At 36.9% G+C, this 72,089-nt stretch overlaps 1 protein-coding gene and 1 non-coding gene across 3 annotated transcripts; both read left to right on the top strand.

Annotated features, from left to right (window-relative positions):
- The first annotated feature begins 20,997 nt into the window (after positions 1 to 20,997).
- On the top strand, positions 20,998 to 47,208 carry LOC115709043 (RINT1-like protein MAG2). 2 transcript variants are annotated; one of them, XM_030637073.2, is made up of 4 exons: positions 20,998 to 21,388; positions 21,507 to 21,614; positions 44,864 to 44,967; positions 45,069 to 47,208. In XM_030637073.2, the coding sequence occupies exons 1-4, from the start codon at positions 21,088 to 21,090 to the stop codon at positions 46,962 to 46,964; spliced, it is 2,409 nt and encodes an 802-aa protein (XP_030492933.2). In that variant the 5' UTR covers positions 20,998 to 21,087; the 3' UTR covers positions 46,965 to 47,208. The 2 variants fall into 2 exon arrangements, with proteins under 2 accessions (XP_030492933.2, XP_060968141.1); XM_061112158.1 differs by lacking the exons at positions 20,998 to 21,388; positions 21,507 to 21,614 and adding an exon at positions 44,395 to 44,452.
- On the top strand, positions 33,823 to 33,894 carry TRNAM-CAU (transfer RNA methionine (anticodon CAU)). Its single transcript has one exon. It is a non-coding gene; the product is annotated as a tRNA-Met (tRNA).
- Positions 47,209 to 72,089: the final 24,881 nt, after the last annotated feature.

The raw sequence follows: 72,089 nt of genomic DNA, 5'->3' as shown, positions 1-72,089 counted from the left end.
GTTAGGCCCAAACCCAATAAGCCATGGCCAGCCACTTTTGTAGGTAATTTAAACTGATATTTTCATTATTTTAATGCCAAATAATTCAAACCTAACCCTAGTGGAATGCTATAAATAGGTAGTGAAGGCTTCACGAAAATTACACTTCTGATTCAGAAAACTTGAGCCTCTCTCTCTACCTTGGCCGCCACCCTCTCTCTCTCTTCTTCCTTGATAATTTTGAAACCCCTTAGTGATTAGAGTAGTGCCCACACACAGAAAGCAATACTCAATCATAGTGAGGAAGATCGTGAAGAAAGATCATCAGCAAAGGAGTTTCAGCATCAAAGATTCAGAGAAAGAGATCCAGGTTCAGATCTTGATAATACTCTGCTACAGAAAGGATACAAGGGTTAGAGATCTGAACGGAAGGAGTCATTTAATTCTGCTGCACCCAATGTAAGGTTTCCTAAACTTTATGTGTGTTTATTTCATCGTTTTAGAAAGTTCATATTTAGCGTGTTAATCAACATACTTGTGAGTAGATCTAAGATCCTGGTAAAATAATTTCCAACAACTGGCCTCAGAGCGATGGTAATTGATTTGCTTGCAAGAAATTTGGACTTTAAAATGATTGTTTGATCTTTTGGATGGTATCATGTTGTATTGACTGTTATTTGATGATTGATTTATGTTTGTGAATTTTCGTGAAAAATAATTGAATATCTGTTTCTGGAATTATTTTTATTGGATAGTATGAAAAAAATTAAGCAAGTTACTTTTTTACAGAACTCAATTTCGATTTAATTTGAATTAGTTATAATTTTTTGAAATTTCAAAAAAATCGGGGTTGAGCTGAATCCCACCTGCGCGCGCAGAAATCATGCGTGACACGCATTCCGCCGAGCAAACTCGGCCCATCAACCCCAGCACGCGCGCGGACGGGTATGCACAGCATCCCGTCCGTACAGCTTGTAAATTTACTATTCCTAATTCAACTCTAATTATCATAATGAATTAATTTAATATTTTTTAAATTTAATTCATGATATTAGTGTAATTTGAATTTGAAATAGTCAATATCTATTTTTTTTGCTTAATTATCTATCTTATTTTAAAATTTGATTATATCTTATCTTATTTTTAAATTTAAGGTCAAATTTTAAATTTTTTTTTAAATTAATTTTTTTTAATAATTTGACCTTATTTAAATTTTAAATAAGATAGCTATAATCATGTAATTTTAAATAGATGTAAGATCTTTTGCTAACTTTTAAATTTTTTTATTTTATTTATTTAAATTACATTTAAAATCTGAAAAAGATATCCATTTATCTTTTTTAATTTTTTATTTAATTTTTATTTATAAAATAACATTTAATTTTTAAAAGGTAGTTAGCAAATTTTGAAATGATATTTAGGTTGGTTGAAACCTAATTTTTCAAAATTGTAGGTTTAATTTTAAAATTAATTTTTTTTTATTTTGAAATTTTTTCAAATTTTTTTTTAAATTTTCGAAAATTATTTTTTAATTAATTATTTTTTTTTGAAATTATTTATTTAAAATTAAATAAATCCTACATCCAACTATCCAGCTAATCTTGTTGCAGGAGTATGTGTTTTAGCTTGTGTGTAAGTTTTTAAAACCTATTATTGCTTGATTGCAAATAGCCATGGTTAACTTGTTGACAGATCCAATGATCTGATTTTAACTCATGGCTCCCTTGGTCAAGTAAATAATTTGTAACAGGTATATTTACAATCTTCTTTCATCTGTGTATGACCTAGCAACATGATAGGACCCATCCAAAATGTGCCTGTGTGAGCCTATGTGTTTAATTTCATTATAGATGCATATAGGTTGTTGTTGCTAAATAAAATGGCATAGTTCTTGATAGATTTTATTTAGGCCCATTTAGTTTTTGGAGCTATTCAATTAATAACAGTTGTTCATTTTAAGGTTAAATTCCTCTCTTTTGGGCCTTGTGTGAGAGTTGGGAGCCATAGTAGTGGGTACGACATACTGAACCTAGCACCCCCTCACATGAACCACCCCAATTGTGAAGGCCCATTTGCCTGATTTGAATAACTGTACTAGGTTAATTACATTAGTTTAACCTAATAAAATTGATTAGCAACATAATTAATTTCATTTATTTTGAAATTAATTTAAGAAAACCATAGTTTAAAGAATTTTATATTCTAAGCTAAACTATATGTATTTTCTTGTATTTAATTAAATATAGAATTATAACCATCTAGATTCTTTCTGAAGCTTAATTTAAATTTTTCATTAAATATTCCTATTTAAGTTGATATTTAGTTATCTACAACTAACCAACTTAAATCTGAATATCTTTTGGATTTAAAATTTCAAAATTAAGTTGAGGAATTTTAGGCATTGGTTATTAAGATTCTTTAAATATTTTTTAAGTTAATATCTTTTCGAATATTAACTTAAAATGGAATATTTTAGATATTTTTTTAATTAATATCTTTTCGAATATTAACTTAAAATGGAATATTTTCAAATTAAGTGGTTACAACTTAATTTTAATTTAATTAAATCTGATTTGAAAGATATTTAAGTTGACTTTTTAGACTCTTCTAAAACAACTTAAACAAGATATTTTTCAAATTTGTTCCATTTATCATTCGAATTTATTTTTTCGAATTTAAATAATAATTAAAATTTAATTAAAGTTGATTTTTTATTTAAACCAACTTTGATTTGTAATTTTTCATTATTATATTATGGAACTTGTTCGATATTTATTCGAATTTATTTTTCGAATTAAATAATAATTGAAAATTAATTAAAGTTGATTTTATTTATTTAAACCAACTTTAATTTGTAATTTTTCATTATTATAATATCGAATAAAATGATTATACAAAATACATATTTTTTTTAAATAATGAGCTTTTAATCAAGAGACATTCGATCTCCATTGTTGGTTTTACACCGCGTTTGTTTTAGTGAGTAATCCTCCCTAATGGAGGAACATTCATTAGCAATTTCACACCGTTTAATCTCGAAAGATAAGTAGTTTGTAAGTGTTTTTTATGGTATGGATCACCCTAATGGTGGCGACCATACTTGACTTGCAAATTATGAAACAATGGTGGAAGCTCATAAGATAGAATTGCCTTGACTCTCGCCTAAACGGGACAACGTTGAATTCCAATCTGGATCGAATAAAAGGTTGCTAGAATGGTTATAATTTCAGATGAGCTGACAACTCTATTCAATGGATGATGCTTTGACTCTCGCCTAAACGGGACACTGTATCAATTTGTTGAAAAACCTTGGAAAATAAACTATGTTAGATTTAGTATTTCTATAACATATGTGATTATTTGTTATTTTCTGAACTGTGTATGAATTTATGAACCAAAACCTTACTTCTGTTTTATTGATGTGTTGTAGTGTCATTATGAATAACCCTCACCCCGATCCTCTCCTAGTTAATATCTTAGCAAAAGAACTCTATAATGTGAAAATGCATCCTGGTAGTTGCATAAACTCGCACCTGTTCATGATGAATCTAAAGTTCCAAAAGGAAAATCTACTTGGAATTGATTTATCAAGAGAACAATGGGTCCAACTCATCCTTAATAGTCTTCCTCCGGAGTATAATGAATTTGTTATCTCTTACATGATCAACAATTCCAACTCTTCCGATATGGAAAAGCTCGAAGCAGAATTACGAGCCAATGAACGGAATTTGATTGCAATAGGTCCCCCTGGGTTTGTAATTCATAATCGAAGGAAAAGGACTAAGTATGAAGGATCTAGCAAAGCTGCTTCTTCAAGTATAATTATCAGACATAATCTTCTATGTTCGAATTGTAATGAAAAGGGACATCAAGAAGAACGATGTCCCAGGCTTCTAAACAATTCAAACGAAGGTAATGCTTTTGTCTTTGAATCATGTGTTTTAGAGAACGACAAATCCGTCTGGATTGTTGATTCTGGGTCTACTAACCATGTATGTTCTTCACTGCAGTTGCTTGAAACTTGGGAAAGTCTGCTTCTAGGAGAGTTAAAGCTTAAAGTTGGCAATGGCGAGTTCGTGTCGGTCAAAGCTAGAGGAAAAGCCCGCATTAAGTTTCAACAAAGATTTTTAATTTTAGAAAATGTTTTATTTATTCCAAACTTTAGTAGAAACTTGATTAGTGTCTCATGTTTGCAAACACAATCTTATATATTGAATTTTTCGAGTACAAATTGTTCAATTTCTCGTAATGGATTTCAAATATGTGTTGCTACAATGGAACAAGGGCTTTATGTTTTAAGACCGAATACACAAATCTCACTTAATAGTGAACTTTTCAATATAGCTAAACCTAGAAACCTCAAAAGAAAAGAGATTGATAATGATGATCAAACTTATCTATGGCATTTACGTTTAGGTCATATAGGCTTTGATAGAATCAATAGGCTAACCAAAGGCGGTCCATTGAAAAATGTCGTCTTAGGTAAACTGCCAGTATGCGAGTCCTGCCTAGAAGGAAAAATGACTAAACGTTCTTTCTCTGCAAAGGGAGAGCGTGCCAAAATCCCTCTAGGGTTAGTACATTCCGATGTCTGCGGACCTTTGAATGTCAAAGCCCGAGGTGGTTATGAGTATTTTGTCACTTTCATTGACGATTTCTCTAGATATAGTTTTCTTTACCTAATGCAAAAGAAATCTTAAACGTTTGAAAAGTTTCAGGAGTTTCATGCTTTGGCCCAAAACCAATTAGGTAAATCATTAAAGATCTTGCGAACTGATAGGGGCGGAGAATATATGGATATGCAGTTCAAAGATCATTTAATTGAACTTGGAATTGAATCCCAATACACTGCCCCAAGCACTCCACAACAAAATGGAGTTACAGAAAGAAGAAATCGCACACTTTTGGAAATGGTTAGGTCTATGCTGAGTTATTCAACTCTGTCTACGTCCTTCTGGGGATATGCTATACAGATGGCAAATGACATTTTAAATGTTGTTCCATCTAAAGCAGTCCCTAAGACACCCGTCGAACTTTGGAATGGCCGTACACCTAGTTTACGCCATTACAGAATTTGGGGGTGCCCTGCTCATGTCTTAAGAAAGAAAGAAGGCAAACTTGAATCACGTACCGAAGTATGCATGTTTGTCGGAAATTCTAAAGAGACTAGGGGTGGACTATTTTATAGTCACAAGGATAACAAAGTGTTTGTTTCTACAAATGCTACTTTCCTTGAAGAGAACTATATTGAAGACTACAAACCGAAAAGTAAAGTTGTTCTAGAGGAATTGCTATCAGATATAAGTCCTTCCAATGTTCCTTCCTCTTCCACTCGTGAAGAAGACAATCCCACTCCCTCAGTTGAACAAACTGAGAAATCTACTACTAAAGTTTCTGTTCAGAAGATCACCGCACCTCGTCGTAGTGGGAGGGTTTCAACAAAACCAACTCGTTATGGCTTGGATGGTGAAATCAATATGGTCGTAGGTGACGGTATTGAAGACCCTCCATTAACCTATAAACAGGCAATGGCTAGTCCGCAACGGAAATGATGGTCGGCCGGCATGGATTCAGAAATGGATTCCATGAAAAAGAACAAAGTCTGGGAATATGTAGACGCACTTGACGACTATCATCCGATAGGATGCAAGTGGGTTTACAAGAAGAAAAGAGGAGCTGGAGGCGAAGTTGAAACTTTTAAAGCTAGACTTGTAGCCAAGGGTTATTCCCAAAGAGAAGGCGTGGACTATGAGGAAACTTTTAGTCCTGTTGCCATGCTCAAATCCATCCGAATTCTTCTCTCCATAGCTGCTGCTTTCGATTATGAAATCTGGCAAATGGATGTCAAGACTGCCTTCCTTAATGGGGTACTTGAAGAAACCATCTATATGGAGCAACCAGAAGGTTATGTTCTTCCTGGGCAGGAAAAGAAAGTTTGCAAATTAAATAGGTCTATCTATGGACTTAAGCAAGCTTCTCGCTCATGGAACAAAAGGTTTGATGAAATCATCAAGACCTACGGCTTTCTTCAGAATGAAGATGAACCTTGTGTTTACCAACTCAAGGAAGACCAAGTAGTAGTATTCCTGGTCCTTTATGTTGATGACATTTTGATTATTGGAAATAATGTCAAGAAAATGACTCACATCAAGGAATGGCTCAACACTCAATTCGATATGAAAGATTTGGGTGAAGCAGCCTATGTTCTTGGTATTCAGATTATCAGAAACCGGAAGAACAGATCTCTTGCTCTCTCTCAAACAACCTACATAGACAAAGTCTTAGAGAGATTCTCCATGAACAGGACCAATGGGGAAAACATGCCTTCTAGATATGGTATTCGTCTATCTAAGGAACAGTCTCTGACTGATCCTCAAGAGATAGAGGACATGGCGAAAATTCCCTATGCCTCTGCAGTTGGAAGTCTAATGTATGCAATGCTATGCACTAGACCTGACATCTGCTATGCAGTTGGAATCGTGAGCAAGTATCAGTTTAATCCAGGACATGAACATTGGAATGCAGTTAAGTATATTCTGAAATACTTAAAGAGTACAAGGAATCTTGTGTTAGTCTACAAGGGTGGTGCTTTAAATCCCATAGGCTACACTGATTCAGATTTCCAGGCAAGTCTTGAAGACAGGAAATCTACATCTGGGATGGTGTTTACTCTTGGGGGTGGAGAAGTGGTTTGGAGAAGTGCAAAACAAACCGCGATATCAGACTCGACTATGGAAGCTGAATACATAGCTACAGCCGAAGCTGCTAAAGAACTTGTCTGGCTAAGAAAGTTCTTCACTAGTATAGGTGTCGTTCCTGGAATGCAAAAGCCTCTGGTCTTACTTTGTGATAACAATGGAGCAATAGCAAACAGTAAAGAACCTCGAAGCCACAAGAGAAGCAAACACATTGAAAGGAAGTATCACATTATCAGAGAATACGTGGCAAGAGGGGATGTACTAGTTGAGAAAGTTGACACAGAGGATAACCTAGCTGATCCATTTACCAAAGTCTTGGCCGTGACAGCATTTGAAAAGCACCGTCAGAATTTAGGATTAATTGATATGTACTAATTAGTTTTATATTAGTGCAAGTGGGAGTTTGTTGCGTTTTATGCCCTAAATAAAACTCCATTTCAATGTAATCTATTTTATTCAATATCAATAAAGAAACAGAAGTATTTTTCATTCATATGTGTATGTTTTGGTTCACTTTATCAATTGCTTGTCTATTTGATTTATAAATTCATCTTAAACCCTTTTCACATACTTCATCCTGTTTATTGTGTTCTCATCACATTGGAAAGTAAACATGACTATGTGAATAAAGTTTCCTAGATTTATCAGACACAGGGTTTTACTGATATGATAATCTACAACAAGAGTTTACTTGCATTTGGAGAAATGCTATGTTCTTTCCAGAACATTGATAAAAGTAAAGCTCAGGTTGGATGCATGGAGTATGCATCGGAAGGGACCGATATTGAACTTTGACTTAGATTTAATTAAACTTACCGTAAAATCTACTCAAGTCAATATCGCCAAGTTGATCCTACATCAAATGTTCTTAATCCTATTATGATTAGGCTCAATCTTGAAAGGCTATTCGTGTTCTTTAATTCGTTAATTAAGCCTACTTTTAGGTCAGGGTGATACGTACATTTTGGGAGCACGGTAGTGCAATTGAGTGGGAGTGCTAACATAAACATGGAATCTATAGCTTCTATCTGGCGAATAGTAAGCAAAGGATGATCTCCTTCGAGCTTGACCAAACGAACATAAATGGTGGAGTACTCATTTCACATAAGCTGAAATATCATTTATACGGGGTCAAGTGTTTTAAGGATAAAATACATAGTAGGGTGTTACGGTAATCTAATCCCTTTACAGTGTAGATCATTCATATAAAGGATCATTGATCAAATTAGGATTATAACAATGGATAACTAATGATGCGTCTATATGGTGGAACATATAGAGCATTCTATATACTGAGAGTGCAATTTTAAGTTCTATGCGTGGATTCAACGAAGAATTAATAAGTTAGTGAATTTTAGTGCTAAGTTCTTGATCTACTTATTGGAAGCTCGGTTATATAGACCCATGGTTCCCGCACTAGTTGAAATAATATTGTTTGTAAGACTCATGTAATTGGTTTTGATTAATCAATTATAATTCTCAAATTAGACTATGTCTATTTGTGAAATTTTCACTAAGTAAGGGCGAAATTGTAAAGAAAGAGTTGTAAGGGGCATATTTGTTAATTATGATACTTTGTATGGTTCAATTAATAAATATGATAAATGAAAATATTATTTAATAATTATTTATAGTTATTAAATAGTTAGAATTGGCATTTAAATTGTTGAATTAGAAAATTGGCATTTTTGAGAAAATCAGATACAAAAGTGTTAAAACTGCAAAATTGCAAAAAGTTAGGCCCAAACCAAATAAGCCATGGCCGGCCACTTTTGTAGGTAATTTAAACTGATATTTTCATTATTTTAATGCCAAATAATTCAAACCCAACCCTAGCGGATTGCTATAAATAGGTAGTGAAGGCTTCATGAAAATTACACTTCTGATTCAGAAAACCTGAGCCTCTCTCTCTACCTTGGCCGCCACCCTCTCTCTCTCTTCTTCCTTGATAATTTCGAAACCCCTTAGTGATTAGAGTAGTGCCGACACACAGCAAGCAATACCTCAATCATAGTGAGGAAGATCGTGAAGAAAGATCATCAGCAAAGGAGTTTCAGCATCAAAGATTCAGAGAAAGAGATCCAGGTTCAGATCTTGATAATACTCTGCTAAAGAAAGGATACAAGGGTTAGAGATCTGAACGGAAGGAGTCATTTAATTCCGCTGCACCCAATGTAAGGTTTCCTAAACTTTATATGTGTTTATTTCATCGTTTTAGAAAGTTCATATTTAGGGTGTTAATCAACATACTTGTGAGTAGATCTAAGATCCTGGTAAAATAATTCCTAACAAATAAGGCCTTAACTTTCTTGTTGCTAGAATAAGGCAATAAGCGAGTTTCTCTATCAATGGGTATCGGCCTTCTGCCTCAATGAGTCTTTTACTAATGTAATAGATTAGGTGTTGTATGTTGTTCTCTTCTCTGATTAGCACGGCACTCACAGCATGCTCCGTGACAGCTAAGTATATTCCAAGCTCTTCTCCGTGAAGAGGTTTTGAGAGTACGGGAGGTTTCGCAAGTTGTGCTTTTAGCTCTTGGAAACCTTTTTCACATTCCTCCGTCCACTCAAATTGCTTGTTCCCTCACAGGATATTGAAGAATGGGACACACTTGTCTGTTGATTTTGAAACGAATCTGCTGAGTGCGGCGATCCGACCAGTCAAACTTTGCACTTCCTTAGTTTTAGTTGGCGACTTCATATCCAGGAGGGCTTGAATCTTCTCTCGATTGGCTTCAATTCCTCGGGTATTGACAATGAAGCCCAGAACTTTCCCAAGCTAACTCCGAAGGAGCACTTTAAGGGATTTAGTTTCATGTTGTACTTTTTGAGGACTTTGAAGCATTCGTCCAGGTCATCTATGTGCCTCCCAGCCTTCCTGGATTTGACGAGCATGTCATCCACATATACTTCCATATTTCGCCCGATCTGGTCTTTAAATGTTTTGTTTACCAATCTTTTGTATGTTGCTCCAGCGTTTTTTAGACCAAACGACATTACTTTGTAGCAATATAGACCCATATCTGTCCAGAAACTTGTATGTTCTTGGTCTGGTGGATTCATTTTGATTTGATTGTAGCCTGAATATGCGTCCATGAAGCTTAATATTTCATGCAATGCTGTTGCATCTACGAGTTGATCGATTCTTGGAAGTGGAAAACAGTCTTTGGGAGGTCTGTGAAATCAATACAGACTCGCCATTTCTTGTTCGGCTTGGGCACCAATACAGGATTTGCGACCCAAGCTGGGTAGAAAGCTTCAATTATGAAATTGTTGTTGCGTAGCTTTTCAACTTCTTCCTTTAGGGCTAGTGCTCGCTCTTTGTCTAGTAGCCTTCGCTTTTGTTTTACTGGCCAGAAATGGGGATCAATATTCAGAACGTGCAAAATGATAGAAGGATCAATTCCGACCATATCCGCATGTGACCAGGCAAAAACGTCTAGGTTTTCTCTCAGAAATTTTATCAATTCTAATTTTACTTCGAGCAAAAAACCCTGGCCGGGATATCTGGATCAATTTCGATCTCTTCTAATTCGTCCACAGGTCCAACATTACTACTTGGGTCCCCAAGTTGAGGATCCACATCTTCATCCCCACCTTGGGAAGTTCCCTACTTGGAAATATTTTTTCCCTTGTCTGTGCTCTAGCTGGAGGATACTTCCTTCTTAGCCTTGGCCACTGCAAGGTTATAACATTCCCGAGCAGTCTGCTGGTTTTATCTCAGACACCCTACCCCATTCTTTGTTGGAAATTTTAGGCACGAATGGAATATCGATGTGACAGCCTTTAAGTCATACAAGGCTTGTCGGCCTAGCATTACGTTACAAGCTGAAGGAACATCTAACACCAGGAATTGCGCCATGATTGTCATGCTCGTCAGAGTTTGTCTAATAGTGAGGGGTAAGCGAATTTGTCCTAGAGGAGCCACTCCTTGGCCGGAGAAACCATAGATAGGCAGGAGACATGGGGTTAGTTCCTTGAGCTGTTTTCCCATCTTTTCATAAGCAGTTTTGAACAAGATATTGGAAGAGGCTCCGTTATCAATCATGGTTCTTGCCACCATTTTATTTGTTATCTGGACTTCCACGACTAGCGGGTTGTTGTGTGGAAATCTAATTTTGACAGCGTCCTCATCGTTGAAGGTTATGGTAGGCCATCCTACTCGTGGAATTTTGGGCTTCCTTTTTTCTATGGCCAGGATAACTTCCTCTTGTTTGTGCTGCGCTGTTCAGGCATACCTCTCCCGAGCTTTGCCCGAATCTCTAGCAATATGCAGGCCTCCAACGATGACTTGCAGATGTCCATCTACCGGTGGGGGTAGTAACTCTTGGTTATTGTCGTTCCTCTGATTTTGATCGGTCTTGACATACTTTTGTAGGTGTGGGTTATTTTTCCTTATCAAGAATTCACTTTCTCGCTTAAGGTTGTTGCATTTGTTAGTGTCGTGGACGTAGTCTCCGTGAAAACGACAAAACTTTGTCATGTCTCTCTTGCTGACATCTTTCTTCATGGGCCCAGGCTTCTTATATGGGGCTAGCGACTGAGTAGCCATGTAAACACTTTCTATGTCTTCAGTCAAGATGGTAAATGCAGTGTACTTTGCTTGATTCTCCCAGGGTGCTTGCTCAGATTTGCCGACAAACCTTCCCTTCTTCCCATTCCCTTGCCTGTTGTTGTTGTTGGAACGTTTACCATTTGAGCTTGAATTATTTGGGTAATGGGGGTGTTGGGCGGATGTTCCGGTGGAAGGAGCCTTTGACCTTTCAGGCTTTTACTCACCTTCCGCTCGTTGAATAGCTTCTTCGAGCTTGATGAAGCCTTCATCACGGTAAAGAAAGTCACTCATTGAGTCTACTGAGTCGTTCTTCCTTATGTCCTTCCAAGGTTCACCGAGGACTTCAATGCCCCCCAGTATCGCAGACAACTTTCCATCTTCAGTTACCCGTGAAACTTTGGTCGCCTCCGTCATGAATCTGCTGATGTATGCTCGGAGAGGCTCGCTTGGTCTTTGCTTGACTTCTACCAGATCTCCCAGACGCAACGGAAGCTGGCGAGAAGAGGAGAATTGTAGTGACCGCTTTAGTAATTTGGATTAGTAAAGGCAATTAGCACTAATTTTTATTATTTTATTATTATTTGTGAATTTATTTAATAATGGATCCCAATATTTAGAAATAAATATTAGAGTTATAATTTCTCAATTCCGGAGATTTTATTAGACTCTAGGGATATTATTTAGTTTATATGTGGAATATAATATTTTTGTAATTTTTGTTCGGCGACAACGGAAAATGCGATGGATGGCTAGATTGATCACATGGGTAAGTTTAGAACCTTATTTCTTAGTGGGAAATATTTTAGAGAGAATAAAATATCGGGATTGAGCGGGGTTATGGAATTTGACCATTTTACCCCTAGCTTTTGGTTTATCCTAGTTTTATGTGTAAGGGCATTTTGGTCATTTAGTAAAATGGTTAATGTGGGTTAGGTGGCAGCCTTGGGTGATGACACCTACTTTATTTTCAGCCTAATTGAATGAAAGAAGGACTTTACTTTGGAGGAAATCAAACTAAGAAAAGAAAAATCAAATTAGAGAAAATATCACTTCTCTTTTCTCTCTCTTGGTGTTCGGCCCTCCCAAACCAGAAGGAAAACCCAGCCAACTCTTCATTTTTATTGTGTTTTCAACCAAGGATTCAAAGGAGAACATTCAAGGTAAACCCTAGCTCCTTTCTTTTTAAGTTTATGAAGTTGTATTTTAGTTTTAAGAGGTGACTTTGGGTTATAGGAGCTGTTAAGGTTTGATGTTTGTTTAGTTCGAATTCTAGGGTTAGTATGAGTTAATTTTAGTTCATAGCAGCTGGTGTAGTGATTGATTGTAAGTTTTATGCAACTTTGAGCTTTGAGTTCAAAGCTTTGGGCTTTAATGGCAACTTGGGTTTTGATGGCTTGTTCTGTGAATTACTGGCTGGAAATTATTGTTTATGCCCTAATTAGGTACTCTGGAAGGTTTCATTGCATTTGGTGGAAGATTGGGCATTGAATGAAAGGTTTTGGGAAACCTGGTGCAAACCGGCTAGCCGGTTTGACAAAACCGGCTAGCCGGTTTTGGCAGGTTTCCCCGGGCCTTTCATTTTCTCAATTTTTGCCATTTCGATGCCTCGGATGGGTGTTTCCCCATTTCCAGAGTTAGAATAACCCATTAAGAGCATAGCAGAACCTAAGGTTTTGGTTTTGGATTTCCCGGGATTAGGGTTTTGAATCATGTAACTTACCCGGTTTCAAAATGTGATTAGGGCATCCATCTAGCACGAGATTTCCGTTCAGGTCGGCCAGCACGTTTGAATTCGAAAAACAGGTAAGAACTGAATATAACATGTGATATAAATATCTGGGTGTATGTATATGTATGATATATATATATATATATGCATGTTGTGTGTATCCTTGTATATGTTTGGGTGATATCATAGCGACACAACCATTGTGTCGGTTCAGCAGTACAGGCATCGTACTGGTTAAGAGTGTTATTCACCCTGGAAAGTATGATTTGGTACTATCATAGCGACACAACCATTGTGTCGGTTCAGCAGTACAGGCATCGTACTGGTTAAGAGTGATATCATGGCCAATCATACTTTTGGATGCTATTGATGCTATCATAGCGGCACGAACATAGTGCCGGTCCTACAACACGATTATAGTGCTGGTAGGAGTGATATCATGGTCAGTAGCACAAGCAGTTAGAACGTTCTTGCTCATCTGTTAAGCCCTGTAGATAGGTGTATGGGCGCCTATTTACAGGTCGGAATTTATGTGATATGTTATATGCATTTCTTACTGAGTCTGTCGACTCACAGTTTCTACTTTCATGTGTAGGTAAAGGAAAGGCGAAGGCTGAACAGGAGTGAACCTGAGATCGGGTGAGATTGTACATGTCAAAGCAGTGCGACCTGGAGTGTTCGGTCTCGGGACATCTGCGGATTTGTGTTTTGGTAGTCGTTGTGCGACCTGTAATAAATGTATATTTTGAAAAGTTAATTTTACAAAGTTTGAAAATGGGATCCCGATATATGTAAATATTTTATTATATTATGAAGTTTAATAATTAATATTAAAGTTTTAAATTCACACGTTTTTTTGAGAAAATTCTTTGATTAGCAAAGGTTGCACAAGAATTGAAAAAGCATTGTAGCGTGCCTTAGCATTAGGGCGTTACAAGAATTGTGCATGGAATTCCGAAGAGAAGGTTTTCCATGAGTTGAACTTTCTAGGGGCCAATTTGAAATACCATTGCTGAGTGGCTTCCGAAAGGGTAGCAGGAAAGATTCTGCAACACACATCCCCTCGTACCCCCTGCAACTCCATTTGCATTTTGAAATACTTGAGGTGGGAAAGAGGATCTTCTCTTCCTGTGTACATTTTCCATGTTGGCATTTTAAATTCTATTAATTCCAGAACATATGTATTTGTCAACGATTATAGTGTTATCAGCACAGTGGAATATAATCTTGATTATATGTTCAAAAGTTTAAATCCCTGATTTGTCAGTTCACTGGATTTAGACTGGCATGATAATCAGCGATAGGTATGCTTACACCTTGGATAAGTGTTATGTCCTTTCTAGGGCATTGGCAAAGTTTACCAGTATCGGATGTATGGAGTATACATTGGAAGGGAACGATATTGAACTTTGATTAGATATGATAAATATACTGTAATATCTATTCAATTCTATATCACCTAGTTGATCCTATATCAAATGATCTTAATCCTGATATGGTTAGGTTCGATCTCAAGAGTATTATACATGTTCTTTGATTTGTTAGTTAAGCCTACTTTTGGGTCAGGGTGATATGTACATTTTGGGAACATGATAGTGCAATTGAGTGGGAGCGCTAAACATAGATATGGAATCTATAGCTTCTATATGTATTTAGAAGTGAAACGATGATTTCCTTCGAGCTTGCTAAATAGAGATAAATGATAGAACGTTCATTTTAGTGACTATATTAATTCACTAAAATATCATTTATAGGTGGCAAGTATTTTAAGGATAAAATACATTGAAAGGGTGTAACGGTAATTTTATCCCTATGCAATGTAGACCATCTATAGAGGATCATTGATTATTGGGATTATAACAATGGATAATTTATAGCGTATCTATATCGTGGAACATATAGAGTGTTCTATATGACTGAGAGTGCAATTCCAAATTCTATGCGTGGATGCAACAAGGAATTAATAAGTTAGTGGATTTACTTGGTAAATTCTTGATCTGCTTATTGGAAGCTCGGTTATATAGGCCCATGGTCCCCATACTAGTTGAGACCATACTGCTTGTAAGACTTAGTTAATTGATTTTAATTAATCAATTATAATTCTAAAATTAGACTATGTCTAGTTTATGAATTTTCACTAAGCAAGGGCAAAATTATGAAGAAAATAGATTCTAGGTTTTATTTATTAATTAAGAGATTTTATATGTCTAATTAATAAATATATTAAATGACAATATTATTTAATAATTAATTTTTAGTTATTAAATAATTGGAATTGGCATTTAAGTGGTTAAATTGGAAATTTGGCATTTTTGAGAAAATGGAATGAAAAAATGACAAAATGGCAAAATTACAAAGTGGGGCCCAATAACATCCTATGGCCGGCCACACTTGTAGAATTTACCATTTATTTTTCTATTATTTTAATGCCAAATAATTCTAACCTAAACCTAGGTGGTTACCTATAAATGGATAGTGATGGCTCACACTTAACAGTTTTGATGAAATTTCACTTTCAGAAATTTTCCTAAGCCTTCTTTCTCTATAGGTCGAAACCACCTTCCCTCTCTTTTCTTCTTCAAATTTATTCAGCCTTGAGTGATAGAGTGAGTGCCCACACACATCAAGTGGTATCTCAATCATAGTGTGTAAGACTGTGAAGAATCCAACCAACAAGAAGGAGAATCAGACTCAAGGAAGGAGAGAAAGAGATCCAGGTTCAAATCTTGATAATGCTCTGCTACAGAAAGGAATCAAGGGCTAGAGATCTGAACGGAAGGAGTCATTATATTCTACTGCATCCAATGTAAGGTTTCTTAAACCCTTATGTGTTTATTTCATTGTTTTAGAATTCATATTAGGATGTTAATGAAACATACTTGTTAGTAAATCTAGATCCTGGTAAAATATTTCCAACACTACGTTTGACGGCTGTTCAAGATTGACAGCTGGCGGAACCCTTGCGTTTCCTAGGTTCTGCAATGCAGGATCAACCGCCTGCGGATTAGTTGGATCAACCAGGGCCCTATGAGTGTGTACCACCATCGTACTTGTGGTTAGATTTTGAATGAAGAGCGATTCTTGATTCTTCTCTCAATGAAAGCACTAAAATGTTGACCTCGCTTTTAGCCAATGACAGTGAGTCTTATTTAGTAAGCGATAAGTAATTTATAGCGATAGATATATAGTAAAGCAATGTAAAGACACAAGAATTTATAGAGGTTCAGCTCCGAACAGTTCGGTAATAGCCTAATCCTCGTTATTTGTATTGACTCAAGAACAAGGAGAAAGGTTCTTTTTCTTATAGCTCTTACAGCGGTATCTCTGAATATGAATTCTTAGATAATATCTCTCTACTAGAATGTTTTCCACCCTTTGCCCAGTGAGTATGCATCACTATTTATAGGGCTATGAGCTTGGGGAAGAAGTATTTCCCTTCTCGTTACAATGGATATAACCAGATTGATTGCATAATAAATACAGAATACATTAATCGTGGGATTTGGACAGCTTGCCATATCTCTGCAATCTGATCCCCAAGTTATAGGGATTTCTTTGATAACTCATGATGCAAAACCTGAATTCGCTAAGTGTTGGTCGCTCTGTGCAGGTTGCTGATCGCTTTGCTTCAAGCATGCGTATGAGGCATCCTGTTCGGACTATATTCTCCGAGCAGATACTCGAAGTCGATTCCACGTGTCACCATCATGTGATGCCACGTCAGAGTGAAAAAATTGGGATAACAGGTTATAAATAAAATAGAATCGGTTATATAGACATAATGTAATTGTTTGGTGGGTTGGAGCATGTTGAATGGATGTTTTTGTTTAAGCTATTTTATTTAATTGGATTTTCTATGTGAGTTTTTATCTTAGTTGCCTTACGCAACCATTTTTTGGTCTTAAATTTTTAACTAGTTGATAAATATAAACGGTTTCTTTATATTATATTTGAGTTATTGTGTGTTATTATTTGTGTTTTTTTTATTTTGTTATGGAACTTGTTCTTTTCATATTTATGCTTCAATTTTTTTTTTTTAAATTGATCTCTATTTTTTTTTAAAAAAAATTATAATCGGTTTTATGAGGTATTATATGTTATAAAGTTTTTTATTGTAGAACTAGTTTTGTTTTTAATTCATGTTTTAGTGTTTTAGGAACTGATTTCTCCTTTATTTTCTAATTGTAATCAGTTTAAATTATTGTGTGTTACTCGTTTGTATTCATTATGATATATAACCGGTTTTGAGTTATTTCATGTTATTGGTCTTTATTCATTATAACACTGTTACATAACCGGTTCTATTTTAATTATAACTGGTTTAAGTTATTTTGTGTTATTTGTTTTTATTCATTATGTTACAGAACCGATTATATTTTAATTATAATCGATTTGAGTTATTTTGTGTTATTTATTTTTATTCATTACGTTATAGAAATTGATTCTATTTTTATTATATCCGAGACATTTGATTCCCATTTTTTTTTTTAAAAAAAAGTTATAACCGGTTTTATAAGGTATTATGTGTTATGAAGTATTTTATTGTGAAACTAGTTTTGTTTTTAATTTATATTTCAGTGTTATTTCTTCTTTGTTTTTAATTGTAATCGGTTTGAGTTACTGCGTGTTACTTGTTTGTATTCATTATGTTATATAACCAGTTTTATTTTAGTTATAACCGGTTTGAGTTATTTCATGTTATTTATTTTTATTCATTATAAAACTATTATAGTATCAGTTTTATTTTAATTATATTTGGTTTGAGTTATTTATGTTATTTATATTTATTTAATATGTTACAGAACCGGTTATATTTTAATTATAACTCGTTTTAGTTATTAATTTTTATTCATAGAACTGGTTATATTTTTAGTTATATCTAAGACATTTACTTCTGGTGACTTTTCTAGTGGCTTTTCCAGCGACGGTGACTTTTTCGGCGATAGTGATTTTTCTGGTGACTTTTTCGGCGACACTAATTTTTTCGACAAAAGTTATTGTTGTTTTACAAATATGGGATTTCCACTTTTTTTTTTTTTTACAAAAATATGGCATAAAAAAAGTTGGGTTTTATGCCCTAAATAAAATTCCATTTCAATGTAATCTTTATCTTTTAAATATCAATAAAGAAACAGAAGTATTTTCATCACTTTGTGTGTCTTTTGGTTCATGTTATCATTTATATGTTTATTTGATTTATAAATTCATCCAAATCCTTATCACATTTATGTTCTTGTTTATTGTGTCGTCAGCACAGTGGAAAGTAATCAAGATTATGTGATTAAATATATATTCCTAGATTTATCAGTACACAGAGGGTTTAACTGATATGACAATCTACAACATAGTTTACTTGCACCTTGGATAAGTGCTATGTTCTTTCCAGGGCATTGGTTAAAGTAAAGCTTGGGTTGGATGCATGGAGTATGCATCAGAAGGGACCGATATTGAACCTTTGTATAGATATGATAATTTACCGTAATATCTATTCAATTCAATATCACCTAGTTGATCTTAGATTAAATGATCTTAATCCTGACATGGTTAGGTTCGATCTCAAGAGTATTATACATGTTCTTTGATTTGTTAGTTAAGCCTACTTTTTGGTCAGGATGATACGTACATTTTGGGAACATGGTAGTGCAATTGAGTGGGAGCGCTAAACATAGATATTGAATCTATAGCTTCTTTCTAGACATAGAAGTGAAATGATGATTTCCTTCGAGCTTGGCTAAATAGAGAAAAATGGTTGAGTACTCATTTCAGTGATTATGTTCACTGAAATATCGTTTATAGGTGGCTAAGTATTTTAAGGATAAAATACATTGAAGGGTGTAACGGCAATTTAATCCCTATACAATGTAGATCATCTATAGAGGATCATTGATTATTGGGATTATAACAATGGATAACTAATAGCGTATCTATATCGTGGAACATATAGAGCGTTCTATATAACTGAGAGTGAAATTCCAAGTTCTATGAGTTGATGCAACAAGAAATTAATAAGTCAGTGAATTTACCTGGTAAGTTCTAGGTCTGCTTATTGGAAGCTCGGACATATAGGCCCATGGTCCCCATACTAGTTGAGACAATACTGCTTGTAAGACTCAGTTAATTGAGTTTGATTAATCAATTATAATTCTAAAATTAGACTATGTCTAGTTTGTGAATTTTCACTAAGCAAGGGCTAAAGTGAGAAGAAAGAGTTTCTAGGGTTCATTTGTTAATTAAGAGACTTTGATTAGTCTAATTAATAAATATATTAAATGATAATATTATTTAATAATTAATTTTTAGTTATTAAATAATTAGAATTGGCATTTAAGTGGTTAAATTGGAAAATTGGTATTTTCGAGAAAATGAGATGGAAAAATGACAAAATGACAAAATTGCAAAGTGGGGCCCATTATCCATACATGGCCGACCACTTATAGTGCAATTTACCATTTATTTTTTCATTATTTTAATGTCAAATAAATCTAACCTAACCCTAGGTGGTTTACTATAAATAGGTAGTGATGGCTTCAGGAAAAAGATGATGCATCTCATTCATTTAGAGAAAAATTTAAAGCCTTCTTCCTATACCCTAGCCGCCACCTTCTCTCTCTCTTCCTCTCTTCTAAACCGAAGCTCTATAGTGAGTGAGTGAGTGCCCACACACATCAAGTGATATCTCAATCATAGTGTGTAAGGCTGTGAAGAATCCAGATTCAAGAGAAGGACATTCGGGCTCAGATCTTCGTGATACTCTGCTACAGAAAAGATACAAGGGTTAGAGATCTGAGTGGGAGGAGACATTATATTCTGCTGCAACCGCTGTAAGGTTTCTTATACTTTATATGTGTTTATTTCATATCGTTTTAGAAGTTTATATTTAGGATGTTAATAACATACTTGTTAGTAAATTTAGATCCTGGTAAAATAATTCCAACAAAAAACCAATATAAATATAAAAAAAATTAAAAAACTCATAACCCTATAATGTTATTTATTTATGCCATAAGAAAAAGAAACCATACCCTCAATTCCCATATTTATAAAAATTCTCCTTATAAAAATATGACATATCAAATACCATAAAAAAATCTTAAATATGAAAAAATGCTATAAAAAAATGACAAACTTATAAATACCATATTTTTGTAACTTTTTTTTTTTATATAAAATCTCATATTTCATGTAATTTTCACTATTGTGCATGCCTTACCTCAAGCCCACAAAAATATGGGTCCTTGTATATTAATGTTGGCTCTAAGATCAGATAACGAGAGTCAAATGTTGAGGAGGAAATTACACTTTATACCCTTTTTATATTGTTCACTTTTATTTTTACTTTCTTTTTTAAAGTCTATTATTTTTACCTCTTTTTTTTTTAAATATTTTACCAATTTTGTCTCTATCATTTCAAGATACTCTCCATATGATTCTCTTATATCAAAGTATTTTAGGTACAATACATATAAAAAAAGATTTGTTTTAATTAAATATAAAATTAGAGGTAAATTTAATTAATTGATTAATAAAAGGTATTTTTCAATTTACTAATATAGGGGTGTTCATAAAAACCGAAAAACCGAAACCGACCATCAAACCGACCATACCGTAACCGAATTTTCGGTTCCACGTCATCACCGAATTTGGCGGTCGGTTTCGGTTTCGGTTTTTTTGACATGGCGGTCGGTTTCGGTTCTTGAAATAAAAAAAATAGTTTAACAAAAAAACCGTCAAAACCGCCAAAAACCACCGAAAACCGCCTAAAACCACCGAAAACCGCCTAAAACCGCCCAAAACTGCCTAAAACCGCCAAACCAAAAACCGCCAAAAACCGTACGGTCGGTTTTATACGGTTATAATTTCTAAACGGTCGGTTATAAAATTTTAAAAACCGACCATAACCGACCGATTTTCACCCCTACTCTAATATTGAGTGAGTGAGTCACTGGTCAGAACTCTACAAACTCCTTCCAATGAAAATAAATCACCTCGTGGCTCGTGTACGTGTAGCTTTTCTTCCTTCGTGCTAAATCCCCAATATACCCTTGGCTCTGGCTCAAATTTTCCACTCTTAACAACGACCGAAACGAACGATTCCAACAACTCCCTCAATGTTAATAGCATGAAGCAATGGACTCGGTTGTCCCAACTCTGCCTCCACCCTCCAATCTCTCTTCCTATATCGTATCCTTCTTAAACGACAATCTTCACACCAGAGAAACTCTGACTTTAGCTCCCAATCTCCTTTCACAGCTCCAATCTAACTGCTCCGATTTGGATCAAAGCATAATTGACCTCAATCGGAGCCTCGGAGCCACCTTGGTTGCTTACGCTTCCTTCTCCGATCAAATTCATGGCCTCTTGAGTGACATTAATGGCCAATTGATCGATCTTGGATCTTTCACTCGCTCTCATGGATATGTCGAGCCAGGTATTGCTGAATTGTTGTGATTTTGATGAAATTCGGTAGGTTATCATGGCTGTTTTGTGGGATTGTACTGCTGATGTATATAATTACATACAATATATTTATATTTATACAATTACAGATGGGGAGAGTGGAGAGGGAAAAGGGAGAACGGAGAAGATATTGGGGGAGGAGTTGCCGGCATTGGCGAAGGAAGTGGCGAGAGTCGAGACTGTTCGGCTGTATGCTGGTGAGTTTCTTTTTTAGTTTTAGAGTATGAGAAATGACTATAATTGATAATGGGAACAGCTATGGTTCCCATGTTTAGAAATGGGAATGGAGAAGCCCTGTGCTTTACTTCTGGTTTTTGATCTTTGTATGCCCTCTTTTGTGCTTGTTCGAATGCATTTTTTTGCCCTTTAATCTCGGGAAATTGATGTTGCTCTCTTGTTTCAAAACGGAGGACAAAAACTTTGTTTTGTTGCAATATCTACAACATATACAAATTTGATATTTTGTTTGGGTTTCAATCGAATGCTCTGTTGCTGAAATAAAATTGCCTTACTTTCCCTTATTGCTTCATTTTTTTATAGTATTATTACTAGAGTTTCTACATACACTGTAATGTGAGCTCTGTGTGTGTGTCTTTCTTGCCTTGTTTTTCTTCCCGTCTTACATCTTGCAATTAATTGAATGTTAGATGAACGCTAGGATCGTTTAACTTTCTTACTTGTAGTAGTTTTATCTCTATTGGAGTAGTTGCGTGTACTGTGTACATGCTTGAAAATTGGAAGTACAAAGTATGGGACAATTGTTCCCCCAAAGCTATGGTGTTAATGTTGGTGACGAACTATAAATCACTGATTATTGATTTTATTTTTCATTTATAGACAACTAAGCTTTCTTACACACGCATGGTTTTATTCATCAAGCCTTTACATACTACTAATGTTAAATTTGTTACACATTTGTGTCCTGTTATATGATAACATAGTACAAATTCTACAAACTGGGATGAAGGAAAAATGAAAAAACATACAGTAAGGTTACCCTTCCTTTACTTGGGTATGAAATAAATAATGAGGTCGAGTGTCAACTATGAAGAGAGGTAATATTTTCGTTATCTTGATAACATTCCAATTAGCAGATTTCCCTATATGATAGTATAGGGTAATTGGAGATAATTATATAAGCACAACACAAGTGAAAGAGATTGCATGATTTGTGCTGGAAGAAAAATACTGAACAAGTGAACATGCCCAAAGACTAGCAGATTTTGGTCATCTAGGGTTGTACACAAAAGAAGAAAGAGTCCTCGATTGGGTTGTAGACAAATGACAGAAAACATAAAGGCATATTGTCTTTGGGAAATGGCACGTTAAGCCTACCTGAATAATATTTGGGTAAATTTTTCTTATCACTGGGATATGGATCTGGTTTTTTTTTTTTTTTTTTTTTTTAACAAAACAGAATGATTTTAGTCAAACATAACTTTTTACAAACAGAACAAGACTGAAGCCGAAGCAGCAGCCCACACGACTTCACCAGCTACTAACAACATTTAACCACTACAAAAAATCTTACTTTTAGTCACAACAAAATTTGTAACTAAAAGTAAAAAAATTATAATATAAATTATTATTTTTATTTTGTGACTAAAAGATCCGTGGCTAAAGGTATCAGTCACAAAAATTACAATTTGTTGTGACTAAATGTATTTTTAGTTACAATACTTGCTGTGACTAAAACTAAATTAGTGACAACTTGTTACTAAATACTATGTTTTAGTCACAAGTAATATTTTGTTGTGACTAAAAATCACATTTAGTCACAAAAAAATTATGTTGTAACTAAAAAGTTGTCACTAAAAGTAGCAGTTTTTTGTAGTGAACACATATCTATCACCTGCTTTAAAGCTTTTTCAAGTAACACCCAATACCCTATACTTAACCAACTTTTTTATCTTTCTACTAATCACAACAGTAGAAAAACAAACAAGGTTAAACGCGCAACTAATTCTATTTTTCCAAATCCAATACAGCACTGCAGCAATAACAACATTTGTAACTTGATGCTTCAAATCAAAAAAGGTGTTCATATACCATCTTTGTAATTCATGGATGTCTCTCGACCAGCTATGAACCCCAAACCAGCTGCTAATATCTACAAGCAGCCTCTTAGTGTAACAGCAGTCCATAAAGAGGTGAGAATGAGTTTCAATTTCTTGCTCACAAACCGGGCAGAGGTTAGAAAGAATAGGCAAAATTTTCTCCAATTTGTCCCTATTAAGTAGTTGACAATTACATACCTGCCAGTAGAAGAATCTATGCTTAGGAACAAGAAGCCTATGACAAACTGCTTTGGCATACACAACCACCTGATTGTCAATAAGAGAGGCGTAAAACAGTTCTACCCGAAACTTCCCTTGCCTAACAAAGTGCATTAGTTTAGTCTCATCTAGCCGAGATGTTCTTCCTGTTATAGCCCTGCTAAATATCTTGGAATATGAGAATGTTTTGAGCTAAAAGTCTGCTTTTCACAAAAGCTCCTTGATTGCTGTGAACCGGGAACGACATAACTTCTGAAAGTCTTGAACAAAGCATCTTCGAGATGCACTTGTACAATGTGTTGTAGCACGCTGTAGGTCTGAAGTCAATAGCCACTTTCAGATTCTCAACTTCAGGAATTAAGGAAATCATTGTTTCATTAAGAGAGTTAGGCAACTTCCCATTTTGTAAAAAATCCAAAATGGCATTAGAAACATCATCTCCAATATGATCCCATAATCCCTTGAAGAAGCCAAATCCAAATCCATCTAACCCAGTGCTCTTGGTTGTACGGATACTAAACAAAGCCTTTTTCACATCTTTTTTATGGAAAGGTCTGAAAAGATTAACTTGATGGTCAAGATTTAGAATATTGCCATATTGGATACACCCAAAGTCGATCTCTGTTTTTGCCGTGCTTTTACTTCACATAAAGCTCTTAAAATGAGTAAGAAAATGATCCACTACTTTCACACAATCATCTTCAACATAGTCATCCACGGTAAAAGAAGTGAATCTATTCTCTAATCTCTTCTTTCTCATACTAGCATGAAAATAGCTCGAGTTTTCATCATTGCAATTCACCAAAGTAATTTTGCTTTGTTGTTGAAGATAACTAATATAACACGGCAGCAGGTTCGAGTTAATTACCTGATTCTGCTTCTCTTGTTGTTGTAAAACAACATCAGTAGGATCCCTTGCAAGAGCCTCTTGAGCTTTAATAAACTCCTCCTTGGCCAACCTGAAATCTCTAATAATATCTCCCACATTTTCCTTGCTAAACTTCTGCAAAGTATGCTTTATTCGAAGAAGTTTTATATTGATAGCAGTAAGGCCCTCCCTACCAGTATCTGACTTCCAAACATCCATCAGAGCTTCTGTATAGCCCTGATATAACATCCAGTGATTACAATACCTAAAAGGTTTGTATCCCACTTTACCTATATCATGGCTCTTGATAATACAAAAACTGTGATCTGAAATACTGTCCCATTTAAAGAGAGCTTCAGTTTTGGGGAAGGAGTTGTGCCAACTATTGTTTGTAAACACTCGATCCAGCTTTGAAAATTTTTTGTCTCCAACTTCATGCTTGTTGGACCATGTGTAATGGGCTCCTGAGCACTTAAATTCTTTAACTTGTGCAAACGAAAGCCAATTTTGAGCATCTTAAATATCTTTAGCAGTGATAGGTTTCCCCCCAGTTCGATCATTAAAATTGAACATGGCATTGAAGTCGCCAAAAATAATCCAAGGATCCATGATCTAACCTAAATTCTTCAATTTACTCCAAAGGTCTTTCCTTTCCATCATCGTATTAAATCCATAGACTACAGTTGCATAGAAAGCAACCTGCAGACCACAGACTTTAACTCTGCAGTGAATCAACTGCGGATCCTCCATTAGAACAGTAAACTTACTTTGCCACAAAAGCAGCAGTTTGCTTCCTTGCTTACTTTGAGTGACTGGGACAAAATTGCTGGGATAAGTAAATCTCGTGTTTCCACATCACTGCCAGAATGCTGAATTCGCTTCAGCAATCTGCCCCAATTTCAGCTTGTGTTCCACTTTTTCCTTGCTTCCTTTTCTTTTTCCTATCAATTTAATTCTTTCTTTTTCAGCAACAAACAAGCACAATTAATTGAAAAAACACACCTAACAATACCAATTTTTACAAAACTTAAGAATTAGCTTACTAAATAGAAAATGAAACTAAAACTAACTAAAATTAAGCAAACACATTTTCACTACAGACTTTAACTCTGCAGTGAATCAACTGCGGATCCTCCATTAGAACAGTAAACTTACTTTGCCACAAAAGCAGCAGTTTGCCCGAAACCGTCTCACTAGAAAACATCTCCCAATTAGGGAAATTACTTTCAATGCTTCCAGCCACTTTATTATGCTTCAACTTGGTCTCAAAGAGAGCACCAAACCCCACCTTATTCTCTCTGCACACTTCTAGGATAGCTTTTTGCTTATCCTTCTTCTTCATTCCCCTAACATTCCATCCTAAAATATTACAATCTTCCATAATCTTTTGGAATAGGATTAGTAATCAAAGTCCCTTCATTAGCTTCCTGTAAAATAGTAAAGCCATTACTCATTTTTGCTGCCTGGGACACTATAACAGGTTGTTTGGAACCTTTCCTTTTCGGGGTCACCCAATTGTTCTCAGTTGCCACAACAGGTAGAGAAGTTGTTCCATTCACTGTCTGCAACTTTGGGTCAGTACCCTTCATTTCTTCTTTGTTCTCAGCCAACTCCTTACTCAAATTCCCAACCAAACTTTGTTCAGTTTTTTCCTCCATTGTATTGTATCAGCAGCTATGCTTGCAATTTCCACTCCAACACATAATGCAATCACAAATTCATAATTGAATCGTGGAGATGAGACATATGAAAGGGTAGTTAAGCATATATATATTTGCATCATTCCGAATGATTGAACTGATGCAATGTGTCAGACTTTAGATCAGTTTGGTTTCAAATTTGTACAAGATAATTGCTAAAATTTTATCTTTGAGGCTTTGACAAGTTCTGGAGCATATAGTTTTAGAAGCTCTGGTGCATTTGTTGCAGGGAAACAGATCTTAGTGGTCTTTGTTGCTGGTGAAGCAGTGGAAGAATATAGAGATTTTGGGAAGAATGGATATCACAATGTTGAGGGAAGCTTTGTAGATTTATTTTGGAAAAGAAAGGTTTTGGTGCAAAATAGTGAAGCTTGATACCAGGTTGTACTTACTCTGTATCTTTTCCAATGTTTATTAATGGGAGGGCCAATGTAAGATGTTGAAGGTACGAGGGACTTAGACAAGGTGATCCTTGATCACCATCCTATTTACTGGAGGGTGTAAGAATGATGAATAGAGTTAGTTATAAAGAATGATTTGTATAAAGGTTCAAAAGTGGGTAGGGATGCTTTGTCTCTTTTTGACCTGTCGTCTGCAGATGACATCGTATTTTTTGAGGTATTTTGCATGGTTCGGGGTTGAGAATAAATATTGTAAGGTTATGGGGATCTTAGTTTCCAAAAAAAAAAAAAAAAAAACGAAAAAGATAGTGGTTAATTAAATACTTTGGATTGTCTTTAGGATGAAATTGTTTGAGCATATCATATTGGGAGTTGGTTGTTAGAAAGGTTGCAAATGTCCGGATGGATGGCATCTACTGTTGTTTTTATGTTGCGTTTTGAAGATGCCAATGGGATTGGCCATTTTTATTTTTTTAAAGTATAACGATATATTTCTATAGTGAGAAGTGATATTTATGCTAATACTACTTATCCATAGAACCAAAAGAGAAAGTGCAAAGATGAAGAGACAAAGAGCAGGTTAGTGTGTATGATAAGCTTCCTCTACGTTTTGTTTACAGTAGAAGGCCAAGTTATGCTAGTTCTTAATTTGTTCTTAATTGTTTTCTTTTACTTGGCATTTTTTCTTTTATTCTCTTAAGAGGGGCTGATATGTCTTAGTTTTAGAAGATCCTAGATAGCTAGCACTATTTTAATATGTCCAGGGATTCATTTGTAAGGCAGCTTCGGAATAGAAGAGTTTAACTCTAATTAGAGAGAACAACCCTCCTGAAAGGTTGAATTGGGAGAGACTAGCCTCTTGAAAGCTAGCTGTAACTTTTGCAACTATTAACAGTAAAGGAAGTCTTGTAGGGATTTAATTCTTGGTGTCTAAATTGAAGGCAGAAAGTTTCTAGTCTAAGAAAATTCTATCAGAGGTTCTATTACAAACATAATAACAAGCAAGCCTTTATAAAAGGCAAAAGATAATAAAATTTTACAAACATAATAACAAGCAAGTTTTTAGAAAAGGCAAAAGATAAAATTATACTAAAATACCCTTATGAGCTCAAAATAATAACCTTAATACTCCCCTCAAATTCATGATGCGTTAGTAATGAACATCTAGAGTTTGTATAGCTAGAAAATGAAATCGAGAAATATAGTGCAACTTAGTAAAAAAGTCAACTATTTGTAAAAGAAAGGAACAATAGGCAAAGTGATAGTGCCAAGTTTCAGAAGGTGACGAGTGAAATGACCGTCGATTTCACTGTGCTTAGCGTTCATTAAAAAAATAATTCTAAGCAATCTTGATCATGATTTGATTGTAACAATACAAAAGAGTGGGTTGAGAATGACATACACCCATATCGACAAGCAACCATCTCAACAAAATAATTTCTTTGATAGTAGTTGACATAGGGTGGTATTGTGCTTTATTGGAAGATTGTTTTTTTTTTTTGAAAAAGAGAAGAGATCCTCTTGTCTTAGACAGGATCCTTCCCGATATATATTAAAAGCCTCACTTGTGGTGGAGGAAAACCATGGTTACAATTAATAACAAAACAGAAATTTTAAGGCAAGAGTACTCCCCTGCTTTGCCTCAGAAGAGAGAAAAGCTAAACAAAACCACCTACAGCCCCTATACAATTGTCTTCCATTCTCTACATAAATCTAAAAATGATAAATCCTCAAAATGTTTGGTTCTAAAGACCAAAGTAGCTGTCCAAAATTTAATTTGCTCCCACACATCCGCTTCTGATTTAGTAATCCCTTCAAAGATTCTGGCATTTCTTTCTAACCATACGGCCCAGATTGTTGCTAAGATCACTATTTTCCAAAGCTTTAATCTACGTTTGCTTCCGGTTAGCTTGGACGCTATCAATTGTGAAACAGACCTTGGCATAACCCAGGACAATTCAAACTCTGCCAACACATGTCTCCATAATCGTCGAATATATTTGCAATCCAAGATTAGGTTTATTTCTTAGATTAGGTTTATTTCTTACTCTTTCAAGAAATATCAGAATCACCCAAAACGAGTCAGAAGCCAGTAACAGACTTGGGATTTGTGGTATCATGATCATGATCAACATTAGAGTATGCATACAACTCTAAGAAAGAGGTGGAGGGAAACAAAAGACTTTTGAAAGATAGTACCCCAAAGAGAACCAATTGGACCTTTACTTGAAGGTAAAGGAACCAAATCCCAAATATTTGTCTTATGCAAAGTTGAAAGTTCTTTATTTAGCTCGCTGCCAAAGGGGGTTAGTAACTCACTTCAATGGAGGAAGGCCCAAAAAGACAATAGATAGAGGCTAAAAATGAAGTGAAAGGAGTAGAATAAGAGGAATAAACAAAATATGGTAGTTTAGTAGGCTTACAAGTATAGGATAACGAGGAGAATCCATTATATCACGAAGATCTGAAATAACTTTAGGCGGAGGATCCTCCAATATATCACGAAGATCTAAAATAACTTTAGGTGGAGGCGTATTAGAAATGTCAGGTTGCGAAGTTCTAGTATTTATAATTTGGGACATGTGAGAGTAATGAGGAAAAGGAACTAAAGGAACTTGAGAAACAAGAGGACTTTTATGCTCAGAGAAAGAATTAATGTGAATAAGATATGATTTGGTCAAATTATGAGTAGTACAGGAATAAAGAAGAAATGTATATGCTTAAGAAAGACAACATGACGTGACACATGCAACTTTTCTGAAGTTGGATCAAAACAATGGTATCCCTTTTGTCCTTCACCATAACCAAAGAACACAAACTATAGAACAAGACGATAAATTTGTATGCTCTACGCTAGGAGAAAGCATGGAGCATGCTGAACCAAAAATTCTCAAGGAAGAATAGTCAGGTGTATGCCCATATAGTTTTTTGAAAGGAAACAAACTTAAGTAATGGAAGATGATATCATCTTAATTAGGTGGGTTGAAGTTAAAATGCCTCCCTTCAAAAATGAGGACCAAAAGATGACAATAAAAGAAAACTAGCTGTTTCAATAATGTGCCTACTCCAACAACCACCATTTTGTTGAGGGGTAACTATAAAAGAAGTTTCATACATAGTTCCATCTATAGCAAGAGAATCAACAAATTTATTTGAAATATAGTTACCACTTTGAATGCATCTAAAGTATTCAAATACAACATGTTGAGTTCTTCAATAGCCTCAAAATTGAGCATAAATATCATAAAATTCAAAATGACATTTCATTGGATAAACCCAATAAAAATGAGTGCAATCATCAGTTAAAAAACATAATATTTAGATACCGTTTTGCAACAATAGGAGATGCTCCCCATACATCAAAGTAGACTGAAAAGGTGCAACAAAAAATGTAAAGCAACAACTTTTGACCACTACAGTTAAAAATATCATGAGGTTGCAAATTTTCGAAGATTCCTGTTGTGTGGAAGCTAAAAATCATAAACAGGAAGTAGAAACTTGACCACAGCAGGAGTGCCACAAATAAAAACTAGAAGACAAAGAAGACAAATAAACATTAGGAATTCCAAATATTATTAAATTCAACTCATCCAAAACATATAAACCCTTTGCCTACAATCAGTTTTAGTCATCTTCTGAGCTTGCGGATCCTACACATGAGAAGAAGAGGAAGAAAATGTCACTGAGTAAATAGAATCAAACAACTCACCAACAGATACAAGGTTTAGTGGAAGCTTAGAAATATGACAAATATTAGGAAGCAATAAATGAGCACTAACAACGGAACCACTACTTGTTAAATGCATGAGAGTACCACCAGTAGTTATGACGGACAAAGCTGATGAAGGTTTGTGAGAAACAAAAGATTTAGAATGTGGGATAAATGGTCCGAGACTCTAGAATCTAAAATTCATGTAAAGGTCATGCCTGATGTGCTAGTGTGAGGCTGACCTACCAAAAAAGAGATGACATGTTGCTGAATGCTAAGGAACTTCCAAAACTATTTGAGAAAGTTGCAAGTGCAAGGTTGGATGTTTACGCCCCAAAATCATGAGTCAGAAGGGCATTAAATTGTGGTTGGCATTAAACTACAAGTGCAAGGTTGGATACCAATAGAGCTACAAGTGCATGGTTGGATGTTTACGCCCCAAAATCACATAAGTTCGAAGGACATTAAACTGGGGATGCGGATGATAGTATTGTTGAGATTGAGATTGATGTTGATTGCCAAAATGTGGTTGATTACCATAATGAGGGGGTTTGAATTGTTGCCTTTGTTGCTGAGGTGTATGATTTAGTAGCTTAGGACACTAAGTCTTCTAATGTCTTTTTTGTTCACAAAAGCTGCACTCATCGATCCCAAACTTTTGTGTGAGGTTTATTCTCTTGGTATGCAAAAGTTCTAGGGGAAATTGCCAAGGTAGTTTGGCTAGGTGCTGGAAGGATGCCTTTTCTTGCTTTGAGACTTAAAGACAAATCTCATCTACCAATAACTCATTGACCACTAAATCAACAGAAGGAAGTGGAGGACAATGCTAAATAGACCCTTAAGAGTCCCTCAAAGTCATCACGAAGTGCCATTAAATATTGAATTAATTGTTGTACCTCCTCGAACATTATAAAGTGCAAAAGCTTGCAACTTTGTGGATTAGGTCTAGTCAATATCCCAAAATTTTGTAATAACTCAATAGAACTCTTGAATGTTCATGTCTTCCTATTCAAGAGCTTTACTATTGGAATTCTGCTTTACAAAATTAGACTATGTATATTGTAGAAATGAATGGATTGTATATTTGATTCAATAGAATAGTATGTATTTGTATACATAACTAAATAGACTAAATAGGAAACTACTTAAATTAGAGAGATTAAAAAAGAAATTATGTAATTAGCTAATATATTCTAACACTCCCCCTCAAGTTGGAGCATAAATGTTAATCATGTCTAGCTTGTTACAAAGATAATCAACCTGCACTCCATTCACAACCTTTGTAAATATCTCCTAATTGTTTTCCAGTCTTCACATATCCTTTGGAGATCAGACCTTGTTGAATTTTCTTACGAACAAAATGACAATCAATCTCAATGTGCTTATTTCACTCGTGGAACATAGGATTTCAGTCAATATGAAGAACAACTTGATTATCACACCACAGTTTTGTTAAAACTGAAGTTTTAAACATTAATTCAGTCAAAAGTTGATAAATTTATACTATCTCACAATAGACTAGATCATAGTTTTGTATTCTGATTCTGCACTGGATTTATACACAATATTTTGTTTCTTACTCTTCCAAGAGATTAAATTGCCCCCAACAAATACACAATAACTTGAAGTGGATCGTCTATCTACCTTGGAGCCTGGCCAATCTGCATTAGAGAAACACTCAATATGGGTGTCTCCATGGTCTTTGTAAAGAATACATGGCCCTGGTGCTCATTTCAAGTAACACAAAATTTGCTCTAATGCTGCTCAATTATGATTTGTTGGAGAAGACATAAACTGACTAACAACACTAACTGAGAATGTGATATCTGGACGAGTGAGTTAGATAATTCAATTTTCTAGCCAATCTGCGATATTTGTCAGGATCTTCAAATGGTTCTCCATCACGTGTAAGATACACAATTTTCCTGTCTCAGTTAACAAAACAAGTACATACTTCCTTTGAGACAAATTAATACCTTATTTACTCTGAGTAACTTCAACTCCCAAGAAATACTTGAGCACTCCTAAATCCTGGGTATGAATGAAAGACTTAAGGGATGAGATACCTCCAGTATCATTTCCAGTCATAACGATTTCATCCACATACACAACTAGCAAAATGGTATCAACAGGTGATCTTTTGTATAATATAGAATAATCTGACTTACTTTTATACAAACCAAGCGCGAGATTTTGTTTCAATCCATATAAAGATTTGCAAAGACAACAAATTTGCCCTAACTCCCCAGAGCAACAAACCCAAGAGGTTGCTCCATATACACTTCTTCCTCAAGATCTCCATGAAGAAAATTATTTTTAATATCAAGTTGATGCGAAGGCTAATGATGAGTAGCCGCCATGGAAATGAACAATCGAACAGATGTGAGTTTAGCAATAGGAGAAAAAGTATCAGAATAGTTGTAACGTCCTCGCTTCAAGCCTCCATTGGGCCCTTACACCCACGGAATGAATGACTCTTATACACGAGTACGTCACTTCGTCGTCTACGGACCGACGATCGACCCTACGTATCAACACAAGTGTTTCCAGCGTGCTTTGTCCTCACTCACACGCTTCCTGGGAAAACTTCCCAAGAGGTCACCCATCCTTGAAATTGCTCCCAAGCCAAGCACGCTTAACTGTGGAGTTCTTTCGAGATGGGCTACCGAAAAACAAGATGCACCTTGTTGATATAGGTAGTACCAATCAATCCATTTAAGCCCTCTTCAACTGTGTAGTCCCATACCTACACAGTCTCAGAATCATCCCACTTGACCTTCCCCAGGCGGTGTGGGATTGCACAGCTTACCCGGTGTTTCCCCTTACGGATCACGGACTACCGATCGTCACAATCACCCCCCTTACGGGGTCCGACGTCCTCGTCGACCACACTTCCGCCGGGTCAAGGCTCTGATACCATTTGTAACGTCCTCGCTTCAAGCCTCCATTGGGCCCTTACACCCACGGAATGAATGACTCTTATACACGAGTACGTCACTTCGTCGCTTCATGGGCCCGACGACTGACCCTACAGATCAACACAAGTGTTTCCAGCGTGCTTTGTCCTCACTCACACGCTTCCTGGGAAAACTTCCCAAGAGGTCACCCATCCTTGAAATTGCTCCCAAGCCAAGCACGCTTAACTGTGGAGTTCTTTCGAGATGGGCTACCGAAAAACAAGATGCACCTTGTTGATATAGGTAGTACCAATCAATCCATTTAAGCCCTCTTCAACTGTGTAGTCCCATACCTACACAGTCTCAGAATCATCCCACTTGACCTTCCCCAGGCGGTGTGGGATTGCACAGCTTACCCGGTGTTTCCCCTTACGGATCACGGGACTACTGACTGTCACAATCACCCCCCCTTACGGGGTCCGACGTCCTCGTCGACCACACTTCCGGCTGGGTCAAGGCTCTGATACCATTTGTAAGGGGGGGTGATTGTGACAGTCAGAGTGGCGCAGCGGAAGCGTGGTGGGCCCATAACCCACAGGTCCCAGGATCGAAACCTGGCTCTGATACCATGTTGTAACGCCCTGTCCAACAGGGACGCCACGTGTGTGCACTTTATTTAAAATACCAATAATTATATAAGATGTAATTATACTAAAAGAGTGGGTAATTAAAATTTTGATAGTTAAAACTCAACCTTTAAATTGTTTAACAAAAGATAAGTAACATGATTTATGGGGTCCCCCTGTTTTCAAAATATTTACAAACTGATTTCAAAGTATTTTACAACATAAACTTTATATTTTTCCAAAATACAATCAAAATAGAGCATCCTGTAAACTGGCCGCCCGTGGCCGGTATGTACATTCTTCGTGACCATAACTCATGGTTGTTCGACTTTAGCTTTTCCTTTACCCGCACCATAAAGCACCGGTGAGTCACGAGACTCAAAGAAGAAAGTGATCAAAACAATAATTGAAAGAAATTGATTATCCACTTAATCTCATGCCATTATGTTTACTCACTATTCGATAATAACAAGCATTTTCTTAAACATCATACATTCCTGGTACTTAATAAAGTACCACTTTTACCACTCGTTACATACGAGCTGAATATGTCACTATCGTTGCCCGATAACGCAAACGATAAGTAAGAAACCTAACCGCGGTTTCAAGAGTAATTACTCATAACGGTAATAACCGTTCCCAACCCTAGGTAATAACCTAGGCTTAATAAGCTTTAATCAATATCATGATAATAATCAAGATCACCTCCATTCATTCATTGATTTTTAACCACATATGGTGCTTACCACTTTTCTTACCTTAATTCAGAAGTCAAGAATATGGCCGACACGGGTGGAAAAACAAGCTAGGCAATCCCGGTCCTATGTCACGACAATTGAGAAACACAAATAAATACCTTAACATAATATTCGGATTAAAACCCTAATTCTAAACCGATTAGACTTAGCCTTCACCATCAATATAATAATTCAAATAACTCAAAATTATTCAAAGGCAGATACTAGGTTCAACCCCGAGCTAAACACGGATCGAGAGAAAACCCGAGAATTGTTCCCCGTCATCGTAGGTCGGCCAGGTTCGATACTGACAGAACCAACCGATCGGCCAGGTTCTTTGCCGTACAGAACAATTCTGGTTTTTCTCCTCTAGCTCGAACCAAAACCAAATCATACCTAATTTGCACTTCCAGAACAGTTCAACATACTAAATACAATGCATTCAACATATCATTTAATCACAATTCATCATGTTACTCAAAATCAACATCTCACTTGTCAATTTCCATTAAAAACATCACTTTCCACACCTATTTGTTGCACAGCCCTTAATCTCCCTCAATCTTCATTCACACAAGTTCCAAATCACCCTAAGAACCTACCCTAACTTCAGCTTATACCCCAAATTCCGAATAAATGAAAACTCTCACCAACACCTAATCTAAACTCATGGAAACCAACCAAGAAAAGAGTAGAAACCTTACCTCCACTTAGCTAGCTCCTAGGGTTAGGATTAGCTCAAGAATTTGAAGAAAAAGAAGTGAGTTTTTCCCTGGTTCCAGCTGCTACAGTGATCGGCAGAAGGAGAAGAAGAGAAAAGCTTGGAGTTGTTGTTTTTTTTTTGAAAAAAAATGATTCCTTGCCTTGGAAGGCAACTTCTTTAAATAAGGGTTTCTTTCTTTTCTTTTTTTTTTTTTTTTTTTTCGCAGCCACAAAATAAATAAGTAAAGAAAAGAGATTGCCAAAAATAAAATGACTAAACTATCCCTCAAAATAACCTAAACTTAAATTATAACCTAGGGGCATTTTGGTAATTTTACTAATTCCCCAATCCGACATTCTAATAAAATTCTAACTTAATCCGGGATATTCTTCAAAATAATTCTTTCATTTAATGTCGTGACATTGCTAACCACATAGCTAAAATTCCACAATTGCCGGGCCCAAAATAACGTATTTCATTAAATAATTTCTCAAAAATTCATCTAAGTAAGATCATAATCCTACTTTATTTTCCAAGTAATTACATATTTAATAAAATATGTCCATTTAAATATTATTTATTTTCTGGGATATTACAACTATCCCCCACTTATAGGAATTTCGTCCTCGAAATTTACCTGAAAAGCTCGGGATACAACTCCCGCATCTGCGACTCTAATTCCCAAGTCGCTTCTTCAACTTTGCTATTCCGCCACAACACTTTGACTAGTGGAATAGTCTTGTTTCGCAACACCTTTTCTTTCTGTCTAAGATCTGTACTGGTTGTTCTTCATACGACAGGTCGGTTTGAAGCTCAATATCTTCATAACTTAAGATATGAGTTGTATCAGATACATATTTCCGAAGCATCGAGACATGAAACACATTATGAACCCCAGATAAGGCAGGAGGTAGAGCCAACCGATAAGCTACCTGACCTACTTTCTCAAGAATCTCAAATGGACCAATAAATCTGGGACTCAACTTTCCCTTCTTCCCGAACCTTCGAATTCCCTTCATTGGGGACACCCGAAGAAAAACAAAATCCCCAACTTGGAATTCAACATCTCTACGCTTTGGATCCGCGTAGCTTTTCTGTCTACTTTGGGAAGCAAGCATACGAGCTCGAATCTTCTCAATAGCCTCGCTCGTTCTTTGGACAGCTTCAGGTCCAAGATACCTACGTTCACCAGCCTCATCCCAGTGAATAGGTGATCGACATTTCCTTCCATAAAGCATCTCATACGGAGCCATGCCAATGGTACTCTGATAACTATTGTTATAAGAAAACTCAATCAGAGGTAGGTACTTGTTCCAAGAACCTTCAAAGTCCATTATACATGCCCTCAACATATCCTCAAGTATCTGGATAGTTCTTTCAGATTGTCCATCGGTTTGAGGATGAAAAGCTGTACTGAATTTCAACTTAGTACCCATTGCTTGCTGTAAACTTTCCCAGAATTTGGATGTAAATTTTGGATCTTGATCTGAAACTATCGACTTTGGGGCACCATGAAGTCGAACTATCTCTTTAATATACAAATCAGCATATTGATCCACTGTATACGTTGTCCTCACCGGGAGAAAGTGAGCAGACTTCGTATATCGATACCATGTTGTAACGCCCTGAACCTCAGGAACGCCACGTGTGTGCTTTTATAATCTTATTATCAATAATCTATTAGTTTAGGAAAAGTGTGGTTTAATTCAAAAAAAAAAAAAATATTATCTTTAATTAAATTTAAAAATAGAAACTTTAGTTCAAAATACTGTCGTAATATGGGGATCCCCTGCTAATAAAATTCTTTTATAACCAATTATAAAACCATTAATACAAGAGTAGGTTATACATCCAATCATAGAAAAGAGGGTGATCCTGCTTCCTGGAAGCCAAGACAACACGATTGATATGTACATTGCTGGGAGACCTCTGACTCGTGGCCAAAAAGAACCGCTAATCTTCTTACCTGCATCATGAAGCACACGTGAGTCATAATGACTCAGCAAGAAAGCTATTAGACAAAAGAAAATTATGGAAAGTGATAGTAGATTTCTTTTCAACAGATTATTCATACCAGTAGATTGTACTCTTTCAACGTATATTTACAATTCAACGTCTATATGAGCAACTCATTACAAAATTAAGAGTATTTATAGCTATACATAATCAACAATCTCAGCATTTCCTAAAACACCTTAATCATGCATTATCATAAATATTCATTTTCAATGCTTCATAAAGCACCCTACTTCACACATTAGCATATCCACACAATTTCAGTGCTTCATAAAGCACTCCAATCATACATCATTACAACCTGTTTTCTTACATCCCTAAGCCACAGAGACTGTAAGAAAAATGACCAATTTCATAAGCAATTTAACATTTATTCACTCCTACCTTAACAAAAATGTATTCAATTACAACTCATCACATAATAACACTCTTGATCGTTCCACAACTTCATAACCACATAATTTAGGTACTTCATAAAATACCCCTACCACTCGTTAACCACGAGCTGTATATGTCACTATCGTTGTCCGATACAACAAACGATAAGTAAGAAACCTATCCGCGGTGTCAGGAGTAATTACTCATAACGGTAATAACCGTTTCTTTTACTCAATCATAATCGAGCCAAACGATAATAATCGTTTCATAATACTTCCCTCGATCATAATCGAGTCAAACGATAATAATCGTTTCATAATATTTCCCTCGAACATAATCGAGACTATCACAATTATAATTGTTAACTACAAACGGTATATAGTACTTTTCTTACCTCAAGTCCAAAGTCAAGTATGTGGGCCGACCTGAGTGGAATGATGCCCGACACTTTCGAGTCCTATGTCACGATAAAGGTAAATCAATAAGGGTCCATTCCAAAACACTGTCTAAAACCCGCATAAAATAACTTAGGGTTTTCTACCAAATCTTATGGTAAAAACACCCTAAAATAAAATACATCTTTTGGCTCTAATCTATGTCTCATACTGTAGAGCTCTTCATAAGCTTCGAAACGGTATATAGAATGTCTAAAACGGACACCCGAGTGAGAAGTTATGGCTAAAATACGAAAATCGGCAATTTCAGAAAATTGACCATCCGGAATTCCGGTTGGCAGCCATGTTCCATCCGAATTAGGTTCACAACAGAAACTCGAAAATTTCAGCTCTTCAAAGTCCCAAAACTTGCTCCAAACCTAACCAATTGATCCCAAACTTTACAGAGCAGTATAATAACCATAAGACAACATATTCCAAGCTTCAAAACACAACAATTCAATCTCTAACTCAAAATCACATGTTCAAGTGAAGAAAACTTAATTTTTAGCTTCATCCAATGCAACTCAATTCAACCAGCCATGGAAACCACCCAAATCAATTTTCAGCATACTCAAAAATCTAAACTAAACATAACCCTAACTTACTTTAACTCCTACAGCTACTGAAACACAAAACCTTACTCCAAAACCAATTGAATTCTTAGAACAAAGCATAGAACTTACCTTGATTGCTTCTAGGTTGTGCTTAGGTTCTACAAGCTACTTCAATTCAAGAGAAATGGTGAAGTTTTGATCCTTTGCTGGCTGGTTTTTGGTTCACACGAAGGGAAGAAGAAGGAGAAGAAGAAAAAGTTGTTTCTTGCCTTGGAAGCTTTTCCCTTAAATAGGGTTTCTTATTATTTTCTTTCTTTCTTTTTTTTTTTAATAATAGTGGGCAGCCCACAATGTCTAGAAAGTCAAAATACCTATTATACAAAATGACTAATTTACCCCCAAAGAAATTAAACTTTAAAATAACCTAGGGGCATTTTGGTAATTTTCTAACTTTCCCGATTTAACCTAGTTCTCAACATCTTAACCTAGAGAAAATGATCCTTTCATAAAATTAATCAACATAACATCTATCCTTGACAAAGGATACTCGTTCTTCACCGTTAATTGGTTTAATCTCCCAGCAGTCAACACCCACTCATAAGGTTTCGTCCTTCTTCCTCACAAACAAAACCTACTCAGGCTAGAAATTTCAAGCCTAATATTTCCTGTGATGGATTATTCACCCCTTTCAATTCTGCAGTTACCATCCAACTCAGAACTTTGGGTACAGGTTTTACTCATAGTATCAATTCAATTCATAATGAATTTCCTATTTCATCAATAATCTTGGTAGCTCTTCTGAAAAGGCATCTAGAAGGCTTTGAGCCAAAAATTGTGTCCCAGTTCCACCCGATGTTTCCTTTGCAATATTTGCCACACTAACTGAAAGGTTGGTGCATCCATCCCATAATAAACCTTCAGCCTTAAACGCCATGATCAATAGATTTCAGGACCTTTGATCCTTGCCCAAGAACACGAAGGTCCTCACCTTCTGATTCAAAAGTTACCATCTTTCCTTCCTAATTAATATTTGCACTATACTTTACAAGTCAATCCAATCCTCAACATTACCTCAAATCATCTAAATTTAACTCAACCAAAACAACCAACCATTCTCTTACTAGGACCCGTAACCAATGGGTTTGTTTTTTTTTTTTTTGTCAAGATCATTAAAGTTAACATCCTTTAGCCAATCCAACACTGGACATTTACTTTCATGAATATCTCTCTTCATATTATTTCTTTTGTGATCTAATCCTTATACCCTCAACAGTAAGGGTTAGCTCAATCACCTGAGCATAAAACTAGAAAACTCCTAATTATTTAACCATAATATCTACATTCTGAACAATATACCTGTTCCACCTTATAGCCTTCCTAGCGGCCTTAGTAGTCGTTGCATTTTAACAAAACTTTGCCAATCGGTCTAGCTTAGTATCATTCTCCATTATTGCGCTGCCCGAAATCAACCATACAGGTTCTACTATAGTGTCACTCAGATAATCTCTTACTTCATAGCATTAATTCTAGTTAGAAAGATTTTAACTATGAGAAAGGATTGATCACGGGTATACTAGGAAGAGACTCACGAAAGTGTCGGGCTTAAATGGGGGGGTGATTGTGACAGTCAGTAGTCCCGTGATCCGTAAGGGGAAACACCGGGTAAGCTGTACAATCCCACACCGCCTGGGGAAGGTCAAGTGGGATGATTCTGAGACTGTGTAGGTATGGGACTACACAGTTGAAGAGGGCTTAAATGGATTGATTGGTACTACCTATATCAACAAGGTGCATCTTGTTTTTCGGTAGCCCATCTCGAAAGAACTCCACAGTTAAGCGTGCTTGACCTGGGGTAATTTAAGGATGGGTGACCTCCTGGGAAGTTTTCTCAGGAAGCGTGCGAGTGAGGACAAAGCACGCTGGAAACACTCGTGTTGGTCTGTAGGGTCAGTCATCAATCCAGGAAGCGACGGAGTGACGTACTCGTGTATAAGAGCCATTCATTCCGTGGGTGTAAGGGCCCAATGGAGGCTTGAAGCGGGGACGTTACAAATGGTATCAGAGCCTTGATCCAGCCGGAAGTGTGGTCGACGAGGACGTCGGACCCCGTAAGGGGGGGTGATTGTGACAGTCAGTAGTCCCGTGATCCGTAAGGGGAAACACCGGGTAAGCTGTACAATCCCACACCGCCTGGGGAAGGTCAAGTGGGATGATTCTGAGACTGTGTAGGTATGGGACTACACAGTTGAAGAGGGCTTAAATGGATTGATTGGTACTACCTATATCAACAAGGTGCATCTTGTTTTTCGGTAGCCCATCTCGAAAGAACTCCACAGTTAAGCGTGCTTGACCTGGGGTAATTTAAGGATGGGTGACCTCCTGGGAAGTTTTCTCAGGAAGCGTGCGAGTGAGGACAAAGCACGCTGGAAACACTCGTGTTGGTCTGTAGGGTCAGTCATCAATCCAGGAAGCAGCCAGAGTGACGTACTCGTGTATAAGAGCCATTCATTCCGTGGGTGTAAGGGCCCAATGGAGGCTTGAAGCGGGGACGTTACAATAGTCCACGCCATAGGTTTGACTAAACCCCTGGCAACAAGACGGGTTTTTAAGCGAACAATTGTTCCATCTGGATTGACTTTAACCGTAAACACCCATTTGCACCCAATGGACCGTTTTCCTGAAAGTAAATTAATCAAGTTCCAAGTACCATTTGCAACTAAAACATTCATCTCTTCTATCATTGCAGCAAGCCAACCAAGATGAGACATGACTTCACGAACAGTTTTAGGAATAGTGATAGAATAAAGAGAAGCAACAAAAGAGCAAGAAGAAGATGACAAATGATTATAAAAAACAAAAGAAGAAATAGGACATGTACATTGGCGTTTACCTTACGTAGTGCAATAGGAAGATTATTGTTGAGTTTCGGATCTGATGATGAAGATGAAGGTGCAGGATTTGAAACGGGAGGTGGAGGAGGTGGACGCATGAAGTACACTATAGGAGGCTTAGGAGGTGGTGGAGGTGTAGGCATTGTGGGAGCTATGACCGAGGCATGTGAAGGAACAAGAGATTCATCAAAACATGTAACAGGCGCACAGGATGTGACAGAATATACTAACAAATCGTCATCCTCCCTTGACGAGTAAGAGTTCTTGAAAATAAAATATTAGGTGTTTTTTCCACAAAAGTAACATCGATAGAAACACGATATTTGTTAAGATCGGGACAATAACACCTATACCCTTTCTGAATACGAGAATAACCAAAGAATACCCACTTCAATGACTCGGTATCTAATTTAGTAACATGTGGACGAACATTACGAACAAAGCAAATGCTACCAAAAATTCTTGGCTCAATAGGAAATAGCGGCTTATTGGTAAGAAGAGTTTTGTAAGGAATTTCACCATGAAGAAGAAGATGGCATGCGGTTAATAAAAAAACATGCAGTAGAAACAACATCGGCCCAAAACTGTTAGGAACATGCATTTGAAATAAGAGGGCTCTAGCTGTTTCATGGAATATCAACACAAGAAATTTCATAAAGCATGTCATTTTGGACCATATAAGAATGAAATAAACTAGATTTGTACTTTTTGGAATCATCATTTCTCAAAGTACGAATAGATACATTAAATTGATTTTGAATTTTAGCACTAAAGGCACGAAAAATAGAGAATAATTCAGAACGTTTCTTCATCGAATTCAACCAAGTGACACGAGAATAATCATCTACAAAAGTAACAAAATAACAAAAACCAGTTTTAGACTAGATAGGAGGACTCCAAACACCAGAATGGACTAATTCAAAAGAAACACTAGTTATTGACTCTAGGACTTGAACTAAGGTGATGATACTGTGGAGAAAATTTTTTAAGTAGAAGAGGAGATGGGTGACCCAACCTACAATGTGCCTCGATTGGGGATTTTACACCAAAACAAGCAACTAATTTAGGTGTTAGTTTATCAAGAATGTAAAGGTCTCCAAATTTATTCTCGTTACCAATGACTTGCTTCATCATAAAATCCGAAATAAGCAACGGTAAGGAATTTTTTTCATCATATGTTTTGCCTTTTAGAAATTTTTTCATCATATTTTCAGGAAATTCTTTTCATACTCGAAAGGATTGAAGGGTATTATTTTTATTACTGGTCATTGTGGAGACAAAACCATCATCTAAATGCTAATAAAAACCAAATTTTACAGTCTAATTAAAATCCTAAAATCCCATATAGAACACAAATTTTACATACCTGCTGCTGCTATGGTGCTTGGCGAAAACTATGATTACGCTTAAGAAAATCAACTTCATAAAACATTCTCAGATATCATAATATTTATGCAAATACTAACTAATATAACTTAAGAGAAAGTGCAAAAGATGAAGAGATGAAAAGAGAGGCTAGTGTGTGTATTGCAAATATGAGAGCCAAAGGCTCTATTACAAACATAAGAACAAAGTATATGCCTTTATAAAAGGCAAAAGATAATAAAAGGGAGTTCAATTTGCACCTCATAAAATGATAAATACATTTTATTATTAAAAAAATATAAACTTATACCCTTAATATTTTTAAATTTTTTTTTTTCACATTATTTTATATTAATTTTAATACTTATTTTGATTTTATTTTTATAATTTTTTATTTTTTTTTAAGAAAATTTCGTATAATTTTTTATTTAAATTTTTTTGTCATAACATTTAATACATAGTTTATTTTTGTTTGATAGGTATATTTTTTAAGAATATGAATTGAAAGAAAAAAGTGAAAAAAATTTAGTACAATCAAAGATATAAACTTTAGGGTGGTTCTACAATTCATCCCCTTAAAATGGATGTATTGATGCACCCTCTACTTGTTTCGGCATCCAGAAAAAAATTTTAGTCTAATTTTTTTTCATATTCATGTACGTTATAGCTATTTAAGATATCCTACAAAATTTTAAGAAATTCGGAATAACTTACAATATAGAAAACAATGTTCAAACAGTCTATTTTACACGACTATAAAATAAAATAGTCACGCATGCAACACACTACTTGAACACAATTTTCGGCGTGTTAAACTTTTCCGAATTTTTTAAAATTTTGCAGGTTGTCTTAAATAAGTATAATTTACATGACCATGAGAAAAAATTTGACTAAAAAATTATTTCGGATACTAAAATAGATAGAGATGTATCGGTGTATCCCTTTTAAGGGGGTGTATTATAGAATTTCCCTAAACTTTATATAAATAAAAATTATTAAAATGGGGTATCTTTAAAAATTTTTGGGGTGTAAATAAAATAGCATTAAAATAGGAAAAGACTAAAATACCCTTATGAGCTTATAATAATAACTCTAACAACAAGGTGGTTAATAAAGATCATATAGTGGCTTTGGACGTGGCTACCCAAATTCATGAAAATGGAGGATGAGATCTAAAGTTATGGAGCTTTCTTCTTAGGCCAAATGCCTTGGCATAAAATCAATGAAAGTAATATTGGGGTTTCATAGCTATGGTTGGTATTTAGGTCAGGCCTCGTGAGTTTATCTTTGATTGTTATTCTAAATTCTTAGATCTTGTCTGTTTAAAGTTTGTAAACTGAGATTTTGGAAGCTTGTATAGTGCGGTTCTAACTTCTACGCTCTAGAATTTCATTTTCAAGGAACTGTGACTTATAGAGAAGTCTCTACATTAGGAGGGAGCAAAAAGCCTTGTAGGAGACTAAGAGCTTCAAACCGTGTAAGTTCTTATGGAAATCAAATGTTACCTACCATAAAAGATAAGCGTGTTCAGGTGGCTGGGTGCCTCTGAATAAAATATATATGATGAATAATATTCATAAACATACATATTGAGGACCAATTTCTTCTCTTAGCATTGGTATTGACTTCAGTTGATTGACCATGGAACTGAGATGAGATTTTGCACCACAATTCATATGCTAGTCATATGAATTGTAGTAATGCATATGCATATATATGTTTTTTGCTGTGAATATATATATTTATGTTACTGTGTTTTGGATATAAGCTTTTCCTTCATCGGAATACATGTTATAATAATCGTGATGTGAATGAAGTATGGTCTCTGTCAAATTTTCTTATGCTGTTGTTTTTTTAATTGGTTTTTTACCCCCTTTTGATCTTTCAGAAACAGCATTGAAGCTTGATAGTCTGATTGGTGACATTGAGGATGCTGTATCTTCAACTATGACAAAAAACTTAAAGAAGTATTATGCAACACAAGACTCAGAAGTGAGTACAGAAACTTTGTTTACATTAATAAATTTTTTTAATCATCATGCCTTCAGGATCAGGTCATTAATTATACTTTCTTGAATTCTCAATTAATACAGGATACTCGTTTACGTGCTATCAAAACTCTGAAACTGACTGAAGACATTTTAACTTCAGTCACTAAAAGACAGCCTCAATGGGGGCGTCTTGTTTCAGCAGTCGACCACAGAGTAGATCGAGCATTGGCCATCTTAAGACCACAGGCAATTGCAGATCATCGAGCACTTCTAGCTTCCCTTGGGTGGCCACCTTCACTATCATCTTTGACTTCGGCAGCCCCAAACAAAGCCAAAATCCTCAATCCTCTTTTTACAATGCAAGGGGACCTCAAACACCAGTACTGTGAAAACTTTTTTGCTCTGTGCAGTCTACAGGAGCTTCAGCGACGAAGAAAATCTCGGCAACTGGAAGGCTATAGTAGGGAAGTTGCTATATATCAGCCACTTTGGGTGATTGAGGAGCTGGTAAATCCAATGTTCTTGGCATCTCAACGACATCTCTCAAACTGGGTTGAGAAGCCAGAATTCATTTTTGCCCTAGTCTATAAAATGACTAGAGATTATGTAGACTCTATGGATGAATTATTACAACCACTGGTTGATGAAGCTATGCTATCCGGGTATAGTTGCAGAGAAGAATGGATTTCAGCTAATGTATCTTCCTTATCAACTTACTTGGCTAAAGAAATTTTCCCAAAGTATGATGCACAGGTTGATGAAGAGAATGATATGGATACCCAATCACAGGCTAGAACATCCTGGCTTCATCTTATTGACTTAATGATATCATTTGATAAACAGATTAAGTCTCTGTTAGAGCATTCTGGAGTCTCTTTTTCCTTCCAGGAAGATGAGAGCATGCAGAAGATTTCTTCATTCTCTGTTTTTAGTGATCGGCCTGACTGGCTTGACCTTTGGGCAAAGATAGAGCTGGGAGAAATACTAAATAAATTGAAAAATGATTGTGAGGACGAGAAAAATTGGACAATAAAGGTTCAGGGAGCAAACCTTTCATCTAACCCTGACGATTATAATGCTCCTCCAATTACTAGTGCTTTTATACGGCACTTATCAGCTATAATTAACCGTTGTCGATCACTTCCTAAGAAATCCCTCAGGTCAAGGTTTCTCAGATCAGCTGGTGCCCCTATCTTAATAAAGTTTTTGGATTGCTTGCTTTTCAGGTGCCAAGAAGCTGAAGGTTTGACTGCATTGACTAATGATGAAGCCTTAATCAAAGTGGCAACATCTATTAATGCTGCTCGTAAACTGGAATCTGTACTAAGGGAATGGTGCGAGGACCTGTTTTTTCTGGAATTGGGATCAATTCATCGTGATCAAGCTGAGGAGAACGAGAGTGGCAAAGGGCTGATTGAAGATCTTGAAAATGGTATATTTGATGTGGAGACTGAAAAGTTGGAGGCATTAAGAATGGAGTGGGTTGAAAAACTATATGTTGTAATTTTGAGGGGTTTTGATGCTCTATGTCGAGATTATATGAAGAACAAGAGGCAGTGGCAGGAAAAAAGTGAGGAAGGTTGGACCGTTTCAAAGTCTTTAGTTGGGGCACTTGATTATCTGCAAGGGAAAATGTCAGTGCTAGAAGTCAATTTGAACAGGAAAGACTTCATTGGGGTGTGGAGAAGTCTGGCTTCTGGGATTGATAGAATGATATTCAATGGTATTCTTTTGAGCAGCGTGAAGTTTTATGATGGTGGAGTTGAGAGATTCGGTAGTGATTTAGAGGTTTTGTTTGGTGTGTTTAGGTCTTGGTGTATGAGGCCAGAAGGCTTCTTTCCAAAACTAAGTGAGGGGTTCAAAGTGTTGAAGATGTCAGAAAAACAACTTAAAAATGATTTTGTTGGATCGGAGAAATGGTTGGAAGATAACAGAATTCGACATTTGAGTGTAGTTGAGGTAGATAGAATCATGAAGAACAGAGTATTTGGTAGTTGAAAGGTTTCAAGGCAAAAAAACCTTTCCTCATCTTCATTTCTCAAATTGTTGCAGTGCTATTCACTTGGGGCTCTATATGGTATAATCACGATTGGGACTCCGGCGCACTGACACATTTATTTTTTTAACAAATCATACAAGAAAACAAAGTTGTGCCATTCATGATGATCTGTTCAGTTTTTCAAAAAATAGTAAATGTCCATTCAATTTATTTGTTTATATCTATCGATCTATCTTCTATCTATATATATAAAGCAGGAACGTAGACGTGGCACTTTTTTTATGAGCTCATTTTTATTTTATCTCATTTCTTAGTGTCGTTTGGTAATTTTTGTTTTCTAAATTTTTAATTATAATTTTTTTTTTTAAAATTTTGTTTTTGAAAAAGAAAAATACATTTTATAACTATTTTTGTTTTTCAATTTTAAAAATAGAAAATAAAAGTTTGTTCTGTAAAGTTTATTTTTATTTTTATTTTTTAATTTTATTTAAGTTGAGTTTAGGTCTAGGGTAGAATTCGGATTCGGGTTAGAGGCTAGGTTCAGCGCCAGGGCCATGGGGGAGGATTTGGGTCTGGATGTAGTCGGAGTCTAAAATATTTATTAAGAAAAAAAAAAACTGTTTAAAAAAATTTTGAAAGTGTTTTTTTTTTTTTTTTTTTTTTTTTTTTTGTTTTTAAAATTTTGATTTTCAATTAAAAAATTGAAAAGTAAAAACAATTTAATAGAACATGTTTTTAAAAAATATTTTCACATTTTTAATTTTAAAATTAGAAAATTAATTAAACAAGTGTTACCAAATGCCACCTTAGCTTTTGTAATTTATAATTGAGCATTTAGTAGCACCAATAGTGCCTAACACATTTAGATATGTCGTCTTGTGATTAGTTAGCGATATTCTTTTAAAATTATTACACTAAACTATATGGAACCCAATACTTAATTGAATCGATCGTAATATTGACATATAAAAAAATGTTAGGCATTACTGGTACCTTTTAACATTTCTCTTCATAATTGTACTTTTTACATAATTTTCTTCTATATAAATTATAATCATGATCCAATAGTCATAGATAATATTACATTGATGCCAATAGTCATATAGATAATTATATGATTTAATTATCATTAATAAATTGTATTCATGTAATATTAATTTTAGTAATATCAAAAGGAAAATAGAAAGTCAAGTCCTTTTGTCACTTTAGCTTGGGGTGTTTATAAAATAGTTTATCCAATTCAATTCGTACGATCCAATCCAATCCGCAAAGTGCGAATATCTACACTTGTCTGATTGGAAAATTCAAAATCTGTACTTGTGCGGATTGGATATTGATTGACATGTAAAAGTAACTGATTCAATTCAATCCACACATATTTATAAAAAAATTTAAAAATTATATAAACAAAACTTGATAGATCAAATGTATATTACATTTTTATATATAATTTTTTTTTTCTACATACCATTTAAAATAAAATTAAATATTTTTTATAAATACAATTTTTTTTTCTTCCTTTGAATTTGTTTTTTGTTATTTTATTTATTTTGATTAGTTGTTGGAGACATAAAATAACAATAATTTGCTTTATTTTGTTGCTAGTTATGTGAAAAAAATATTTTTTTTCCATATATATTATATAATTTAATATTGAAAAGTAACCAATTCAAAGTAACCGATCTAATCTGCACTTTTGCGAATTGGATTGAATCTAAAAAAATAAAATTCGCACTTAGTACAGATCAAATGCACTATAAGCAAAATAGTGCGGATTGGATTAGATAAACACCGCTAATTTTATCTGTATAAATAATGTTAGAACTGAATTAGTGTTTAGTGTAGGTTGCAAGTTCATACACTTGAAACGTGAGGAGAGGCAAACTATGGAAAACATATATGTCAAAAAAATAATAATAAAAAAAAAAATATGAAAAACACATTTTACAGGTGATAATAAGCATATATGATCATTATTAATGAGTATTAACTCACTTTGGGAATCATAAGGAAGTAATGTTTTCTCCAAAAGAATCTATACCTATTGATGAACATTATATGAGGTGAGGAATTAATTAAGGTATAACTATTTTTTCAAATATTATTATTTATTTATCTATATATATACTCAAAATTGTGATTGTAAAATAATATTACTATCAAGTATAACAATTATATTATGAATATTGTACAATATATGTAATATAATTAAATTTTTGTAATATAGAAAAATTAGGAAATGATATTGCGCTTTCCACAATTTTATAACAATTAAAAACTATAGGGAAATTCTAGAATGCACCCCCTTAAATTGGATACATTGATGCATCTTTATCTGTTTTAGCACCAAAAATAATTTTTTAGTCCAATTTTTTCTCATGGTCATGTACGTTATAGTTATTTAAGACATCCTACAAAATTTTAAGAAATTTAGAAAAGTTTAACACGTCAAAAAATACGTTCAAAAGTGTATTGCACGCGTGACTACTTTATTTTATACGCTTGTAAAATAGATTTTTTGAACATTATTTTCTATATTTTAAATTATTCTGAATTTCTTAAAATTTTGTAGGTTATCTTAAATAGCTATAACGTACATGAATATGAAAAAATATTAGACTAAAAAATTCTTCTGGATGCCAAAACAAGTCAAGGGGGCATCAGTACATTCCTTTTAAAGGGGTGCATTGTAGAATCACCAAAAACTATATATATTTGAATAATTTTTAGTGTGCTTCTGTATTGCACTTTGAAAAAAGAGTGTACTGATACATCTCATACAATTTTGGCATCACGAAAATATTTTGGTTCAAATTTTTTCATTGAGAATAATGCACTAATTTTGAACAAATTTAAAATCAACTATTAAAAATATAAATTCTTTTATCAAAAATCTATTTTATTTAAAAAAAAATCTTCAAACTATGTTTTCCTATTTTAAAAATAGACCACCGATATGAAAAAAGTTGTACAACATTGTTTTTATAAAATTAATTATTTTCATTAATTAACATTTAAGAAACTATAATTGGAAGATGTTTTTGTTTCATAAAAAGTAAAAAATTAGTTTGGATAGATTTGAAAAAAAAAAATATTAAAAAAATCATATAAAGAAAAATCAATAAATATGTTTGTTTTGTTATAAAATAATATAGAATAGAGATTCATTGTAAAAAAAAAAAATATAGAATAGAGAAAGAAATAGGAGAAAAAAGAAAACAAAGAGAATGAGAATGAGAGATTGAATGAGAATTTCCCACCAGTTTATTCTAATGGGGTGAATTTCAATTTTTATAAAAATATGACTAGAATAATGGGAAACCAAATCAATAAAATAAAAAAAATATAATCAAACATTTATGGTGGTAATTGATGCATTGATTTGGACATCCATAATAATATTTTATAGCAACTCATCCTTGAATGTCCATAAAAGGTGCCTCATTAAAAACCTTGATGAAAAGCTCGATCAAAGGAAAAAGAGTGTAGTGTAAATTAACTTCCCCTCATTTAGGCATTCGTGGAGATCTTCTGATCGACGAATTCCGATCTTGTGAACCATCTTCTCAAATATCGATGTTGGTAATGACTTTGTGAATAAGTATGCATGACTTACACTTAATTGAATATGTTGGATGTTGGGTTTTATGCCCTAAATAAAACTCATTTCAATATAATCAGATTTACTTATTAATATAGATCAGAAATAATATTTAATGTTGCATCGTTCACATGATTTATTTCATGATTATATGTACATAATGTATGAATTCATCTGAAACCCTTTTCACATACTTGATCCTGTTTATTGTGCTGTCAACACATTGGAAAGTAAACATGACTATGTGAATAAAGTTTCCTAGATTTATCAGACACAAGGTTTTACTGATATGATAATCTACAACAGAGTTTACTTGCATTTGGAGAAGTGCTATGTTCTTTCTAGAGCATTGGTTAAAGTAAAGCTCAGGTTGGATGCATGGAGTATGCATCAGAAGGGACCGATATTGAACTTTGACTTAGATTTATTAAACTTACCGTAATATCTATTCAAGTCAATATCGCCTAGTTGATCCTAGATCAAATGATCTTAATCCTGTTATGATTAGGCTCAATCTCAAGAGGCTATTCGTGTTCTTTGATTTGTTAGTTAAGCCTACTTTTAGGTCAGGGTGATACGTACATTTTGGGAACACGGTAGTGCAATTGATTGGGAGCGCTAACATAAACATGGAATCTATAGCTTCTATCTGGCAAATAATAAGTAAAGGATGATCTCCTTCGAGCTTGACCAAACGAAAATAAATGGTGGAGATCTCATTTCACATAAGCTGAAATATCATTTATACAGGGTTAAGTGTTTTAAGGATTAAATACATTGTAGGGTGTAATGGTAATCTAATCCCTTTACAGTGTAGATCATTCATATAGAGGATCATTGATCAAATTAGGATTATAACAATGGATAACTAATGATGTGTCTGTATGGTGGAACATATAGAGCATTCTATATATTGAGAGTGCAATTCTAAGTTCTACGCGTGGATTCAACGAAGAATTAATAAGTCAGTGAATTTAGATTATAAATTCTTGATCTGCTTATTGGAAGCTCGGTTATATAGACCCATGGTCCCCGCACTAGTTGAGATAATATTGCTTGTAAGACTCATATAATTGGTTTCGATTAATCAATTATAATTCTCAAATTAGACTATGTCTATTTGTGAAATTTTCACTAAGTAAGGGCAAAATTGTAAAGAAAGAGTTTATAGGGGCATATTTGTTAATTATGATACTTTGTATGGTTCAATTAATAAATATGATAAATGACAATATTATTTAATAATTATCTATAGTTATTAAATAGTTAGAATTGGCATTTAAATGGTTGAATTAGAAAATTAGCGTTTTTGAAAAAATCAGATGCAGAAAAGATAAAACTGCAAAATTGTAAAAAGTGAGGCCCAAATCCACTTGTATAGGGCCGGCCACTTTTGTAGGGAATTTAAACTGATATTTTCATTATTTTAATGCCAAATAATTCAAACCTAACCCTAGTGGAATGCTATAAATAGATAGTGAAGACTTCAGGAAATTTACACTTAAATTTTCTATTTTTCCTTTAGAGAAAAACCTGAGCCTTCTCTCTCCCTATCTGGCCGACCACCCCCTCTCTCTTTCTTCCCTCTTCAATTTCGAAATACTTAGTGTAAGAGTAGTGCCCACACACAGCAAGTGATACCTCAACCATAGTGAGGAAGATCGTGAAGAAAGACTTTCAACAAGAAGGAGTTTCAGCACTAAAGAATCAGAGAAAGAGATCCACGTTCAGATTTTGATAATGCTCTGCTACAGAAAGGAATTAAGGGCTAGATATCTGAACGGAAGGAGTCATATTATTCTGCTGCACCCAATGTAAGGTTTACTAAACTTTATATGTGTTTATTTCATCGTTTTAGAAAGTTCATATTTAGGGTGTTAATCAACATACTTGTGAGTAGATCTAAGATCGTGGTAAAATAATTTCCAACAACTGGTATCAGAGCCATGGTAATTGATTTGCTTGCAAGAAATTTTGACTTTAAAACGATTGTTTGATGTTTTGGATGGTATCATGTTGTATTGAGTGTTATTTGATGATTGATTGATGTTTGTGAATTTTCGTGAAAAATAATTGAATATCTGCTTCTGGAATTATTTTTATTAAATAGTATGGAAAAAATTAAGCAATTTACTTTTTTGCAGAACTCAATTTCGATTTAGTTTGAATTAGTTATGATTTCTTGAAGTTTTGAAAAAATCGGGGTTGAGCAACAGGAAACGTGCGCGCGCGGAGAGGCTGCTATTAGCCCCCTGCGCCGAGGTTACACGCCCATGCAGCCCCATGCGCGCCCATGGACAGTATGCCAAGCATACTGTCCGTACAACTTGCAATTTTTTCGTTTTTCTTCGTTTTTTCATGCTTTTTCATGGAATTAACTTCCGATTTTTTGTGTAGTTCTGTATTTATACTATTACTATTCCTAATTCAACTCTAATTATCATAATGAATTAATTTAATATTTTTTAAATTTAATTCATGATATTAGTGTAATTTCAATTTAAAAATAGTTAGTATCTATCTTTTTTGCTTATTAATCTATCTTATTTTTAAATTTGATTATATCTTATCTTATTTTTAAATTTAAGGTCAGATTTTAAATTTATTTTAATTAAATTTTTTTTTTAAATAATTTGACCTTATTTAAATTTAAAATAAGATAACTATAATCATGTAATTTTAAAAAGATGTAAGATATTTTGCTAACTTTTAAATTTTGTTATTTTATTTATTTAAATTACATTTAAAATCTGAAAAAGATATTCATTTATCTTTTTTAATTTTTTATTTATAAAATAGCATTTAATTTTTAAAAGCAGTTAGCAAATTTTGAAATGATATTTAGGTTGGTTGAAACCTAATTTTTCAAAATTGTAGGTTTAATTTTGAATTAATTTTTTTTAATTTAATTTCAAATTTTTCAAATTTTTTTTTAAAATTTTCGAATTTTTTTTATTTAATTAATTTATTTTTTCGAAATTATTTAATTTAAAATTAAATAAATCCTACATCCAACTATCCAGCTAACCTTGTTGCAGGAGTACGTGTTTTAGCTTGTGTGTAAGTTTCTAAAACCTATTATTGCTTGATTGCAAATAGTCATGGTTAACTTGTTGACAGATCCAATGATCTGATTTTAACTCATGGCTCCCTTGGTCAAGTAAATAATTTGAAACATGTATATTTACAATCTTCTTTCATCTGTGTATGACCTAGTAACATGATAGGACCCATCCAAAGTGTGCCTGTGTGAGCCTATGTGTTTAATTTCATTATAGATGCATATAGGTTGTTGTTGCTAAATAAAATGTCATAGTTCTTGATAGATTTTATTTAGGCCCATTTAGTTTTTGGGCCTATTCAATTAATAACAGTTGTTCATTTTAAGGTTAAATTCCTCTCTTTGGGCCTTGTGTGAGAGTTGGGAGCCATAGTAGTGGGTACGACATACTGAACCCAGCACCCCCTCACATGAACTACCCCAATTGTGAAGGCCCTTTTGCCTGATTTGAATAACTGTACTAGGTTAATTAAACTAGTTTAACCTAATAAAATTGATTAGTAACATAATTAATTTCATTTATTTTGAAATTAATTTAAGAAAAATATAGTTTAAAGAATTTTATATTCTAAGCTAAACTATATGTATTTTCTTGTATTTAATTAAATATGGAATTATAACCATCTAGATTCTTTCTGCAGCTTAATTTAAAATTTTCATTAAATATTCCTATTTAAGTTGATATTTAGTTATCTACAACTAACCAACTTAAATCTGAATATTTTTTGGATTTAAAATTTCAAAATTAAGTTGAGGAATTTTAGGCATTGGTTATTAAGATTCTTTAAGATATTTTTTTTAAGTTAATATCTTTTCGAATATTAACTTAAAATGGAATATTTTAGATATTTTTTTAGTTAATATCTTTTCGAATATTAACTTAAAATGGAATATTTTAAATTAAGTGGTTACAACTTAGTTTTTGATATTTAATTAAATTTAAATTTGAAAATATTTAAGTTCTAGATTTTTTCTAATACAACTTAAATTAGATATTTTTTCCAATTTTGTGGAAAAGATACTTAGTCAAATAAGATATTTTCTAGATAGTTATTTCTAGACTACTTATTATTTCAAATATTAAATAGGAAAATATTATACATTGTGAAATTAATTATTTCAATAATTAATTTTGGTACAATTTATTTTAAGTATATTTTTTCCTAGTATTAAACTAGAGATGAAAAATTAAGCCTTCTCTACACTTAATTATTTATTTCTTGAATTTAATACATTTAATTAATTTGAAAATTAAATGTCTAAGTTGATTTTTATCATGATACTTAAATATTTCTTTTTCATGACACTTAATTAAATAGAAAATTATTTTTAGTTGAAATTTATTTTTTCAACTAATTTTAAATAATTTTCAAAATATATTTTTTCTTTATTTTATTAATCATATTTCGAAATTGCATTTCTTAAATGGTGGAATTTCGAATTTTATCTTGAAAATAGATTAAGTTGTAAATTAATTATTTATTTTAATTAATTTTTGGACCAACCTAAATCAATGATTTTTTCATTTATTGATTAATTTAAAATAAATTGAATTAAAGTATATTATTAGAAATTGAATTAATTATTCAAAGGAAAATCTAGATAGATGATATTTTTGCTTGAAGTATTTTTCTAGTGTATCTAATTAAATAGAAAATTAATATTTAAGTTGATTTTCATCATCATACTTAATTATTTGAAATTTTTCTTATATATTTAATTAAATAGGAAAATTATATTTTTTGTTGTAAATTAATTTTATTAATTAATTTTGGGCCAACATTAAATTAGAATAATTTTTCCAGGATTAATTTTTTATTTTAACATGCATTTTCGAAAATTGTGTCCTTGAATACTTTAATTTTTTGAAATGCAATATATATTTATAGAAAATTAAATTTGAGTTGTAAATTGTTGACCGAGATTTTCGGCAACTATTTAAAATATGATTATAGTAGTGAGCTGTAAGAAAGCGAGATGAGGATTTTTACGTGGTTGGGGCGTTAATGAGCCTTAGTCCACGAGTCTTTGTTATTAATGGATGTATTTAATACAGATTCCACACTTGAGGGAATGTAGTCCTCACAAATACAGAGAATGTTCTTGGTGAGTATTTACTCTTCTTGCTCATATGCAACCCAAGATTCTCGACCCCATTAAATGAGCTTTGAGGGGGTATTTATAGTGTTTTGGTGGGGTAATCCCTAGAATTGCTCTTACAAACGTATCTGTAAGTATCCATAAAGTTGGGTATTCCCAATGAATATACCATGGGTGATGCATGGTCAAATCCCTAGGTGCTGTAGGGTTTTTATGAGGAATGTCCTTTTTGCCTTGTGATTGACGCGACTCTTCGCAGAGTAGCCGTCGCTAGACTTAAATGATCATTACTGTGGCGTTGCTGTTTGGGGGTTGTGCCGTCAGACTTTATTGCGTGTTACAGTCCCAACACGCTTCCTCCCATGCGGCATTAAATGCGACTTGATTGCTCAGGAGAGGCCTGACACATCCCGGAGAGGCTTCATGCTATGCGAGCTTCCGGGAGTACCTTGTACTCCGGGTGCCTCCTCCGGGACCTATGCCCAGGGTGCTTCCTTGTGGCGTACAAAGACTTTTCAAATATTTACAAGTTATCTGATCCACGTGTCCCTATTCGACTGGTCCACGTATTTTGGGCGAATTCAGGGCAACATTTACCCCCCAAGCCTTGTTTACTTGGAAAAATAAACCAAGGCTTGCTTAGGTGCCTCCGGTTGACTCCTCGGTTCCCTGGCTCAAGCCCAGAGCGCGTGAGGGCACATTTAATGATGACATTTAATGCGGCGATTCGCTTTTTGCAGAGATGTCTCCGGCCGCCTCCTCGGTTTCTTGACACGAGCTTGGGGCGCGTGAGGGTGTGTCTAATGATGGCATTAAATGCAGCGATTCGCTTTCCTGCAGAGGTCGATTCGTTTCATGCCCTTTGATTGATGCGGCGCATTAATGGTGTAAGACGGATACTCAAACGTTTCCACCGCCTTTATGGCAGCTCGATCTGATCCGTTGATCTTTGGGTATTCGAATCGTGCATCTCCCCCACCGTACGATTGGTAGGTGGTGACGCCTGTTCCTCATGCACTTTTGCCTATAAAAGCCACCATCTTTCCTTCATTTTGGTTACTTTCCATTCCTTGCCATTTTTGCTCGAATTTCCCAGAGAGAAAATTCTTCAAAACAGCACGAACCGTCCTAACACTTCGCCATTTCTTCCAGTTTTTCGGTGTTTGCTATCATCAGTTCTTCTCAACTTTACTCGGCCATACTCAGGACCCCCAGTTCAACAATTTACTGTAAGTTTCTTGCATCCTTTGATAGTGACATGCTTTTACTTGCTTTGTTTGTTTTTCTGGGTTCGTACTTTGAGATTTCTGGGCATGCAAGTGTTTAGGTTCTTCAGGTGTTCTGTTTTGTGTCTATCGCTTTAGTTGTAGGACCACCATTATCATGCCTCTGTTATAATCGTGCATTTTTGTTGAAGAGAACCATAGGTTCTTCGTTCGACGGTTGCTTAGGGCATAGAATGGGGTCTTTTCCCTTCTATTTCTTTTACTCTGTAAAACCATTTTCTGCGATTTTACTGCACCCGACACTTGTTCAGGGAATCTTTCTAGGGTTTTCCATGTGACACGTGTCCGGAGGGGGCCTCTTTCCAGCGGTTAGGGGACCCCCACTCCCTTTTTCTTGACTTAGGGTTTGGTATGGGACCTAACTGCTGGAATTTTCTCTTTCTCTCTTTTTTTTTGTTTTTCACAGAATACAAAATGTCTGCTTCTGGTTCGAAATCTTCGAAGAAGAGCGGGAAAGGCATGGCCACTCTGGAGGAGGTTTCCCTGGGACCCGTTGCCCAGGAAGGGTACAAATCCCGAGCGACCGGGTAGGAAGCGGCTGAGCTTCGTTCCACCCTAACTTGTCCTCACCAGCTGGAGAATATTATAGACGTTGCTGGGATCAAACCTTCCACTTCAGGGACCTATCACCGGCCACCTCGCGACTCGGAGACGCCTAATCACAATTATGACGGCTTCGGGGCTTGGAGTCAGACTCATCTGATGGCCGGTGCCATGCTCCCGCTTCAAGATTATTTTGTTAATTTCCTTGTATTTGTCGGCCTTGCGCCATATCAACTCATTCCTCAAGCTTATCGCCTGCTTTCAGGCTTGTTTATTTTTTATATCGCCCGCGGATGGGGATCTCCCAGCCCGGCGGAAATTTTGTACTTTTATGAACTTGTATCCGTCCCCAAGAAAGGGGACAAACTTAAGGACGGTTTCTATGGGTTTCGGATCCATTCCGCTAACGAGGGGGTGGTTCCGTACAATAGGCAGACTCCGTTAAGGAGTATCGCCATCGCTTTTTCTTTTCCTCCGGGTTCAGGGCCGTGGACCACCCGGAGCTCCTTACTGAGTGGGTGCGGATTCCACCCTATCAGCGGACGCCCCCTACTCAGACCTTCCTCCGGAGGGCCCAAGCCTTTGCCTCCTACGACCGCGCCGATCTCGATGTCGGGGGTTTGGTCACCACGGAGAATTGCAGGAAGGCCAAACTTATCCTTCCTCATCAGTCCGTGGAGGACTCCAACCTCTCACGGGTCATCTGTCCCAACGTAAGGGCGCCAGTCGCGGAGAAGGCCTTCCGGGATGAGCTTATTGCCACGGCGGAGAAAAAATACCAAGATTATCTCTACCGGAAGGCCCAGGAGAAGGCATACTCTCAGGCCCAGGCTGCCTCTGGGAGGGGACTTCGCGTGGGGAGCCCGGTGGTGCGGAGGAGTCAGGCGATTGCTGGGAAGTCCGAAGCTAAATTTTTTGACAAGATTCTTCAAGAAGAGATCGGGGATCGTCCTGCCAGGAGGCCCCTTCGTATTGAGGATTCTTCTGAGAAGCAAACTCCCCGGCCACAGCCTTCGGTCCAAGAGCCAAACTCGGGGTCTCGTGGTGCTAGCACCTCCGGTGTCGGCGGTAAGTCTCCTTTGATAATTCGTTATGTTCCTTCCGTTGGTGAATACGCCAGTCATAGGCCCGTAGGGTTCGACGAGCGTCTTCGTAGGTTTAGGATGCCATCGACCCGGTGGGGGGATCGTTTGAAGGAATTTTATTTTTCGAACTTAGGAGATTACCTAGGTCGGTCCCGGATGGGCTCCGGCCCTCCGGAACCTATTCCCTTAGGTCCTTCAGCTTACATAACGTCCAGCTGGTTCCGGCCCTCGGACAGTTATCTCGGAGATGACTCTGCCAGCCTTAAAGTTCAGGACTTTGCTAGGGCCGAATTAGGAAGTTCGGGTAGGAGTAGCCTATTTGTTGTATCTTGTATAAGTGGTTCCTCACGGACATCTAACACTTGCTTATTTTGTGAAACAGGTGTCTCCATGGATGCCATTTTTGAACAGCTTGCCGGAGTTCATACTCCCGTGGCTCCTCCGGCCTTTACCTCTTCCCCCCCGGCCCCTTCCCTGAAGGTTTCTTCCAGCGCTCCCCCCGACACTATTGACTTAGTGGATGACGAGGAGGTGCTTCCGGGAGAAGGCCAAGGGAAGCAGTGGGACTTCTCGGAGGAAGTTGCTGATGGTACGGGAGAGCCCCGAGCCCTTCGAAGGAAGCTGAGGAAGGCGAAGAGGAGCCTGAGGTGGCTCTGATTCGTAAGCGCAAGGGCAAAATGATTGCCCAGGATGAGCCCAAGAAGCCTCGGAGAGCCGACACTCCTGCTCATGGTCTTGACGGCGGGGTTTCCCCCATGGACGAAAATCCTGCTCGTCCCAACATCGTGCTTACCCCGGTTCCGGGGGACGAGGTGAGGCAAGAGCTTCGGATAGCCAAGCATAACTATGCTATGGACGAGTACTCCCGGGGGTACGCCGAAGTGGAAGCCCTTAGGAGGATTCTGCGGGCGGAGGTTGAGGCGAGCATCAACCACCCGGAGTACCAGGATCCGTGGGACCTTAATCTGGACCCCTTATCGGACTGGTTCCGTCGCTTCCTAGGGCCCACCTTGGCTCCTTTTGCCGCGGAGATGACCGGCGAGTTCGCTTCTCAGCTCACTCGATGCGCGCCTAAGCGGTTCGCCACTTGTGCTTCCCTGAACTCCATCTTCCAGGTCCAGGACCTCAGTCATTCTCTCACGGTGGTAAGTACTTCGCAATTTTTGCTTTTCCTTTTATTTTTTCTCCTTGAGAAACTTCTCCTTCTTACCCTTGCATTATGGTTCAGCTTGCTGCTGAGGCTGGCCGCCTCTCCAAGAACATCATAAATCATGGCTTCGTTCTGTCCGACTTTGGGGACATGAACGATGTCAGGAAGGTCCTTCAGGACCTCACAGCGGAGAGGTAGATCTACCAGGAAGCTGCCGAGCGCCAGGAGGCGGCTGCCAAGGCCAAGGAAGAGGAGGCCAAACGGAGGGAGGCTCAGGCGGAAGCCATGATCCGGGACGAGGCCCAGCGGAGGGACAGGATGGAGGACCAGCACCAGGAGGAACTGAGGGCTCAAAGCGAGGCTGCTGATAAGGCCAGGCGAGACCTCTGGGAGGCCAGGGAGGCTTTGGATGAAATGGTCGCCAAGGCGAGATCTTTAGAGGAAACTCACCAGGCGAACATAGAGTCCAAGGCCGCTCTAGCTGCGGAGCTGAAGGAGCTTAGGGACTTCAAAGAACAATCCATCAAGAAGGCCAAAAGAGCTGAGCTCCTCTCTCCTGTTTCCTGCGCCCGGTGTCTGAAGCGCTTTGACGATGGAGTCTACATGGCTTGGTCCACCAACGACCAAAATATCAAGCTTACTTTTTATCCCAAACCCGAGGAAATTATTGCCAAATTTCGGGAAAAGAAGAAGAAGCTTGATGCCGTGTTAGAGGCACGTATCGGACCTCGCCTTCCTCCGCGGGCTGACAGAGCTGCTGTACAACCGACCCAGTATAACTAAGATTCCACCCGGTTCTTTTATTATTCTCTTTTTTTTTTTTTTTGTACATACTTGCTGCTGCCTTAGAACAATATATATATAGGTAGCAGTTTTTTATTCGAAGGGGAGACAATTATATTTTAAGGCCTGTCCCCGGGCCATTTATATGTATATGACCTGCCCTTTGGGCCAGGATATTTTTTATGTGATCTTTCTTTTGTCACACTTATGTTTTTTAACCTGTCCTTTGGATCAGGATTTTTAGGCTTATGCTTTTTATTTTTGTGCATACTTTCTGACCTGCCCTTTGGGTCAGGATATTTTTACTTAGTTTGTTTTTCTGTTTGTCCGTGCGGTATACCCTAGTACCCCCCCTGAGTGGCATAGAAACTTTGTTTTTAAGGCACTCAGTTTTATTTAATATAGAGGAGGTATACATTTGGACGGTACAAACCCTTTGAACAAAGTCTAAGTTTTATTTCGCTACTGGTAATATTTTCTGAGGTGATCGGCATTCCAGGCTCTTGGGACGGTGGTTCCGTCCATTCTTTTTAGTTTGTAAGTGCCGGAACCGATCTCGTCCTCGATCTCATATGGTCCTTCCCAATTTGGTCCAAGTACCCCCACTCCGGGTTCTTGGGTGGCTGGGAAAACCCTTCTTAGGACCATATCCCCAATAGCGAATTTTCTGTTTTTAACTTTAGAGTTAAAATACTTGGTCACCTTCTTTTGATAAGCAGCCATCCGTATTTGAGACTCATCCCGGAGTTCTTCGACTTGATCCAAAGCTTCTTGGAGCAGTGCCTGATTAGTGGCAGGATCGTAAGTCGTCCTCCTGTGGGATGGGAATAATGTTTCTACCGGGACCATTGCTTCGCAACCGTACGCCATTGAGAAAGGCGAGTGGCCGGTTGTGGTTCTGGGGGTCGTCCGGTAGGCCTATAATACCCTTGGCAATTCTTTAGGCCAGTTATTTTTGCAGGCCAGCAGCTTCTTTTTCAAGGTGACCTTTAGGATTTTATTGACTGCTTCCGCCTGGCCGTTTGTTTGAGGCCTGGCTACCGCGGAGAAGCTTTTCACTACTCCGTGTTGGTTGCAGAAGTCAGTAAATTCCTCGCAATCAAATTGCTTTCCATTGTCTGAGACTATTTTGTGAGGCAAGCCGTATCGACACACTATGTTTTTGATAACAAAGTCCAATGCCTTCTTGGCAGTTATTGTCTTCATAGGCTCAGCCTCTGTCCATTTGGTGAAGTAGTCTACTGCTACTATTGCATACTTTACCCCTCCTTTCCCTGTAGGTAGAGACCCGATGAGATCTATTCCTCAGACCGCGAAGGGCCAGGGACTGGTCATCAGGGTGATCTCGTTTGGAGGAGCTCTCGGTATGTTCGCGTACCTTTGGCACGAGTCACACTTTTGGACATAGTCTATACAATCTTTTTTCATTGTTGGCCAGAAGTACCCTTGCCTCAATATTTTCTTTGAGAGGCTAGGTCCTCCCGTATGATCTCCACAAAACCCTTCATGGACCTCTAGCATGATTTGTCTAGCTTCAGGGTCCGATACAAACCTTAAATAAGGCATGCTGAGTCCTCTCCGGTAGAGAATTTGGTCCATCATTACGTAACGATGAGCCTGATACTGAATCTTTTGAGACAGTGCCCTCTCTTGGGGCAACTCACCTGTGGTTATGTATTTTATGATGGGGACCATCCAGCTGGGTTCTTGCCCAACCGTTAGTGTGGTCTCTTTTATTTTGATGCTTGGCTCTGCCAAGCGTTCCACTGGTACTACCCCCAGCTCTTCGATTTCGCTATCCGAGGCTAACTTAGCCAGACAGTCCGCGTGAGCGTTCTTTTCTCGGGGGATCCTTTCTATTTTATAGTCCGCGAACTCGTGGAGCAGTTCTCGGACTATTGTTACGTACGCGGCCATCCGTTCGCCACGAGTTTGGTATTCTCCGGAACCTGGTTTACGACCAGTTGAGAGTCACTGTAGACTTCTACTCTTTTGGCTCCTACAGCTTTTGCCAATTTTAGTCCTGCTATCAAGGCTTCATATTCGGCTTCATTGTTTGAAGCTGTAAAATCAAATCGGAGTGCTGCCTGGAGCCGCAGTCCAGTTGGTGATATCATAGCCACTCCGGCTCCTGAACCGTTCTCATTAGAAGCTCCGTCTACAAATACCCTCCAGGTGGGGATTGGTGGTGCCGGCGTATTTACTGTTGCCTCGGCTTCATTGCATTCGGTAATGAAGTCTGCCAAGGCTTGGCCTTTTATGGAAATCCGGGGGACGTAGTGTAAGTCGAATTGACTTAGTTCCATCGCCCACTTGAGGAGTCTTCCGGATGCTTCAGGCTTCTGGAGAACTTGTCGGAGCGGATGATTGGTTAGGATTTTGATTGGATGGGCTTGGAAGTATGGCCTCAGCTTCCTTGACGCCATCAGGAGCCAGAATACTAATTTTTCAATGACCGGGTACCTTGTCTCAGCCCCTATCATGCGCTTACTGACATAATACACGGGATGCTGAATTTTCTCTTCCTCCCGGACCAGGGCAGCGCTGACCGCGTGCTCGGAGACGGCCAAGTAAGGAAACAAGTCTTCTCCAAGGACGGGTTTCGATAGGATAGGGGGTTTGGCCATGTGGTCTTTTAACCTCTTGAATGCCTCCTCGCATTCATCCAACCATTCGAACTTCTGGCATTTCTTTAGCACGTTGAAGAAGGGTATGCATTTGTCCGTGGATCGTGAGATAAAGCGACTCAGTGCGGATACCTTTCCGGTCAAGCTCTGCACGTCTTTATGCTTCTTGGGGGATGGCATGTCCAGGAGAGCTTGGATTTTCTCCGGGTTTGCGTCGATCCCCCCTTTGGCTGACTATGAAGCCCAGGAATTTTCCTGACTTGACCCCAAAGGTGCACTTTTTTGGGTTGAGCTTCATACCGTATCTCCGGACGACTTCGAAGCATTCTTCTAAGTCGCTTGCATGGCTGTTGCATGCTTTGGATTTGACGAGCATGTCGTCCACATACACCTCCATGTTTCGCCCCAGGAGGCCTTTAAACATCCGGTTAACCATTCTTTGATAGGTTGCTCCAGCGTTTTTCAGTCCGAAAGGCATGACTAGATAGCAGTATACCCCTTTATCGGTCCTGAAGCTAGTGCACTCCTGGTCTGCCGTATGCATTTTTATTTGGTTGTAACCAGCATAGGCATCCATGAAAGACAGCAGTTTAAATCCGGACGTGGCGTCTACCATCTGGTCGATCCTGGGTAGCCGGAAGCAGTCCTTTGGACAAGCTTTGTTTAGATCTGTGAAGTCTATACAAACTCGCCAAGTCCCGTTTGGCTTGGGCACCAGGACCGGATTGGCCAGCCATTCCGGATAGTATACGTCGCGAATCATGCCGCTGGACAAAAGTTTGTCCACCTCTTTCTCTAAGGCCTCGACTTTCACCGAGTCGAGCGGGCGTCTCTTTTGCTGTACAGGGGGCATGTCCGGGTTGACATTGAGTACATGTGTGATGACATGAGGGCTTATGCCGGTCATGTCTTCTTGGCGCCATGCAAAGATGTCGATGGCGCCCTTCTGTGTTTTTATTATTTTGTCCTTTTCCTTCGGATCCAGGCTCTTCCCTATCCGGAGTACTTTGGTGGAGTCGTCGTCGCACACTGGTATTTCTTTGACGTCCTCCATTGGTTCCACGACCCTTTCGGATCCTATGCGAGGATCCAACTCATCCTCTTCAGCCTTCTCTGTCTCAGGGGACTCCCGGACCATGAGTACGGGTAGGTGGGTGGCAACATTGTAACATTGCCTGGCTTCTCCTTGATTTCCCCTTACAGTTCCGACCCCGGCTTCCTGGGTAGGGAATTTTAGGCACAAGTGTCAGATTGAAGTAATTGCACCAAAGTCCACTAGGGCTGGTCGGCCGAGGATCGCATTGTAGGCTGTCGGACAGTCCACTACCACGAAGGTGCAATATTTGAATGTGCTCTGGGGGGTATCCGGGCACAGGGTAACCGGGAGCCTTACTTTTCCCATCGGGATAAGCGTCGTCCTGTTAAACCCTGTGAGCTGTGACCCACTAGGCGAGAGGTCCCGGTCGGTCAACCCTATCACAGTGAAGGCTTCTTTGAAGAGCAGGTTCACGGAACTCCCATTGTCAATTAAGACCCTAGCCACCACTTTATTTGCAATGGGGGTCTCTATGACCAGTGGGTCGTGATGAGGAAAACGCACCGTCTCGGCGTCTTCTTCCGTGAACGTGATGGGTTGGTCCATCAGCCGAGGCCTTTGAGCTGGGAGTTGAGTAACTTCCCATACCTCATTGTGCTTCGCGGCCTCGGCGTATCGTTTTCGCTCCTTGCGAGGGTTCCCTCCGATATGGGGACCTCCGGAGATCATAGCTACCCGCCCATTAGGCCGGGGCGGTAGCCCGGGAATATGCTGGGCGTCACCTGCGGGAGCAGCCGGAGCCAATACTCCTGCTGTACCCCCTGGTGTTCCCGGAGGCATACCCCCAGTCACCTGCCCCGGATTAAGGTGGGGCAACCTATTTTTGATCCACTCATAGAGGTGGTCCAAACGGATTAGGTTTTCAATCTCGTCTTTGAGATTTTTACACTCATTGGTGCTATGATCAATGTCGTTGTGGTACTCGCATCTTTTACTCGGATCTCTCCGGGAGCTGTCTTTGTACAATGGCTGTGGTCTCCGGTAGTGCGTATTTTTCCTAGTGGCAAAGTACACCCGTTCCTGGGAGTCTGATAGCTCCGTGTACTGAGTATATTGGGGTGTGTACCCCTTCTTCTGGCGCTTTTCTCCCGTTCGGGTGCTGCCTTTGGAGGACCTTTTGCTCCTCAACCCCTGGGTAGGGCCTGTTAAGCTAGCAGTCGGGGCAGCCTGTGAAGGAGCTTGTCCATTCACTCCGGACGGGTTGCCATAATGGGAAGATGCTGGCACCAGAGCTTGGCCACAGGCGTACCGGGGGTAGCAGAGAACTGTATGCCACTCACCTGTGGAGTTACGGCCGGGGTAGTACCCGAGGGCGATACTCCGGGCATGTACCCTGCTATCCCGGTGGGATAATAGCCTCCATAAGCCACGATCTGGGCTTCCTCGAGGTTGATATACTTTTGGACTCTTTTCTGGAAGTCCTGGAGGCTAGCAGCCCCCTCTTGTTGCAATTCATTCCAGAAGGGAGTCCCAGTGCGGATTCCTGCCTGGAGAAGGGCAAGCTGTTGTCCGTCATCAACCTTCTTGGTCTTCGAGGCTTCCTCCCGGAACCTCTTGATGTAATTCTTCAAGGTCTCGGTGGGCAGTTGCTTGATATTGGTCAAGGCACTAACCTCCAAGTTAACCTTTCTGGCGGCGACAAACTGTCTCCGGAAGTTGGTCTGGAGCTTGTTCCAACAGCCCACGGATCCTGGTTCTAGCTTTTTGAACCATTCCTCTGCTGACCCGCTCAGAGTGAGGGGGAAGCACAGGCATTTGGCATCATTGCTAACCCGCATGACTGTCATGACACGGTTGAACCGCGACAGGTGGTCACTGGGATCGGAGTTCCCGGTATATGCCGCCATTTCGGGCATCTTGAAGTTTTTAGGGAGCTCTGGCTCCAGGATGTGCTTGGCACATGGCTCCCGATCCTCACTGTCCGAGTCGGAGTCGTCTCCCTTCTGCCTGCGGGAGACTCGAGCAATGTCTTTTCGAAGTATGGCGAATTCCGCCATAATCCCTTCGTTTAACGTACCCGAGGAAACCACGGGCCCGTATCTTTTTTGGTCAAGGTGATCCCGGAGGTCACCTTGATTCCCATTGATTTGATTTCTCAGATCAATGGGAGGACCTCTCTGTCCTCTTCTCCCTCTACCCCCTGGTTCCTGGTGCACAGAAACGCTTTTTCGGTCCCTTCGATCCTGAGGGCCAAGACTCCCTTTTTAGGGCTTGCCCCTCTGCGGACCTTTCCCTTTAGGGAAATCCGAGCGGACCCTTCGCGGATCCTGCACCTTTTTCTTTCGCCCAGGGGTAGAAGTAGGGTTTTTTGTTTGATTTTCCTCAGCAGGGTACCTTATAGGGCTAGGTTCCCTAGATTTTTGCTGCTGGGAATTAGGTGAAGACGTCGCTGGCTCTCTGTTGAGCCCAGCGGTCATTGCCTTGGGGTGCACGTGAATACCAGCTGCCTCCATGGCTTTCTGCATGGCTAGCATCACTTCCTGCATTTTCTGGTTTTGCGCTTTCTGAGCTTCAATCTCAGCTTCATGATCGATAGCTTTTTGTCTGAGAAGCACCAGTTCTGAGTAACTTCCCTCGTCATAGGCATACTTGTCGAGGTTCCCCTCGTAGTCCTCGTCGGGGACTATTTCTTCTTCTTCCTCGGACTCCTCTGCCGCTCTTGAGGCCACATCTTCCTCATTTGGATCTTGAGCATCTTCCAGAGGGCGAGGCTGACGTGTACTTCTTGTCTCCACCATTCTTGTGAAGTTAAATGCTTGTTATGTAGCAGCTTTCCTCAGCTCTCAATGAAAGCACCAAAATGTTGACCGAGATTTTCGGCAACTATTTAAAATATGATTATAGTAGTGAGCTGTAAGAAAGCGAGATGAGGATTTTTACGTGGTTGGGGCGTTAATGAGCCTTAGTCCACGAGTCTTTGTTATTAATGGATGTATTTAATACAGATTCCACACTTGAGGGAATGTAGTCCTCACAAATACAGAGAATGTTCTTGGTGAGTATTTACTCTTCTTGCTCATATGCAACCCAAGATTCTCGACCCCATTAAATGAGCTTTGAGGGGGTATTTATAGTGTTTTGGTGGGGTAATCCCTAGAATTGCTCTTACAAACGTATCTGTAAGTATCCATAAAGTTGGGTATTCCCAATGAATATACCATGGGTGATGCATGGTCAAATCCCTAGGTGCTGTAGGGTTTTTATGAGGAATGTCCTTTTTGCCTTGTGATTGACGCGACTCTTCGCAGAGTAGCCGTCGCTAGACTTAAATGATCATTACTGTGGCGCCGCTGTTTGGGGGTTGTGCCGTCAGACTTTATTGCGTGTTACAGTCCCAACACGCTTCCTCCCATGCGGCATTAAATGCGACTTGATTGCTCAGGAGAGGCCTGACACATCCCGGAGAGGCTTCATGCTATGCGAGCTTCCGAGAGTACCTTGTACTCCGGGTGCCTCCTCCGGGACCTATGCCCAGGGTGCTTCCTTGTGGCGTACAAAGACTTATCAAATATTTACAAGTTATCTGATCCACGTGTCCCTATTCGACTGGTCCACGTGTTTTGGGCGAATTCAGGGGCAACATAAATTAATTTAAATTAATTTTATAACAACTTAAATTGAATATTTTTCTATATATTTATTGGAAGTTATTACTAAGATGGAAATAATTCATGTTATTTTCATATCCATCTAAGTAAAATTTATAAATATTAAATTAAAATTTATATTTAGAATTTTTCATTCTAAATTGGAAATTTTAATAAATATATATTTAAAATAAATAGATTAAATAAAGAGAATCAAAGAAAATACAACTCTCTTTAAATAATGAGCTTTATTATTAAGATATTCGATCTCCATTGTTGGTTTTACATCGCGTTTGTTTTAGTGAGTAATCCTCCCTAATGGAGGAACGTTCATTAGCAATTTCACACCGTTTAATCTCGAAAGATAAGTAGTTTGTAAGTGTTTTATATGGTATGGATCACCCTAATGGTGGCGACCATATTTGACTTGCAAATTGCGAAACATGGTGGAAGCTCATAAGATAGAATTGCCTTGACTCTCGCCTAAACGGGACAACGCTGAATTCCAATCTTGATCGAATAAAAGATTGCTAGGATGTTTAACATTTTAGATGAGCTAACAACTCTATTCAATGGATGGTAGCTTTGACTCTCGCCTAAACGGGACACTGATATCAGTTTGTTGAAAACCTTGGAAATTATTTAGGATTGTATGTTTTAGTATTTTCACTTGTCATTCCTACTTGCTATATGTTTAATAATTTCTGAATTGTGTATGAATTTATATTGAACCATGTTATTTTCTGTTATTAAGTTGTAGTTTAATTTCGAATCTTCATTGTTGGTCTAACTTGGTTTATTTATCTAATGAGATAAATCCCTACTGGATTTTCACCATTACACATTCATAATAGTGTTAGATCTCGAAAGATAAATATTGTATATGCGACATCTAGTTGTTCATCAATTGATGACACCTTAGACTAGTATTTTTACGATATGAAACAAGAAGATTATATAAATAAGATTACTTTGACTTTCGCTAATCGAAGCATCGTTGGATTCTTATTTATTAACGAAATTATCCTAATTCCTCTTAGCTTATTCATTTCGAATTAGCTCAATAACATATCATTGGATGAATGGTCTATAAATCATTTCATGTCATTCTATATTTTCTTTTAAGAAATTAAATGACGCATATGATTCTAATCCCGAAATTCTATTCCCAATTGATATAAATCCTCAATCTTAGAAATCTCCTACTTGTATGGGCAAATCAGACTTAGAGTTATATTAGTAGTGGTGGTCCAAGATAGAATTACTCATTATATTTGGTTGAATTTAAGTCTTTGACTTTAATTTTAGAATCCAAACATAAATTTTCTTATATTTCTATTTCCAGGAAGCAATACTGTTACACTTTCACAAGTGTTTAATATCCAACTTCTATTAAGGGATTCAAACAATATGGAATATGAGTTTAGTATTCTGTGACCAGGATCCACTTGCACTATTCTAAGAACTCTTTGATGTAACTAAACCTAAGTCATCAAAACGACACAACCACATTTTTATTAATCTATGGCACTTGTATCTTGTTCATAGTGGATTTGACAAGATCAATCTCTGCAAAGAGTTAATATGCCTATATCCAGTGAAAGTAGTTCATCTCATTCGCAGATGGATGTACATTCAGGGGTGGATATGAGTTTTTTGTTGTATTCTTAAAACGATAACTCTAGATTATACCTTATGCAAAGAAATTTGAAATGTTTGAAAAATTTCTAAATTTCTAGCAATGGTTAAAACCATTAAGGTAAGTGGTTAAAGATCTTGCGAACTGATAGGGGTGGAGAAATAGTTAGTAGATATGCAGTTCAAAGATCATTAAATTGATTTTTGAATTATATCCAAACTTACCTCCCCAGAAATTTCGATTTGCATATTGATGATTAGTTACTAGTCGTTGCCTAAATCCTTCTATGGTAATACAATTTCAGAATGATGTAATGGTTGTATACTTAATGTTAATCATTACTAGATTCATGGATGACCTAATCAAAATCTTTAGAAAAGCTAGAACTGTTAACCATGGTTTGTTAGCTATTCTAAGTTATTAGGGGTGGACCATTCCATTGTCAATAGATAAGAAAGTGTTTGTTCAAACAAATACTACTTTTCTAAGATAATGACTAAGTCTGAAAATAAAGTAACAAATAAAGGAGATATTTATTTCTTGATTCCAAAAGTGTTCTATCATCTTATATGATGATCCCACTGCCTCTGTTGTCTTGTCATAACCAAAGAGGTTAATACCATTTAGTTTTCTTAGACATAATTCACAGGACCTTGTCGTAATGGGAGAGTTTCTAGGAACTCACCTTCTTATGACTTGGGAGACACTAGTGTTTTAAAATCCACTGTGAGTTTAAACAAGTAATGGATTGTCAAGATAAGAATTTAAGAAGAAAGCCAATAGAACTATGGTTTAATCCATTCAGATGGAGTAACCTAAATTTTTCTATTACAAGGACATAAAAGGAAATTTTAGTTAATAAGTCTATTCAATGGACTTAACAAAACTTCCTGTTCCTAGTATTATAGGTTTGAGTTTATCTAAACCTATGGCTTGTGGTATACCTGGTAATTACTTACTCTAATGCAAGCAACTTACTTTAGTAAGATGCTGAAGCATTTTCTTTCTAATGGAAATCTATAGAAGCTTCACAACTTCTTAGACATAGATTTTATTTATCTAAGGAAAAGTCTCAACTATTCCAGAAAAGATAAAGCCATGAAAGAATTTCTTAAATCAACAGTGAGAGGTCTTAGATATGCTTTTGTATGCCTTAGACCAGACACCTGCTGTTGAGTGGGAGTAATGATTAGGTATCAGATTAATCCAGAAGAAGAACATTGGAACATAATCAAGTAAATCCTAAGATTAAGAAGAGGAACTATATGTTATTCTATAAGGGTATGTTTAAAACTCTTAGACTACACCATATCAGATTTCGAAATTTGCCTTTGTGCTAGTAAATCTTTATGATAAGATGCTGGTTACTCTGGGGGTGGATAGTGATTTTGGAGAAGTGTAAAAACCTATCTGAAGTCTCTAGGTCTACCAGAGAGGGACTGAATGTTAAAGTTGCAGGAAAGGTACTTATTTAGTCTAAGGAAAGTTCTATACATTTTTGGCACCATTCCAAATTGCCTTAACTACTAGTGTTACTTCCTGAATAACCAAGAAGTAGTTGCCAAAGGTATAGAATCCAGTATCCCAAGAGAGTAGACATATAGAGAGGAATTTCACATTCTCAATGATTTTGTGATTAAGGAAGAGTAATGGTGGAGAAAAGGTTGTGTTTAATTCAACCTTTCAGATCCTATTACGAGGAGTTTATAATACTACACTTGATTTGTATATCAAGGTGTTGAGATTATTTGAAACGCACTTTTTTGTTTTATATTAGTGCAAGTGGGAGTTTGTTGGGTTTTATGCCCTAAATAAAACTCATTTCAATATAATCAGATTTACTTATTAATATAGATCAGAAATAACATTTAATGTTGCATGGTTCACATGATTTATTTCATGATTATATGTACATAATGTATGAATTCATCCGAAACCCTTTTCACATACTTGATCCTATTTATTGTGCTGTCAACACATTGGAAAGTAAACATGACTATGTGAATAAAGATTCCTAGATTTATCAGACATAGGGTTTTACTGATATGATAATCTACAACAAGAGTTTACTTGCATTTGGAGAAATGCTATGTTCTTTCTAGAGCATTGGTTAAAGTAAAGCTCAGGTTGGATGCATGGAGTATGCATCGGAAGGGACCAATATTGAACTTCGACTTAGATTTATTAAACTTACCGTAATATCTATTCAAGTCAATATCGCGTAGTTGATCCTAGATCAAATGATCTTAATCCTGTTATGATTAGGCTCAATCTCAAGAGGTTATTCGTGTTCTTTGAATTGTTAGTTAAGCCTACTTTTAGGTTAGTGTGATACGTACATTTGGGGAACACGGTAGTGCAATTGAGTGGGAGCGCTAACATAAACATGGAATCTATAGCTTCTATCTGGCGAATAGTAAGTAAAGGATGATCTCCTTCGAGCTTGACCAAACGAAAATAAATGGTGGAGATCTCATTTCACATAAGCTGAAATATCATTTATACGGGGTTAAGTGTTTTAAGGATTAAATACATTGTAGGGTGTAACGGTAATCTAATCCCTTTA

This window comes from Cannabis sativa, chromosome 3 (assembly GCF_029168945.1).
Source record: "Cannabis sativa cultivar Pink pepper isolate KNU-18-1 chromosome 3, ASM2916894v1, whole genome shotgun sequence".
Lineage (NCBI taxonomy): Eukaryota > Viridiplantae > Streptophyta > Magnoliopsida > Rosales > Cannabaceae > Cannabis > Cannabis sativa.
The sequence above is the reverse complement of the archived record's forward strand: the minus strand, read 5'-3'. Positions and strand labels throughout refer to the sequence as shown.

Coding starts and splice junctions, on each gene's coding strand:
- LOC115709043 (XM_030637073.2), top strand. CDS start 21,088: ATGGACTCGGTTGTCCCAACTCTGCCTCCACCCTCCAATCTCTCTTCC. Junction 21,389..21,506: donor TCATGGATATGTCGAGCCAG/GTATTGCTGAAT, acceptor ATACAATTACAG/ATGGGGAGAGTGGAGAGGGA. Junction 21,615..44,863: donor GACTGTTCGGCTGTATGCTG/GTGAGTTTCTTT, acceptor TTGATCTTTCAG/AAACAGCATTGAAGCTTGAT.